This window comes from Rhipicephalus microplus, chromosome 5, assembly GCF_043290135.1.
Source record: "Rhipicephalus microplus isolate Deutch F79 chromosome 5, USDA_Rmic, whole genome shotgun sequence".
Classification (NCBI taxonomy): domain Eukaryota; kingdom Metazoa; phylum Arthropoda; class Arachnida; order Ixodida; family Ixodidae; genus Rhipicephalus; species Rhipicephalus microplus.
Window position 1 is genome coordinate 70,157,389 of NC_134704.1, and position 72,089 is coordinate 70,229,477.

A 72,089-nucleotide genomic window follows, 5' to 3' on the forward strand; every position below is an offset into this window, starting at 1 on the left:
CTAGGTAATTTTGTAAGAAACTCTATGAGTACAGTAGATCCTTGGAGCCGTGGCACACACCCATGCCACAGAGTATCTAACAGGTCGAGAAGCTATAATGCCGCAAACGTGTTGTGACTACAGAGCCAGCTGACGCGTCTGGAGCCATGAGGAACTAGCTTTGGCAAGCGAAGCGTAGTCGAGGCTTTCATGATCGGGTTTGGCGTAAAACTGATCACGTGGCCTCGTATTGTGGTGAGAGTGAGCTTTGGTAGAAAGGGGAATGCTGCACCGTGCTGAGAGAGCCGAGGGCGGATGATTCGGAGGGGGGAATCTTCTAGAAATGCGCCCAAACGGGGGACGGCGAGGTGCAGTGCAGTGTATCATAACGTGTCAGTGTCAGTGTTCGGAAGCACCCGTATATGTTCGCCTGTGTAGGTGCACATGTTTCTGCCGCTCTCTATCTTTCTTTTTTTTTTTTTTGCTTTATTGGGTCTCATGTTCTTCAAAAGCTCAGCTATTCGCTCGAGGTCCATTTCATATAGTTTGTTAGAAATTCATTCATTCATTCATCAATATTTTATATATTTCAGTTATAGAGATTTTTTGCACACAGAGTGCGAAAAAGTCACATGTTTGTAGGTATTTGCCTCCGATATAAGAGGTCCTTGAAACTTTCTGCCACCAAACCACTTCCGGTGGTTCCAGGGATGCCCTTTCATTTAGCGAGTGACGTTGTCATATGATGGCATCACCTTGTTACGGTGTAGTTACGTAAAGGTAACGTCATAGCTTTCGGCTACCTGTGGCGCAATATGGCGACGTCATTACGTGACTTTTGCCTTGCTTTTTTTCACACCGACGTCGCCGACGTAAACAGCTAATTTTGATGTTTGAGCGGAATCTTAAGCTGTCGCCTAAATTACTTGCGACAGCGAATGAACAGCAAGCTCCGGTCGTTTGTCGAATCGTTTAATTTCGCAGAGAGAAGTTTTCATCACGGATTAGTCCACCGTTTACTTCTTCCGCCATCAAATCGCTAAGAGCGCAACGACCCTTCTTCGCAAAGCGAGGTATCTCGCCGGCTTGGCGCACGCGTAACATGCCCGGCCGGGCTCTTCACTTCGTACTTTGGTTGGCGTCTGGAACCTCAGACTTCACCCGTTTCTCGACCTTTGCCTTCAGGTCCCGCAGTCGGGTGAGCAGCGCTTCGTAATGAGAAATTTTACGAGGAAAGAAGTTCGGGTAGTTAATTTCCTTGCCTTTCACGCGGAGGTGACTCTGGATAGATTATTCGTAACCGTCGTAGTTTTCGAGGAACAGCTTCAACACCGTCCCCCGAAACGCCGTGGGGTACGAAGAACGGTCATCGAGGCAGCTTTCCACCGCACCGCACACCGCTACCCTGATAACTTCGTGGCGTACGTACACTTTGTAGTCGTCCGTGGCTTTGCGGCCCATTTCTTCGTCGAACACCTCGTAGTAATGCGGTTGGTCGTGGTAAGGGTCGTTGGTGAGCAGCGACTGGATGGAAAGGAGTAGGCTCCACAGTGACTGAGCTGGGCTCCACTGCGGTCCCGGGAATGTGCCAAGAATGCTGAGGGACACCACGCCGTACTCGTAGAAGTAACGGTGCAGCCTTGCCCGGCCGGCGTCCGTCGTCAGGAAACGAACCCTGGGCGGACTGATGGGATAATCGAGCGGGCACGTGATGTGGAAGAGCAGGAAACTTCCTTCGTAGGGCGTGCCCGAAGGTCCCACCACGAGGGCGAAGATACGCGTGATGTCGTTCTCCTCGGGTGCGACGTAGATTCCCGGCGGCGGGTCGCTCACGACGTGCGCGATATCCTTCTTGACCCTAAGGAGGAACGCCGGAGAGGCATCATCGTTGTGTTTGAGCGACATTGGAGAGCAGGGACCTTAATCCTTGCAGCGTGTTTCGGTGGACCCGCCTTCTTAACCCTTGATGCCAAATTCAGCCACTTGCTGATGCTGATGCTGATGACCTCGGATGGATGGCGCTCACCCACAGAGGGGGATAGGCCAAGAACCGGGCGGCAGGATACTTAAGTGAAACTAAAATGAAAAAAAGCCAATCTGAAAAAATTATTTTAGAGATAATACTGCCAATAAAGAAAAATGTTTGCTGAGCAAGCGGTCAAACCATCTCTTGTTCCTGACAGACATCGCTAGGAATTATAAACTAAAGATCTGAAAAGGTTAGGGTTCACTAGCACGACAGTCTTTTAGTTGCATTGATGTAATCAAACACAGTGGAGCATATATATCCTTGTGGCAGTAACCAAATGAAGTGCCGCCAAGTGATAAAAGTACTGGTAGATTTACTTGTATTCCTAGCTTTTGTAATGGGGCTACTAAAAATATTTTTCTCTGATAAGAGTAACAACGACAGAATAAAAAGGAATGTTCAATTGTTTCAATTTCGTTGCAAAAATGCACAGCGGTGACGCCTTGAGTCGTGCTTTGTTAAGGTAAAAATTTAGTTGTGGCACTGTACAGCGCAATCTGGTGTAAGTGACCTCTAACTGGCGAGATACACACCACTGTTTATTCCAGCAATACATTAAAAGCTCGAAATCTTTAAATTCATCCAAATTACCAATTCGAACGCCCCCTCGAGGCAGGCTCTTTTTTGTCTTCTATCGGTTGCATGTTAACGTGTCATGCAGAAGAAAAAAAATTTCACTGACGATAAATTTCTTCAAGGAACGATTAGGCCAAGCACCACAATTTTCTTAGTCATCTGCAATCTTTCAAATACATAAGCTCCATTACTTTAAAACAGCACCTTATATTATAAAACCACTCAATTCTTAAGCGATCCCCAACAGTGGGTACATGCGACACGGGCAATAGGTGAACAAGAATGAGATATCAGAAAAAGAGCCCACATTTTCGTGTGAGCTCTTTCTGCTTCAGTGAGAAGTCCATTTTGGAGTTGTCTATGTGATGCGTAATCTTGCAGTTGAGACGCAAAAAGTTTTATGCTTGCGGCCACCCCAGGAATACTGTCATGTCCGCCACGGTGGAGTTGCGGTTAGGAAGCTTGGCTGCTGGCCCGCAGGTCACGGTTTCGATCCCGGCTGCGGCAGTGCCATTCAGATGGAGTCGAAATGATAGAGGCACTTGTACTGTGTGACGTGACTAGTGTAACTGCACGTTAAAGAACACCAAGTGATTGAAATTTGCGGAGTCATCCACTGCGGCGTCTCTCATGTTCATATCGTGGTTTTAAGATGTCAAACCCTAAATAATAATAGGAATATTATCAGGCACACCAGCACGATGTTTTCATTCGTTGTGGACCGCCCAATTAAACGTAGTTCACCTGCCATCAAAACTCGTGCTTGGTAATTAATTCAATGTTCAAATATTCCTGGGTGGACAATTGTCCACTTGAAGTAACAGTGCCATGCGCGTTTCTTTCTGTGCGTATTTCCACGCGCGTTAATTATTTCACTTTTGCTGTACTCGGTTGACGCCTACAAAAAAATGTCAGAAACGCTCAGCGCAAAGCGCAATTTCAGTGTTCGAGATACTTCACAATTGTAGTATATAATTTCGTTGAGACGGCAAGCAAGATTCGAGCATTAGACTAATCCACAGTTGATGACATCCCGAGTTTTTGGCGACCTGTGACGTCTTGTATTCACAAATCGCGCATCCATTCTTTATAATAATAATAATAATAATAATAATAATAATAATAATAATAATAATAATAATAATAATAATAATAATAATAATAATAATAATAATAATAATAACAATAATACCTGGGGCTTAACGTCCCAGAACCATGATATTATTATGAGAGACACCGGAAATTTCGACCGCTCGGTTCCTTAACGTGAATCTAGGTTTCTTTAACGTGAGTGGATCATCGCGCAGCCTCGTATGCGTCACTAAGCAACATTTTCTGCCATTCGCGCTGACGTCAACGGACTCCTACGCGTTTCGTAAGGCATCGAAGACCTCGTCTTGGTGTCGCAAATCCACGAAAAGCCGGAGAAGAGGCTATACACCACTCTTGGTTATGTGCAGCTTCAGAAGCGGCCACGCCCAAGCATGTTGAGTAGAACTGCGCGAAGCGAGAATACACGCGCCGTCTCAGACGTGAGCGAACCAAGCGCGGCGTCGTTCGTGCCGTCGATGACAGCGGATCGCGGTCACGGAAACGACTGCCGCACGCTCGGGAGCGCTAATGAACACGTTGTCCGCGTTTTGAACGACACCTAGAGTGCTGCGGTGCACACGACTCCTCGCTGGCGTCCGGCAAAAACTCGCGCAATCCGTTTAATGAGGACAAGAATGCGCGACCGCTTCGTTACCTTCTCTGTATGAGTGATCGAAGCGCCATTGTTTCAGACCGGACGGCCCTCGGTCGGTTGTCATTATCAGTCGAATTCTTATTTGCATGGAATGGCTCTGGCGGTGATCCTGAGAGGATACAAAGTTAGACGACAAATTATTTGATAACAGGGTGGTGCAATTTCTTTAAAGGACCTCAAAACAACCTCCGAAAACAGGACGAACGAGCCGTTATAGGTGCCAAATTCAAAGCCAGAAGGTGCGCATTCACAGTGAAGCTTTTGCAAGTGTTTTGTTTTTTTACAAATATCTACAGGGTTCTCGTAATCGGAAGTAGTCGCGATGACTGAAAGGCCATTGAGCACCTTTAACAATTTCGTTTCTGTCGTCTTCGTTTATTCAGCAGAGTAAAACACTACTCCACTTATTTGCATCACATCCTTCCAGGTTGAGTGCTCCCATGGTCGTTGTTGAGGCGGAATGGAAGTGGAAGTCAAAAACGGCTTCAGTGTCACGAGATGCAAAATAACAAAATGTGTTCTATAGAATGCAATAGCTTCCACACACAGCACAGGCACCGATGCCCTCCTCTGCAGGTGAACTGCGGCTGAATGCCAGAACTTAGTACACAGGGCATTCTTGCAATAAGTACAGGCTGTCCGCGTTTTCAAAACAAAAGTCAAGAGAAAAAATTTAAGATGTAGCTGCGGCGTTACCAATAGAATTTATGTGGCCCATTAGAACCTCTCACGTCAGGCATATCGGTGGATGCAGGGTGAATAGAAAACGTTGATGGAACTAATTAGCTATTAACTTATGGAACCTCTGAAGGCTAAAACTCTGTATAAAATACAGCTGCTGTCAAGAAACGCTGTTAAAAAGAAAACAACCAAACATCAGAACCGGCTAACGAAAATCATTTATTTATTTATTTATTTATTTATTTATTTATTTATTTATTTATTTATTTATTTATTTATTTATTTATTTATTTATTTATTTATTTATTTATTCATCTATTCATTTACAAGTACCTTACAGGCTCCTCCGGGAGCATTGAGTAAGGCGAGCATCACAAAAATAAATGGAAAAGAATGCGATATATGAGGCTGAAAAGTGCAACAGTAACGTACTTGTGAGACAGTGAAACAAATTGAATTTCATGGCAAAATAATACTAATAATGCTGCAATAGATAATGCTTCGTCGATAGTGGCGAAGAAACAAGCACTTAATAATAATAATAATATTAATAATAATAATGATAATAACCTTTATTCTGGCATGTTACGGTTACATGCCACCGAGTTCAGACAAAAGAAAACAGACGTAACTGTTTCCTGACTAGGCCTATATCCCGGCACATGAACAAAACAAAACAAAAACAAGGACAGCGGTGAAGTAAGCGAAAATATCCAGCGTAGAACAATTCAAAAAAATCACTGTAAAGCGTTCAAAATAAAAATCTAGATAGTGCAGACACTATATGTAACTATACACTTGAAACACAGTGGAGTACAATTAGAGAACAAAAGTAGACATTGGAAGTGGTAAAGTATGAATGCACGTACATAAACATCGAGAAAAGAAGCGCTTCATCCTGGATCAAAGAACAATCTTGCTTTCTTTTTGAAATATTATAGAGATCTGCTTATCTGTGATAACTCAACAACAGAAGGAAAACTGTTACATGTGTCTACTATTTGACAGTCAAGTGATTGCGTGATACCATAATCAAGTGATACCATAATTTGTCCAGATGTAATTGAAACAAGCGACGTCCTTCGCAAGTTATATTCGATGTCCCGTGTTGGATCCATATGGCTGAATAAAGTAAAATCTTGTTTATGTGGTTATACATAAAAACCATCAGTTTAAGTTTGTAGCATTCAGTGAAGCGTAATACATGAAAAACAGAAAATAAACTGCTAAGGCCATCTGGTCTTCTTGCTGATAGTTTCCACCCTTTCTGTCGCATTGCAATAATTTCTAAAATAAATGTTTGTTTCCTCAAGATGCGTTACAGTCTAATTTGAACGCACAACCACACGCATAACATACCTACTCCTTAACACGACACTAGTGTAACTTTGAGTAGCAGCTGCTTATTCCGCATTCCGCAGCAAGCGAATAAGAACCACGAATAATGTCGAGCTAAAGCTTCCAGAAAATAAAATGAGAAAAATGCCAATCGCAGTGGCACCTGTAACTGCTGTTTGGTGCGACGGTTTCGGTTTCACCCGTTACATTAGCCACATTTCATCCCGCCGCGACGATTACCAGTGATCGCCTTTCAGAAATGTCGTAGTGGCTATGGCCTATTCGCAGGAAGCATTTGAGTTCGCCCATTTGACTAGACCACTTATTTCCGCTGGTTACAAAGCTAAATGTGCTAATTACTAAAATTACTGTCGTAATAAATGTTTGCACGCATCTGAAGATGCCTTCTGCCACATCAAAAAAAAGAAAGCCGCAGGTAGCGCGCAGGTGCCCTTTTTTTATAAGTTTCCTATAATAGTAGACACACTTCTTAAAACACTGTGCACTTTACCACTACCGTAATGAAATAACAGAAAATTACAGACTCAGCCTGTACAGAGGCAATAAGGCAATCAAAGGGCCATGATTATCTCATTCAAAGGTGTGGCCTCGTGTCCTTTCTTCTCTCGTCTTTTAGCGTGGCTTTTCACTTATAACCATAAAAGAAACAGGCGAAATGGGTACCCTAAGCTAATTTTAACCACCTGTAGTTAATTTTAACCCCTGTGCAGTTAAAGGGAATAGAAAGACTGTTCATCGCTACTCACCGATCCTGGCTTTATTGGCCTTATTGGCTGGCCTTATTGCAACGCTAAGGAAATCACCTGCCCAGCGCCGACAACCAATCATTGCCGGTTTCTTTTCAATTATAAACCGACCAGCCAAAATGGCTACCGTAATCTAATTTTAACCATTCGCCTGTAGTTCCTCCTGCGCAGTTAATGGAAATGGAAAGACTGCTAGTCACTTCTTGCTAATCCTGGCTTTATCGGCTTTATTGACTGGCCTTATCGCAACGCGATTTAAGAAAGTCGCCCGCCCAAGCGCCGTCAACCAATCATTGCCGGTTTCTTTTCAATTATCTATCGTGACTTGTGCGCAACGCGGCACGGCTCGGTCTCTGGTGACCGTCCTAATAGTGCTTTACGAATATACATGTGTTGCACGCTGACATGTGCACCCCCCTCCTTTTCTACTCCATTGATTGATTTGTGGGGTTTAACGTCCCAAAACCACCATATGATTATGAGAGACGCCGTAGTGGAGGGCTCCGGAAATTTTGACCACCTGGGGTTCTTTAACGTGCACCCAAATCTGAGCACACGGGCCTACGACATTTCCGCCTCCATCGGAAATGGAGCCGCCGCAGCCGGGATTTGAACCCGCGACCTGCGGGTCAGCAGCCGAGTACCTTAGCCACTAGACCACCGCGGCGGGGCTTTTCTACTCCAAAACTCTAACGTGTCGGTTACTTTTGAACTTTACGCTCTTTTTACTTGTGACCCAACTCGCGACGCGAATGGCCACCAACGGAGCGGCGAAGGTAATGCACCGTAAGTATACTTGTGGCACCACGTTCCCGGCGCCTGTACAGATGGACCGATGATACAAGAGCCGCCAAGTTTCCTGGTTCACGTTCCTAAGAGCCCCCCAGAGGTCGCGGCCACTATGTGGGCATCGAGAGTTACGTGGAGGAAATAGATTGTGCGATGAAGACGTATCACCTGACACATAGGCGTCGTTATCGCGCACGCGCGATCGCAAGGAGGCTGTCGACGAATACAAGGGGCGACCACTCGCAGAGAATGCGTGGCGTAGCGAGTATACGCCAACCCGATGTGTCGTGCTACATGGAGCACATATGGGAATTCACTAGCTACGTCTGAGGTAACATAAATCGATGTGTATCCATGTGGTTGGGATACAGTCTTCAAAAAGGTACAGACAGTTTTCCGCGTGGTGGACAGTCTTGTCCCTTATAAGACGATGCAATGGCACGCCTCAGAGTGAATAGAGGGATACTAGTACGTGCAACGCTCCTTGACGTGATCAAAATCAGATCATTACTCTAGTTACTCCGTCTACTTCGTATACACAGCAAAGTAAGAACGATAGCTAATACAGCTGAATTCCTGGATTGATGAGAACATCGGCTGCAGAAATCTATACCCGCACTCAAACTCAGTTGCTAAGTCTTTCCCTGTGGGTTCGAGCGGTCACGCATGGGGGGGGGGGGGGGCAGAAAATTATTCAGTGGAAGCCATTACTCATTTCTAGTGAATTCGTGCCTTTTGTTTCAAACAACAAAGTGAAGTCCCGTAACTTGAAACCAGGTGACCAGCAAACAGAAAGCTGTCTATATAGCCTCTTTCTCACTGTGAAAGTCCTATCAGAGCCGCGAGGGCCATTCGACCAGAACAAAGGGAAGAAAGATGAGGTCTTCGGGACATTGCTCGACCTTTCTGTGACCATCTCTACTGTTCGATTTCAGAAGAATGAATTTTTGTATGGCTTGCCCTTCAACACGCTTTATGTAATTTTTACAACCCCATTCGAATAGCGCGTGCAAACACCTCACAAAAAAGCTTACCACTATCACGCCCTTTCCGGAAGCGTTTGCCGATTCCTTTCCGCACAAGTGTGGCGGTTAACGCCTCACGGAAGTGGCGTTCAAAGTTTAAAAAGATAGGGAAGAAAAACTGAAAAGAAGTGAAGACAGCGATTGAAGAGATCGAAATTCGAAGCCCACCCATTGTGCCTAACCGGGGGCATATGTTTATCCCGAAAATAAATAAAACAAAACGAGAGTAACGTAAATCTTCGAGCTGCTGCTGCGGTTGCCGAACGAAACAAACACAATGGACCTTGCAACTGCCCGCACCATTCAAGAGTAGCACAAAAGCGCGACTTCGGCATACTATCGGGGAGTCACTCCCTTAGCAGCCGCCACATGCATTGACCGCACGTGTATATAAACGTATCAACGATGCATTCCTCAAGGCGAGCTTTTGTTTTCGTCCAAGCTCCTGCATCTGCCCGCTCGCAGAACCGTCGAGGTGACGGCGCCGCGCAACGGGACACACCCACGGCTGATGCCAGAGGCCGCCGAAAGTGGAGCAGGCCCGCAGTTGATTGATCTCGGTCAATCACTTTCTCCACGTGTGTCTTGCGCCGTGCCTTCGGGGTTGTTTGTTGAGCTTTGCTTCTTTTGAGATATTTTTTTTTGTTTGTCCTGAAGACGTATAAGTGAGCCGCAGAAAGGTGGCTCGCCAGGAAACACATGCCCACACGTCGTTCCGTTCGTCTTGACGCGCAAATGTGGAGATATTGTGTCATTCCTAAAGATTGTACTTTGTTTACGTGCTTTGTTTAATGTATTGGTTTCTTTTTTATCGTGCTTTTGGGCTTTCTGTGCACACCTACCTCTCTTCATCAACATTACCATATCAAACTATCTGGCCTGGAAGTAACCCCTACTTATGCCGCAAGCAAGGTGCTCTACATAACTCAATAAAAGTAAGGCGCCGCCATGCTTACATCGCTACAATAAGACCACTTTTCGCATCGTGCAAATGTGTCTCTAAATACACCAATATAATCCAAATTCTTTCGAATAACGGTGACTTGGTTAGCCGGAATAGCACAGAAACAGGTTTGTCACGCTTTTTCCGTATTACTGGCATTGGGAGACAATCGTGGCAAATGCATTTGCTCTGCTCTTTTCTTGTGGGCGAAAAATTGGCTTCGACGTAGTTACCAGTATTGCAAGAAACAAAAGGAAGAAAGAAAGAAAGAAAGAAAGAGTGAGAGAGAGAGAGAAAGAAAGAAAGAAAGAAAGAAAGAAAGAAGGAAAAAAAAGAAAGAAAGAACAAATCACAGGGACATCCTTTTTTATGCCAAGCCTCGAAAAGGTGCTGTTGATTTTTTGGTTTTTCTTCTGTTTTTCGTTTACGTTTTATTCAAGTAAAAAAATTGGAGGACGCTTTAACATCGCCTTCAAGAACATAACGTGATTAGGTAATATTCAGACGATATTCGTATCACCTTCTCAATCGATAACCTGATTCCACTTTGCGGTGGACTCCTACACATGGTTGTAACCAGGGGGGGGGGGGTGCTCACAATTTTCTGCTGAAAATTTTTAACTTTTGTTCACTTGTTTATACAATTGAACCTCTCCTCCCCCCGTGAATGTTTCTGACTACTACCCTGGACACCTAAACCGAGCAAGCAAGGAAAGGCACATTTGTGCGCCTGTAAAGTGGCCCTTTCAAACTATCCTTTAACGCCAAGCAAGGAAGGCGCGTCTGTAAATTGGTCCTTTCAAGCTGTCGTTTAATGCCAAGCAAGGATAGGGACGTCTGTAAATTCGCCATTTAAAACTTTTCTGTAATGCCTACGGTCGTAAAAAAAGGCAGTGCTACTTACTAACTTTGAGGTATTAAATTGTTGTCACAACCCTCACTACCTAAGTAGTAACTGTCGGTAGTAGACCACAGATATTTACTACGTCTGGTTGCTTCTAAGGTAGTAAACGTTTGTGGTCTACTATACCTTCAGTTACTACGTAGGTAGTGAATGTTGTGACAACAATTTATGACCTCAAAGTTCGTAAGTTGCACGGGTACATGCAGAACAACACTCGTCATTGATACTGTTATTTTGTTGATAACTATGATTATTCAGGCTTGCGTACTTTTGATTGGTGGGCCTTTAAACCAGCCACTTATTGCGCAGATCATGTGTTTTGACGCCTGGTATGATTTTGACACACAGTAGTGCACGTGTTAATGAGACTCCCCCTCTTACACAACATTCCTATAATGCTTCTTTTTTTTTTCCGTAGCTATTTCGAGCCCCTTCGTGGTTTTGCAGCCGAACAACTGCCGGCACTACAAAAGTCCTGTGTCAATGCAATGAAGCCATAGCGCCGGTAAGACCGAGACCACAGAGGGAGGACTAAACATGGGCATTCTTTCTGTGGTACCTGTCTTATCAGCGATAGCTTCTCGAAACATATCAAATCAACTAGCACAAAAGTCTTCTGTGTTCGATTTCCCCTTGAGCTGAATATCTCTGTATTTTTTTTTGTTTATCTCATCATATCTCGAATTTGCGCTCACGGGTAACGCAGATTTATGGCTCACAACCAACGACACCGACGCCGACACTGGTATTTCTGTGAAACGAGCCTTAACGTTGTCGCGGTAATAAACAGAGTGCAACGGTTTCAGCTGCATCCGACCGATTTTATCGCAGCTGTCCGAAATGAGCATTTACAATCGTTGTACTCGCCTCAAATCTTTCATCTCGATCATACGCATAATTTAAAGAAGGTGTCCTGTTCGTGAAGCGTACAGAGAATATGTAAGGGGCAGAATTAGCAAACAAACGAATCTCGATGAATGATATTATACAATATTCAACGGCTGATAATGTACGGGTAGTTCCTGTTCGCTTGTGGCCGAGAAAGCAGGCTAAATTTATGACGCAACAACGACTGAAATGCACTGGCTGTCTGCGGCTCAGGGAAGCGTTTTTTCGCGGAGCTTCGCCTGGACTTCTGTGGAGTACCTGTCTCACTCATCGATAGCCGACGTCGTAAAACGGGTGAGGCCGGGGCGAAATTCATTAGAAGAGGTCCGCGTTGAATGCTTGCTTATCTCTTTTCCACGCCCTCCTCGGCTGGACTTGTTTCGCAACAAGGAACAACACCGTGACACGCGCCCGACCTTAACTTGACGATGTAAACTTGCAGCAGAGTCGCCGTTAGGCGGACTTGAAAAGGCGCCAGAACTTAACACAGAAGTACACTCTTAGAAAAAAGGCAGTGCTACTTACTAACTTTGAGGTAGTAAATTGCTGTCACAACATTCGCTACCTAAATAGTAACTGCAGGTAGTAGATCACAGACATTTATACCTCCTCTTTCTTCTGATAGTAAGCGTCTGTGGTCTACTACCTTTAGTTACTACTTCAGTAGTGATTGTTGTGACAACAATTTACTACCTCAATGTTAGTAAGTAGCACTGCCTTTTTTTAAGAGTGTAGCCAAAGTGGTCTTGTCATACAATATTTTCGCCACGTTTGCAGCCATATATAGAGAACCAAAGTAGTATTACGAACAGTCGTATTATGAACAGTAGTATAGAACCACAGTAGTATGATGAACTATTCACGAATAATAAAATCGTTCTGATTGAGTAAAACCTGGACTTTGAAAGTAAAAGGAAAATAGCCATGACGCTGATGAAAAGTTTTGTCGGCAAACGAGTTGAAAAGTGTCCAATTTGTCGCAAAAATACCACCAACGGCAACCCTGACCTTGAGTGAAGCAGAGGGCGTCGAAAAAATCTGGAGTTCGCTCAGACTCAATGTTGAAATACATTTTGTCCTTGGGAATCACTCGGACTCAGACTCACCAAAATATTATTAACCCGGACTCACTCAGACTCAGACACCTGAGTCTGAGTAAGTCTGCTGTGTCGACTCATGAGTAAGCCTGCCAACCCTATATAGGCAGCGAAAAAAAAGTGAACGTACGTTCAGAGGTTCCAGCAATGAACGTCGCTTTGGAGCCGTTATACCAATGGCTCAGCGTGCTCCGGACGCTTAGGCTACGTTGCAACAATATTCCGGGGCAGAAATGTTAACCGAAAACAGACAGTTTCGGAAGAGCGTGCCCAGAAATTTTCGCATACAAGGGGAGCCCAAACTAGTTCTAACCAGAGTTTAAGAATATACCGACGCACTTCATGATGACGTGACCAAATGATTGTTGCTCACTATTGCATGAAGTAAGTTGCAGTATTTTTTGTATGCTCTTCCTAAGCGTTTATTTGTGGAAGTTTAATTACCTGGCTTCGAAAGCAATGAAGTTTGGCGGGACATCGTACAGTTAGAAATTAAATGATCGCTTTTCAAAACGACCGACACGGCAGTTTCTAACTTCATATCGATTAAGTGTTCATGGTTATCTGCTTCGTGCTTGATTGATTGATTGATTTGTGGGGTTTAACGTCCCGAAACCACCATATGATTATGAGAGACGCCGTAGTGGAGGGCTCCGGAAATTTCGACCACCTGGGGTTCTTTAACGTGCACCCAAATCTGAGCACACGGGCCTACAACATTTCCGCCTTCATTGGAAATGTATCTGCTTCGTGCAAATTCTCGCAAAATACTGTAAAAAAACAAACAAAACTGTCCCATTCCCGCTCTTGCGCTCGTGGCCCCGCCCTCTAGTGGCTAAAATACTCGGCTGCTGACCCGTAGGTCACGGGATCGAATTCCGGCTGCGGCGGCTGAATTTTCAATAGAGGCGAAAATGCTCTAGGCCCGTGTGCCCAGATTTGGGTGCACGTCAAAGAGCCCCAGGGGGTGAGAATTTCTGGAGCCCTCCACTACGGCGTCTCTCATATAATCACATGGTGGTTTTGGGACGTTAAACCCCACATATCAATCAACTCTTGCGCTCGTGATTGTAGTGCCGACTGCAAGCGAAGAGTTCTGCGGCTTTCATACACAAGACAGCGACGATGACGAATATGTTGCTTCCGGCAGCAGAAGCGATAACCGTTGCGTCCGCTTATCGTTGTCCTGAACCGCCGTGAAAGAAGCATATTTTTTGTATGTAGACGAGAACACGCCTGTCTAGCACCCAGGCACCTTCGGCGGTATACCCTCGCTCCCAGAGACACCATAATTTGTTTGAAACTGCCAAGGCGCACCTCGCTAGCATGGAATGCAGTGGCTCTGGGAGTTTCAAATGCGATAAAGCACCTGTTCACGCTGCGCCTGCTCATAAAATGTCTTCTGGGTACCACTGCGCTGTCATCTGATGCGACAACAACCAGCGCAACAGGAACAGGTTGCTGAGCACTGCCTGTGAAGTTGACAATGCATCGCGGAAACTGCACCGCTGCGGTGTCGTGCGGTTGGACAGATTTCCGTCCACAACAAAAAACGCCGAGCTCCGCCGCCTTAGAATATAATCGCAATCAGCAGGGAAAACTACGAGCCCAGTGAAGTGTACAAGTAAGTATACTTATTGCGTTTATTCAAGCACGAATCCAGCTGTTTCACTTTACAACAGTGATTTGCGAGCAGCATGCCTGTAGTATGCGGCACAAAACTATTACCGTATACTCTTTCGTAGGCCGCATGTCAATAATAGGATACACGAATTACGACTCACGCGTGGATGCACGCACCGCGCATGTTTAGTACAACTGCAACGGCCTATAGAACTGCGACATGCCTTAACTGTCACTAGGCGAATCTACATGTGCTTTTGGTCGGCGTCAACGTAGCATTTTGAAATCTTCTTCTGGCTGGCACTTTTGCACCGCGCGTGTGTTACGAGTGCCCGGCAGGGCTGGCAATTGATAAACATGTGGTGCATCAACGTAAGTTGGAGCCAGATTCTAGCGCTACGTTGACGCCGGCTTACAGCGCAAGTTCTGCCTTGTCACAGCCAAGGCACGCCGTAGTTCGACTGATTCGAAAACAACGCTTTCCGCTGTTCGCATTTCTGTCAATCGCAGTAGTACGTACCTGATGAAGCTGCTTTCGTAGTCCGCAATGCACGTGCTGCAGACATTTCGGACTGTCGAGGAAGGTTTCCTCGACGTTTCACATGAAATCAGCATAAAATTACAGCACAGGAACAGCGCGAAGCATGCATGCTTACAGCCGGACTCGAGTTGTGAAGTTTCGCGTTTGATTTGCAGAACGTCTGCTCGCCTGGCAGTCATTTTAGCTTACCTACCGGGCAAGCGCTGTATGTGTTATGCCCAAATAAAGCTTCTTTATTCAAGTAGTAAAACCACACGCAAATGAAGTTATACCCGTTAAGTAATAGCTAAAAAAAAATTATTTTTCGCATTGCACGAAAATTTCAACGTTTGACCAGCAAATCTGCTGTAGAAGCTATTTAACTAAACTTCTATGTTCAAACAATAAGGATTGGGTAGATCACATTCGACAAGCATTCTCAAATCATGAATGGCACACTACCACCATGGAACCCTCAAGAGAAAGGTTCTTAACTGCTGCATCTTGCCGGTACTCACCTACGGAGCTGAAATCCGGAGGCTTACAGAGATGCTTCAGCTTAAATTGAGGACGGCGCAGCAAGCGATTGAAAGGAAAATCATAGGTGTAACCTTAAGAAAGAGGAAGAGAGCAGAATGGATCCGGGAACAGACCGGTGTTTAGGATATTGTAGTTGAAATCAAGAAGAAGAAATGGACATGGGCCAGGCACGTAGAGGATAGGCATCATAACCGCTGGTCGTAAAGGGCAACTGACTGGATTGCCAGAGAAGTCAAACGCTCGAGAGGGAGACAAAGTTAGGTGGGCCGATGAGATTAAAAGTTCGCGGGTGTGACGTGGCAGCCGAAGGCGCAAGACCAGGTTAATTGGCGGATCATGGGAGAGGCCCTTGCCCTGCATGCGGTGGGCGTAGCCCGGCATCTGCTGCTGCTGCTGACGTTTCATGGAAAAAGAATGACTTTTTCCATGACTTATTTACAAAATACTTCGGCATGGGTTTAAACTCAGGCTATAGTTAGCACGCACACTGTCTAAATTAAAAAAAAAAACTCTGAAGGTTCGTTGTGAATTAGGCCAAGACGACCGGAAGATGAAATCCACCTTCTTTTGCTTCTCCGTATAGGTGTACTGATACTGCCGTGCCACCTTCTGAAAGCTTTCTGCACCGAACAGGATTTCGCATTGCCTTAAGGATCGGGGGCACCTCACCAGGCTTCATAAAGTAGTAGCTCCGTGATCAGCCCAGCTGTGACCGATGTACGATGTGACGACACATTACGCGAAGTGACGTCACGAGATGTCATTAATCGTCTCTAATTTCGACTATCTTTGATGGCATGGTAACGTCAAATGGTGACGTCACCACGGCACGAAAATTTTTTCGCATCCATCGTTCCGGACTTCATTGTACGAGGACGGACGATTTTCGCGTTTGGTGGCGCATCTAATGCCCGGACACCTTCGGTTGTCGTCAGGGTGCACTTTTCGTACGCTAACCATCGTTCGAACTAGAATAACAGAAAGCCGAGCTAAAGTTGGCATGTATTGATGTTTAAAAAGACTTGACGTGCAAATGCGGACACAACAGAGAAGTCAAGACATCACAAATGCATGCATTGGATTGACTTGTTTCTTGTGCCCGCGTTAGTATACACTAAGTCCTTTAGCTTGAGTCGTGTGGACCCTGCAACGGTTTTATTTTATCCACCAACCTATTAGCCCGCTAGTTTCACCCAGTAGCATAGCCAGATATTTCTATTTACGTGGGGAGGAGGGGGTGTAAATTCCCGTGTTGGTGAATGGGTGTCTCAATTTCATTCAAATGAATTACAATTAGCCGCACTTCCATTCCGTTCAATTCCTCGGAATTCAAAAAAACTTAGTCCGTTTCCACTCCAGGAATAGCCGGGTAGTTCAATTCCATTGCTGTTATATCTCAGTGTGGGAAAGGCATCTTGGTAGTTTTATCGATGTTAAGAATGAACACTCCATAAAGCTTATGTCATCAGGTGCATCAAGAACAGCGAAAGTAAGCAAAACACCTTATCAAGGTCGAGGGGGTGTAGATCGGTGACATATCACAGGCAGCACGTATCTCATCCATATATCATGTCCATTAATTCACATAGGCGCAATTCTCCAGCCACTGATAGTATTTGCATGTTCAACATGTTTGAAGAAACGGCGATGTATTAATACTGTTTAAGATTAAATGCGGTAATGGATGCTGAAATGGCAACATGTGTTTTTATGTTGATTAAGGAATGATCAGGCAGACTAAGCAGTTTTGAAACGCGTCTGAAGGGTCCGTGAGTATGGAGAAAACAAAGATTTGGTTAATGGGGAACAAAAGCACCCATATCTGCTGAGGGAGAACAAATCATAAAACGTAAGGGGGTATGTCGATGCCATAGTTCCGCACGACTAATAGCAACAGCGTGGAACCACATTTACGCAAAGAATACGGACAATTTTCGGAGCACAATTCATGCGGCACAATCTATATAAAGAAAGAATTGTAGTAGGCGCACTGCTTATAAATGTAGCATTCTTGTTAATCACTCTAACCTTCTTTAAGTGACACTAAAGAGAGAAACATTTTTTTTTGCGTATTAGTAACGTACATTTTCACAATCTTAAAAGCACCACTCTTACCACGGCACGACGTTTGGCAAGCGACAAAACAGGCGAAAAGAAAATATGAGAGGATACGCCACCTTGAGGTACCCGCACAAGACACCGTGACGTCATGAATTTTGTACGAGTCAACTAGGTGAAGTTTTACATAGCTTCTAATGGATAGAAATGAAATACCTCGGTATCTGTGTGCACTATGGACATAGAATACGATGTTTCGAAAAATGCCATCGAGTCTTGCAATGCCCCCAAAGTACGAGAAATACATTTTAAAACTTTGACGTCACGCGCAGATTTTTTAGCACGAAATTTGCAAATGAAACTTCAGCCTTAATTTTCTCTGCTAATAATAAAAATATGATTGTGAAACATATCGCATTAGCATTCACAGAGTGCACTTTGTCACTCTGAACATCAAGTCATTGTTTCTTTTTAGGCTTTGATTGAGAATGCTGCTTTAAGTTAAATTTGAGACTCGGACTCGGTGGCGTAGCTAGGGGGTGGATCAAAGGGCCCGTGACTCCCCCCCCCCCCTTTTCCCGGAATTTATTGGTGAAGCGTACCGAGCACCAAATGCACTGAATGCGCATGTGGTGGAGAGCATTTGGTGCCCTGACTTCAAGTCAAGGAGATGTCCCTTTAATAACTTTTTTTCTAACTCTGACTACTAATGCTTGAAGTTTGAAAATAGGCATGTAAATGAAAGCGCGCTATATTTTCGGGAAAATGCGCACTTTCATTCCCATTACATTCCGTGCTAAAATTCGCCTCATTCCATTACCACTCCATTCTTCCAAGCGTTGTCCCCATTCCGGGGTCACTAAAATGTGGAATAGTTCGCAATTCCGGAGGGGCAACTCCGCAACACTTCATTCATACTTCATGTATGCTCGTGCATGCGCTTGTACGCGCACGTAAACTGAGAAATTTCGGGAAGGAGTTTGAACTTTCCCAAACACATTCACTGTCTATGGCCACGCCACTACTTTGGTGATGATGTGTCCAATTCGAGCACTCTGCGTAAAGCGAGTTACACGTGGATTTGCGCAGACAGCAGCGCATCGCCACGCCGACTTTGGCACTGCGTCGTATTACGGCGTCACTCGTGCGACCGAAGTTTCAGAATTTTCACGTAAGAAGAGAACGTGAGTGCTCACGTTTGTGGCGGCACCTGGCCATCAAACAAAACACTAGATGTGGCCTCTATGACCGGCGACGCAGTCGATTGATAAGTGGAGTTTAACGTCCCAAAACCACTATATGATTATGAGAGACGCCGTAGTGGAGGGCTCCGGAAATTTAGACCACCTGGGGTTCTTTAACGTGCACCCAAATCTGAGCACAAGGGCCTACAACATTTCCGCCTCCATCGGAAATGCAGCCGCCGCAGCCGGGGACCGGCGACGCAGTCGCAGACGGACACGGAAAGCGGAGCTCCGTTGCGACCGCACGGAGAGGCTAATGCCCGTATTGACAAACGCTCCTCGAGTCGAAATTCGACCTGGAAGAATGCTCGAAACTTCTCACGTTGCAGGAATAGCTACGTGAGATAGTCCTCAAGGATCCCTCGAGGTCTAGTTTCGAGCCGAGGAGCGTTTGTCAATACGGGCCTAAAAGAGAGAGAGAAATAAAGAAAGCGCGACATTGAAGTATAGTGTGACCAATAGCCACGCTGATACATTATGTGTCGCTTAATTAAAGGCGCGAACCATTTATGGCCGTTGTAGCTCAGCCTTTGCCTACACAAATTACTGCACCAGACACGTAGATAATAATAATAATAATAATAATAATAATAATAATAATAATAATAATAATAATAATAATAATAATAATAATAATAATAATAATAATAATAATAATAATAATAATAATAATAATAATAATAATAATAATAATAATAATAAAATAATAATAATAATAATAATAATCGCCACTGTGAAAGCGGACATGTACAATAGAAAATTAAGAATACAGCCCGACAGCACATGTACTACAAATGTAGACACACTTCACCGCTTGACAGATTATCTATAGCCGACGCCCTGTTCGCCGATATCATTAGACCACGTGCATTGCCTGCTGTACTTTGGGTTGTCGTTTCTCGCCACAAGTACGGTCAAGTAACTTGGTAATAATAGCATATTCCCTTTCGGTATGCACAGCTCTTACAGCTTCAAATAACTCACGAGCTTTGAAGACGTCACGATCGATATTTCCGCCTCAGCTGAAGCACACGAGACTATTGCGAATTACAAATCCCCCTGAGTTAAAATTAAAACGAAATAGCCGATTCCTTAGCGGCCACTATAAGTGCTTCCAGTAGCAGAATATTTAACAGCAACCAGATAAGGGAAACTAGCCATTCGCATAGATGAGGTGAAATCTATAACAACGTGGACGGAATATCAGTACGTAAAAATTCTCACTGAACTTTCAGTGTAGACAATATCGACAATAAACATATTGCCTTTCAGTTAATTCTGAGAACAAATAAACAAAAACACTCTAGAGTTATTTTTGTCGTGTCGCAGATATTGGCTTACCAGAGAAAGACTTCTCCTTACTCCGCTTTCAAAGAAAAGCTTGAACGTGACGGTACAAATTACCCATGAGCTACGGTGCCTCAGTTTTGGGATATCACCGCAGAGATATGCATTTGATGCCGTGAGTAATGTTATTCAAGCCACTAAATTTGCACAGTTTGAATGTGGGCTCTTGCAAATACGCATTGAATAATTTATTTAAAAATGCGTTGAAATGTAAGAAGTCTACTCTAAATTGTTCTGATCACCTTATTACGGCAATATGGACTATACTATAGTGCAATCACACAGTAATAGCTGCACTTACTTAATTACGTACTGTTTATTTATTTATTTCGTTTTTATTCTTCGACAGTGTTCAAGTTATCTTCTATATTTTTTACTACGAATTCTTGGCCAACACCCCAGAGAAGGCATGCGCGAGAACGTAGAAAGAAAAAAAAATAAACAAAACAAAACCAGGGTACTTCATTGCCACACATGCCCCATGCTTTCTACTTTAGGTCACTGTCCCGTTACACGTGCAACGGCTGTCATGTGCACACTGGAATGACTGCAGGCTATCCATGATATTGTAGAACCTTTCGATGTGACTGCGCGCACAACGCGAACGTTTGAGTTGGTTCTGGAACTACGGTTAACGCTATGGATAACGGAGCCGCTACGGATAACACTGCAATCTTCGATGGCATCATGTACTACAAATGTCGACGCTGTCTGAGTTGACGTTTCCAGGCCACAAGTACGGTCAAATAACGAGTTTCATCTCGGGCACGCCTATTTTAGTCACTGTAATCACAACGGGACAATATTTTGTAAAGCTATACTAGAAGTTGCCCGCTGCACGCCAGAGCGCGTCCCGCAAAACTCATTAAAATTATTTTTTTCAATCAACGTTGGAGCGGCCCGCAGTGCCGTCCTACCTAAACGGTGGAACTTCTCCAAATTTCTAAATGAAGTTCTTTGTACCGTATCAGCCACTCAGCTCTTGGCCAATCCCCCACAGTGGGTGTAAGCCACGGTTTAAGGTAAACAAGCTCTCGGTCTCGCGCTCTCGTGCAAGCAGCAGCAGAAGAAGATTTCTGCAAGCGCGGCCAGGCGACACGCTAAGTCACGTCTCTGTACTAGGCACTCATATACATTAGGCACTCTGTACTAGGCACTCTTAACCACTGAACCAAGTTAGAGGTGTGCATTTGACGACGCTGCAGAAGGAGCACGATGCGTTCGACAGACAAAGCCGGAAGCGTAAAGACGGGTTCAGTAGCAGGCCTATCGGCGCCCGGGAAGTCCATCGCCCAAGAGGAGATACGCAAGACCCGAAAGCCCTCGCAACAGATCAACACAAGGCGCGACTCGGTCCCCAGGGTGAGCTAAACCATATGAGCACTGAATTTAGGTGAATTTTGTGAGGCAGCCTTGGAAAAAAGAAAATAGCGCCAAGAAATATAGCGACACGAAAGAACGCAGTCGCTTTAAAGTTGGCCGAGTGCAGGCCGATCTTTCGCTCGGGTCTGTTTAATCACCTAACTAATATCATGTAACTCATCCTATCCTAACTACTTGTCACGTGACATGTTCCCGTCAGAACAACGTAACGCGACACTAGTGTGGGAAAGCTGACCGAAACGGGAGAATAAGCAAGACTATATAGTCGTTCTTAATACTACTGTAGCAAAAATTTGGCCTTTCCCGCGAAAGCTAGTCATCAAGCAAGAACTTGAAAAAAAAAAAAAGCTGCGTCGAATACTGTTCGGCCTTGCGCTATTAGTTCGAGCTCATTTTTTTTTCTAATTCGTTCGTTTGCGTTACGCTCAAAAAAGGAAACGTTTTAGTAAAGTTTGCAAAGCATAAATGATATCACCACGACAAGTACATGAAATTGCTTCACCTGGTGCAGGTAATGGAGAAATCCGTCAAGCCCTTCCGCGATAGGAGGCTTTCCGTACATCCAACGAAGCGAGCATCCTTGTATGAAGCCGAAAGTGCCAGACCTGCGATAAAAGTCGTGAGTGTTCCACGCATGAATTTTCTGGCAGCTTCCTGCTTTTTTTTTTACTTTGGAGAGGACGCTTTCAGGTACCACGATGGAGTTTACCTGAAGATTTCACCGTAGTGTCTTGCAAGCGATGAAGAAAAATGGCAAAAGAGTCGCGTAAGCAGAAAAGATGAACAGCGTGCTGTAACCTGTAAGCCCTCGATTTATCTGAGCACAGCCAAAGCAGAAAAATATCGGCTCTGCTTGCTTACGCTGCGTTTTGAGTAGACTTGTAAATATTGGCGCGGCACATCAAAACACGTGTGCATCCTGCATGCCGCAAAGATTATTTATCCGCGGGCGTTTCAGTATCAGAAAATTGAGAACTTACCCCCGTATTCTAGAACGTCTCTTCACTTCAGTCTACGTTAAATGGGTCATGGCCTGAATTGCTTTTAACTAAATGCATTCAATATAATGCTGAAATGGCAATTCGAGCATTAGTTTGCGCGAAGCTGTCTTGATACATTGAATACCAAAATTATAAGTACCGCAAAAAGCACCGAATTGCGGTGAGCTCTGTATTCTGCTCACTATAAAAAGGTACAGTAGTACTACAGTTACTATTACGAAATGTGCCCCGCCGCACTGGTCTAGTATCTAAGATACTCAGCTGCTGACCCGCAGGTCGCGGGATCGAATCGCGGCTGCGGCGGCGGCTGCATTTCTGTTCTGTTTTAACGGTTTTGCTGTGGAGAGGTTGAGGTGCCTATTGCCTCGGCTACTCCATATCACAAAGTTCTGCAGCGAAAAATAAAATAATAATACAGAACGGTACCCAAAAATTTCTGATGGAGGTGGAAATGTTGTAGGCGCGTGTGCTCAGATTTGGGTGCACGGTAAAGAACCCCAGGTGGTCGAAATTTCCGGAGCCCTCCACTACAGCATCTCTCATAATCATATAGGGGTTTTGGGACGTTAAACCCCACATATCACTGTTACGAAATGCAATGAATTAGTGCTGCCTGCTACACTCTGCGCATGTGTGTAAACTAAAGGTAGCTGGAACTATTATGTACGTAGCTACGTTCTTTCAAGGATACAACGTTCAATGCTATAGCAGCAAACAAGGGCAAACTTGTGGCGCCCGTTCAGGTGAAACCGCTAGCTTCGGACATATTAAGCTGTCTGCCTGCACTGTTGAACCGATTCATTCGCCACTATAGTCCTCGCATCGCTTTATATTTCTGCAATGATCATTTTGCCAAGTATCTTTTGGAGAGCGTATAGCTCTGTTCTTGAGATACGCTCTTGTTCAGCGGTTCAGAAGGCTTGACGGGACAGTCTGTCCTTGTTTGCTGTGACCCACGGGTGGCGCACCAGGCCCGTGCCCCACATTCCGAAATTGTTTTTTAACATGGAATACAGAGCGAAAAAAGGGCCATTTCAAGAGGTGCGCGTCCTGCAATCAAAATGCCCGCCTCCCCCCCGCCCCTCCTTTAAAAACATTTCTGGCTACGCGCCTGCTGCAACTACGATGAGATTGCGCCACCACCATTACGTAGTTTTTGGTTCATTCACTTGCTGGAAGAGGTGTGCGCAGAGTTAGCCGAGATGTGTGATGTTTTCTGCGGCACAAAAAAAGTGAAACTTTACTTGTCCGTTCTTATTGTTTCTACGTCTAGATGGCGAAAGTTGCCCGTTGGCGCAACCATGTAACTTCCTTTCGCTCTGCCAAGCTACAGTGTTTCGTAAACAGTGTAACCTATCTTAAAACACCAGCGGTGAGACGCAGATCTTTTCTTCTATGCTAAAGCATTGCCTCCTAGAAAAAATACTTTGTTATGAGGCACTAGGTAAAGCTATCTTATATATGCGCTCCTGCCCGAATCGCCGTGACTATCATGCGAGTGCTGTGGGATCTATCTCGTTGGCAGAATTCTATTCGATCGATTCGAAGCACTGTTCGGTGATTTTCCGGGCTTTCTGTGCTTGTTGCCCCCACTTCAGAGCTTGCTTTCTTGAAGCGTAGATTACACCGTGAAGTACGACTCATTGGGCCGCTTCCGCTTTCTCTTTTCTTTACATATTGTAGGGTGGCGTGAGTGGTTCGACTAGGATCGATCCTGAAGGAGCGTGTTACGACCGGCCCTGGAGAGCCAAGCAGGGAGAGTTTGGGGGAGAACCGGTTCTTGACCTGACGGTGTCGTCCACCCCCACCTCCCCATTCGGGTTCCTCCTCGCCGGGAGAGCTACGGGGTCTGCTGTGCGTTCGTGACCATATTTGGTAACATTTTGGGGCGCCGGGACCATATATGGACCTCGTGTTGGGTTTTGCCACTCCTTGTGTTGTGAGAGGTGTTTTCCCCTCCCTCGTGGCCGAGGTGCCGGCGACACCGTATTGGCTGACGATGCGGACAAGGCGCCCAGTGTCAACAACGTGGTGCTATAAAATGCCGAAGACGTTTTGTATCACACGCACTCTTCTCTCTTTGGGTCAGTTGACCACTTCTCCACATGTAAATAAATCTCTGTTGTTCGTTCGGGCGCTTCTTTCTCGCTGAATTGTTGGACGATGGATCCTGCGACGGGGCCAGCTACCGAAAACGAGACCGGCAGGACCCGGAGTCACAACAACTGGATGGCAGCGGCGGGATGCCGATAACCCCGAAAGCGACCACTGGACGGAGTGAGCCCGAAGTTCAACAACGGGACGACAGGAGAAGGAGGACACGAGCTCATCGACTTCCAGAGGGAATCGAACGGCACTTCTGAGAGGCACGACGCCGGAGACATGACTGCGAACTGGGTGAGTGCCGGCTTTCTCTGTTAAATTTTACCAGGCATTTACTCTATGTGTTAAGTAAAAGCTGGTAGAGAGGGGCTGTCTTGGTCATTGGGTTAACAGGTAACTTGCGTCAGGCAGAAATTGTGTGATAGCTTGGTTAAGCTCTTTCTGTCAGTGGCGTCAAGGTTAACAGTGACAGGGCAGGATTACGTGTAAGAGCTTTTGAAGCTTTATTTGTAGACTAAGTTAACGGAAAACTTGAGGCAAGGCAGGTATCTAGAGCTGTCGTTGCCGTCAAGGTTAATTAGTTGCAGGACAGGAATCTTTGTGGAACAGAGACAGCGGTACTGGAGGCAGCCATGAATCTGAAATCCCTGCGAAAGTCCATGTTGTTGCTTCTTGCAAGGGAGTTGAATCTGGAGGTGTCGGACTCTCAAAGAAAGCCAGAGCTGATAGAGGCGATTCTCGCATTGGGGGCGGAGGATGACGAGCTGTCAGAATGTGTCGAGGAGATTCAGGAGAGGCAAGCGGCAGAGGCCGAAAGAAAGGCGGCCGCGGCCGAGGCCGAAAGGAAAGCGGCAGAAGCCGAGGCAGATAACATGCGAAAGCACGAGCTTGAAATGAAGCGCCTCGAGCTAGAGATTAGCCATAACAGTAGAACAGGAGGCAGCGAGGCATCCGGTACCGCAGAGCGGATCAGGTTCAAAATGACGGACCTAATGAGATCGTACAAGCTAGGGGAGGACATTGGGCTGTTTCTCGTCAACTTTGAGAGAACTTGTGAAAGGCAAGGTTTCAGCCAGGATACGTGGCCTCAACGCTTGTTGTCCCTACTTCCGGGGGAGGCCTCAGAAGTAATCGCGCGCCTCACGAAAGAGGAGGCTGACGAGTACAGTGAGGTAAAGTCGAGCCTTCTCAAGAAATACAGGTTGTCAGCGGAAGGTTTCAGACAAAAATTTCGCAACGCCGTAAAAGAGAGCAATGATTCATACCCGGAGTTTGCTTACAAGTTAATGGCCAACATGGGGGAGTGGCTGAAAGAGGCAAAGGCGTATGGGAATCATGACAAGGTGCTCGAGTGTATCGGTCTGGAACAATTCTATCAAAGGTTACCAGAAAAGGTGAGGTTCTGGGTTCAGGATAGACCAGACGTGAACACCGTAACAAAAGCCGCAGAGCTCGCTGAAGAATTCGTTACGCGCCGCGCCCTCGGGGCAAACAGCGAGCCAAAAAGGGAAAAATTCCTACGGCCGAATAAGGCGCCGTTTAGAAAACAACCGACAAGTCTCGCACAAAAGGGTAAGGAAAACAATTCATCTAACCATGGGGCGTCGGCAGAGGCAAGCAAAAGGAAATTTGAGGCGAGAAAACCGGCTGCTTGTTTCAATTGCCACGAAACAGGGCACTTCGCGAAAGACTGCCCGAAAGAAAAGGTGGCCTTTTTATCTATAAATGAAGCCGACGAGAACATGAAGTTGTTAGAGCCCTATATGTACGACCTTACCGTGAACGGCAAGCAGTGTCGGGTTCTTAGAGACTCCGCAGCCACTATGGACGTAGTTCATCCGTCTTTTGTTCAGTCCGGACACAATTCAGGAGACTGTGCCTGGATTAGACAAGCCGTAGAAGCAAACAGTCAGTGCCTTCCCGTAGCTAAAGTTGTCCTTAAAGGCGCATTTGCAACATTGGAAACAGAAGCCGCGGTATCGCCATATCTACCCCCTCCGTATCCTTACTTATTTTCAAATAAGTCAGATCAAATGCTGAAGGAGAAAGGTCTAACGTTGGGAGAAGGCATAGTGCAGGCACTGACTAGATCAAAGGCACGTGCGCTGGCTGCGAGAGCAACATTCACTGAGGCAAACAAGCCTCAAATCGACAACGGGCCTGGTTGCGAGTTGGACACCACGGAAACAAATCGACTTGTGCGAGAACAGGCTGCAGAAGCCGTAGTCGCGGAGGCAACCATTCCTAAAGGCGACGTTGAACCTCCTCCCGAATTGGAAGGGGTCAATTACGCCTCGTTGACCGAGCAAATAGAGAATGCCATTGCTCCCAAGCCGATTCCTGGTAGTACAGAGGATAGCACAGAGGGTGACACATTCCAGGTACTAGGAACTACAAAAGAGTTGTGTGTCATGCCAACTTCGGATAATTTCAGTCGGCTGCTGCAGGTGAGCCCCGCTTCATTAATAACCGAACAAAAGGGTGACCCAACGCTTAAGCAATTCCAGGACAGTTCGAAAGAGGGAATCGCCAAACGAAATGTGAGATTCCAAGAGAGGAGCGGCATACTCTATCGAAAATATCTAGATAGGCGAGGAGTAGAGTTTGACCAGGTAGTCGTACCTCAGGCGTATCGTCAGGATTTGCTTAGTTTGGTGCATGGAGAATCATGGTCAGGCCACTTAGGCGTAAAGCAGACGAAAAATCGTCTTTTACAGGAATACTACTGGCCTGGATGCTTTAAAGATGTAGAGAGGTTTGTAAAATCTTGCGATGTGTGTCAGCGAGTGGGTAAGCCGGGAGATAAGGCGAAATTTCCAATGAAGCTGGTACCCGTAATCACTGAGCCCTTTCGTCGGTTGGTAATTGACACAGTAGGTCCTTTGCCCAAGACAACTTCAGGCTACCGTCACATCCTGACCTTAATCTGCCCCGCTACTAAATTTCCAGAGGCGGTCCCGCTAAAAGAGCTAAGTTCCGTGGAAGTAGTGAACGCACTTCTGTCCGTGTTTGCCCGGGTAGGCTTTCCTGCCGAGATACAATCAGACCAGGGCACCATTTTCACGAGTGCTTTAACGACAACCTTTCTAGAGCGGTGTGGCGTGAAATTATTGCATAGTTCCGTCTACCATCCGCAGTCGAACTCGATAGAAAAGCTTCACTCCGTGATGAAGCGAGTGTTAAGAGCCGACCTGTGCTTAGTTCACCGGACTACTCGAGGCCTTTCATAGTCCAATGCGACGCTAGTGATAGAGGCATGGGGGCAGTTCTTAGTCAAAGGGATGAGGGGGATCAAGAGCATCCCGTCCTCTATGTTAGCCGGAAACTCACCCTTCGCGAGCAGGTTTACAGCGCTAGCGAAAAGGAATGTGCGTGCTTGGTTTGGGCAGTACAGAAACTGGCTTGTTATATTGCCGGAAGCAAGTTCATTGTGGAAGTGGACCACTGTCCTCTCACCTGGCTACAGACCATGTCCTCTAAGAACGGCCGCCTGCTGCGTTGGAGCCTCGTTTTGCAACAATATACGTTTGAAATACGCTACAAAAAGGGTGTACTCCATGGCAACGCTGATGGCTTAAGTCGATGCCCCTGACGCGAGAGGATGTCTCGAGAACTCTGGCATTTTTTTTTCCTGACCTAAACAAGAGCTAGTGATTGTTTTTTTTTACTCTTTTAGGTGTACTTGTTTGAAAACGTTGAAGACACGGCTATCCAGGGTTTCGGGTTCGGTGTGCTTCCAGTGTTGTTGTTTTGTGTCACCTTAAAGTGTGAGTAACATTTTGAATAAATTGTGTATTTCCTTTAATATCAGTTAAAGGGGAAAATTGCCTGGTGGAGTTTGGCGGAATTGTCCGGCGCTCACCGGCTGAGTAGTTGTGTTTTCCTGTGCGTATGTGACGTCTGTTGAGCCCTCAATGAAGCAGGTGTTGCCCTCTACTTCATCAAAGACGGTCGTCACCAAACCGACTGCCGGCGCTGATCTCTCCGGACAGTGGCTGCAAACCTCAGCCCATCGAGATCTTCACCCCCCCGCGCGAGAGACTGTTACGACAGGCCCTGGAGAGCCAAGCAGGGAGAGTTTGGGGGAGAACCGGTTCTTGACCTGACGGTGTCGTCCACCCCCACCTCCCCATTCGGGTTCCTCCTCGCCGGGAGAGCTACGGGGTCTGCTGTGCGTTCGTGACCATATTTGGTAACATTTTGGGGCGCCGGGACCATATATGGACCTCGTGTTGGGTTGTGCCACTCCTTGTGTTGTGAGAGGTGTTTTCCCCTCCCTCGTGGCCGAGGTGCCGGCGACACCGTATTGGCTGACGATGCGGACAAGGCGCCCAGTGTCAACAACGTGGCGCTATAAAATGCCGAAGACGTTTTGTATCACACGCACTCTTCTCTCTTTGGGTCAGTTGACCACTTCGCCACATGTAAATAAATCTCTGTTGTTCGTTCGGGCGCTTCTTTCTCGCTGAATTGTTGGACGATGGATCCTGCGACGGGGCCAGCTACCGAAAACGAGACCGTCAGGACCCGGAGTCACAACAAGCGCCAGTCCAGCAGGTGCAGCAGCATAACGAAACGCGGCTGTGGGTCGCAGTGGGTGTGTTCATGGCCGTGGCAATGACGTGCATCGCCGTGTACTTGGTGATTCTCAGGAAGCCACGGATACAGCTGGAAAAGTGCCGGTCAACGCCCTGCCTCGAACACGCCAAGAGACTGCTCGCTTCGCTGAACAGCAGCGTGAATCCCTGCAACGACTTCTACGCATTCACCTGTGGTCGTTGGCAAAGCAACTCTACCGAGAAGTCGGTCCAAGACGTCATGAACAAAAAGGCGATGCAAGAGGAGATTCAAGAGGTGAGCACTGACCTTTGGCAGCAAGGGAGGGCTAGCCGTCTCTACCACGACTGTCTGAGTCCAGAGCCAAGCCACATTGAAACCGACTTGGTCGCGCTCAAAGACACCATGAAGGATTTGCTCCTCACCTGGCCAATGGAAGATCCTCAACCCAAGGACGCACATCCTTTGGGCGTGATGGTTGAAATGGCCTTAAAATGGGACATTAACTTCGTATTCGGGCTGGAAGCTTCCCGCACTAAATCCATCGGGAAGATCTTGGTGATCCGGAGAGCATATAGTAGAGCCGCGTGGGTAGATCGCTTCGAAGAGTCCACGAATCCAGAGGATTACGAACGTATAGTCAGTGCACACTTGTCATACGTTGGCGCTAACCTAACGAATGTGAATGGTACGCTCCTGCAGGAGCTTGAATACTCGGTTATGGCGGCTAAATTTCGCAAAACTCGGAGTGCGCAAAAGTGGTTCATACTGGCCAAGATAAGTGACGAGACGCCATCGTTCGACTCCGCCAGTTGGCTGCAACATCTCCGGCGTCACCCTGAAGACTCTGGTTCGAAGTGGTCATCCCATGACATGGTGCAACTCGAAGACGCCAACATACTGGCCGACGTGGAGGGGCTGTTCAAGAAGCACACTCACGTAGAACTTCTGATTGGCATTGCGTGGATGTTCTTGCAGTCCCACTTGTGGGCTGTCGTTGGCAAACCGGAACTGATGTTTCGCGATAACGTGGAGGACAAGAAAAAACACGCTTGCCTCGAGTACGTCGACTCGCGCTTTGGTCTTCTCTCATCTGTAAGTCATTTACTCAAGCTGTACCCGACGAACGAAGCTCGTCGTGAAGTACTGGACTTTTTGCTCAGTCTCAAGAGCGAGTTCGAGATTCTGATCAAAAACAGCTCGTGGATAGACGGGCAAAGTAAGCATACAGCCGGACAGAAGATAGCCGCAATGATGCTGACTATATTACCAGCCGAGCAATTTTTCGCTGCTCCGCAGCGTGCTGTTCTGTACGAACGATTCCCTTCCATGAACAGTTCGGGGTTTTTCGAGGGCTGGCTGCAGGCATCCGTGACTTACCAAAAGCTTCACGGTGACGAGCGCTACTGAGATGTGTACAAAAAGAGGCGCACTTTACTGTACGAGCCTTATTCGTACTCCTACTTGGAGAATTATGTCAGCGCTGCCACGGTTTCGCTCGAACCTCCAATGTTCTACGAAAGAGCGCCCCTCATGATTAATTACGGCGGTGCGGGAGTACAGGTTGCCCGGCAGATCGCGAAAAGCTTCGACCCGCGTGGCGTTAACGTGGACGACCACGGCGAGACCATCTCCTGGTGGGGAAAGCAGCAATCGGGCGAATACAGCAGCCGTGTCCTCTGCCGCTTGGGTGAAGGAGCGCCCGCGTCGATGGGTGTGTTACCCACGATACCCGCAATAGAGGCAGCTTTCTTCGCTTACCGGGCCGTTCTGCACAAATTGCAGGCCCGCCTTGGGTTTATTGTGGACCTCAGAATTCCGGGCCTAGAAAAGTACAACGATGACCAGGTGTTCTTTATGACTTACTGCTATACGCTGTGCTCCAAGAAGGGTGTCAAGAGGGCAGAACTCGAGCGCAATGTGCCGCTCAGGCACTCTCACGCGTTCACTAGCGCCTTCCGTTGCCCCGGAGGATCCCCAATGAGCGCCGAGGAAAAGTGCACGTTCTTTACTTGACTGTCTTTGACGCTCGCCTTCGTCTTTTGACCTCTGACTAATGGTTTGCATATGAAGGATGCTTGATTGCTGTTGTCGAAGGGCAAAAGACATTCGCTCTCAGTCATATTCACATCTCTTTATACTAAGATTTTTTTTGTTCAATACGTTTCTGAACACCTGGTATTCGGTGTTAATATTGATTATTGAACGTCTACATTAATTCACGCGTCTAATATTCCTTTGAGTTGCTGAGCAGTGAAGCTATTGCATGTTGTTTTATGTTATATCACCATTTATTCAAAAAAGTGCGGCTGCCTTCGAGAAATGCTTTCTTTAAACTCAGTTGAATTTTCTTGCTTCTTTGGCACTTGCGGCGCAGTTGGTTATAGTCTACGTAGTGAGGTCTTTTGACATAAAGTTCCAAAATCAATTGGCGGGTAGTGAGCGGTAAGAAATTTAGCAGTTTGAGTGACAATCAAATTCAGGGCTTATGTGTAGCAAGCAGGTGTTCTACCGCAGTTACGCCGGTGCTTGAAAATGTTAAAGAAACTGTACGAATGCAGCTCATAAGTGCGAGGAGATCTAACGCATGCAATATGCGGGGCAGCTAGACGCGCATACAACTCAAACAGCCGCCAAGTTATTAGTTGTGCAACTAACGGTTGTGCAAGACCCACGAGGTACAAATTGCGTAAGCAGCATCAATAAAGCAACACGGCACTGTGCAAGTGTGCAACAGTGGCGAACAAACTCAAAGGAGGGTAAAATACAGAGCGCTCCTCTATACGCGTCTTTCATAATCATTTTGGGACGTAAAACCACAGATATTACTATTATATTCCCCAGTGTTTTTGGCTCATCTCCGGCGCCACTCTGCCCCGCCGTGGTGGACTAGTGGCTAAGGTACTCGGCTGCTTACCCCCAGGTCACGGGATCAAATCCCGGCTGCGGTGGCTGCGTTTCCGATGGAGGCGGAAATGTTGTAGGCCCATGTTCTCAGATTTGGGCCCACGTTAAAGAACCCCAGGTGGTCGAAATTTCTGGAGCCCTCCACTACGGCGTCTCTCATAATCATATGGTGGTTTTGGGACGTTAAACTCCACATATCAATCAAATCAATCAATCCGGCGTCACTCCAAAGATTCTGGTTCTAAGTGGTCATCCCATGACATGGTGCAACTCGAAGACGCCGATGTACTGGCCGACGTGGAATGGCTGTTCACAGCGTGGTAGGCAACCGCGCCCTCTGTGTCTCCAAAGCCCAGTGCGACAGCGAAAGCGCGTGTTCGCGTTGGGAGGGTTAAGTTGAGCACACAATGTGTTCCGTGGTATCGTCAGCCCTACTACACGCACGACTTACCAGGCTGACTTCACTGTCGTTGGTTCTTTTACGTCGTAAACAGTGCAATCGCAATGTCGACACAGTGCTACGTTTGCCCCGGCAATTCGTCTGGGCAGACACCATTGTGCGTAAGCCGGTCTACTAGGGTCGCTTTCAACCCCATCGGCGCCCAGCCTGCTAGACGCTGTCCGGTAGATGTTCCAGGAAGCAGTCGGGTCTCAATGGACGCTTCACGAGGCAAGCCTTTTGTTGAACGGGCTCGAACAGCGGTGGAACGGCGCCACTGTGGCTGGTCTCAATAAGTCAACCTGTTGACTCGGCTTTTGTCATCTACTCGAGGCCATCTCAACCCACCGACAGCCCGGGAGCATGGGAACGCGTCGAAGAAGCCGTTCACCGGGATCGAGCGTTTGGACTGCCTGAAGCTCAAAGCAGCAGAAGATGAGAGCCGGGATTTGATCCCGCGACGTGCGGGTAAGCAGCCGAGTACCTTAGCCACTAGGCCACCGCGGCGGGGCTATGCAGCGAAAATTAATGACGAACAGCACACTATATATATATATATATATATATATATATATATATATATATATATATATATATATATATATATATATATATATATATATATATATATATGGGACGACAAGAAAAAAAAAAACTGCTGCAGCGCTTTAGGCTGCTTGTTTTTCCCCGTCCCTGTTTCTGTCGCGCTAAATATTCGTTTAATATGGAAGCACCACCACCTCGCCCAGTTGAGCCTTCTGATGTTCCATAATGTTGTGAAAGTGGCTTTATAAATGAATAAAACACAACACAATGCTACACAAGTCACGACAGAAAGTGACCACACAAGGGGAAACTGATGCGGCAGCAACGCAAATTCATATACGGCATAAGTGCACTTCAGGTCCCGTCAAAAAAAAAAAATCTGCGCTGGTTTTCACATTAGCTGATTCTAGGCACTTTACTGGCGCGGTCTCAGGTCAAATATTTTGTTCAAACAGCAGTTAATGGAAGCTGCATACCAAAAAAAAAAAAGGGCAACTAAGCTTAGTATGACCCACAACAAATAACAGAGTATCAAGCCATTCTTAAGGCTGTTTTCTAATGACAGATGTGATAATGCACTGTCATTTGTTTACAAACGGCCATCAATTATAACTGCACGCACAAAATGAAGAACCTTTTGTTGAAGCAGGCCCCGCTGCAGTGGTCTTGTTGCTGAGGTACTCAGCTGCTGACCCGCAGGTTGCGAAATCGAATCACGGCAAATAACAATTGCTCTCATTTTCCAGCTTTAAATAAAAAGCTTTTGAATGATTCCACTGATAAATTAACAGCAATGCACCTTTAAATATTATTTTATGTATGTCATGAATTCTCCTCATGCCGCAGAAGTGAGGGCCTTGCAATGAAAAAACGTTATTCAGTGCTACGCATCATAACACTTGCCACGTCTCGAGTGCATACACACCAAATAAACAAAATATTATAAACAAAATATTGAAGAGATAATTTGCGTAAGCCAACCGAGAAAGAACGAAAAAGTGAGCGCTGTAGACAGTTTGCAATAGTCTGCAAGGCGGCTTTCCTGTAAGGCTTGTTTTCCAACCCAAGACTCGTTCACAGACTGCTTTTCTCGCTCATTGTGCTTTAACCTCTCTGAATTACAGTGAAGGCAAGTGAACACAACAAAATGTCAAAAAGGGGAAAAGCAAAAACACAATGAGCGAGAAAAGCAGTCTGTGAACGAGAGTTTTTGGTTGGAAAACAAGCCTTACAGGAAAGCCGACTTGCAGAGTATTGCAAACTGTCCGTTGGTTCTAGCACGGAATGCATTACACAAAATAGCGCTGAATTTTTCATGCTCAAGAGACGTTCCCTGTTAGTACTTGACAGCCGACATTAAAGGTGGCGCGCATTTCGTGACCTGCTTGTTTGAAGTTTTTTCGGTATGCATGACTCGAATCCATGAAATCGGGAAGTAAAGGGTTAGAGAGCCCATTACTCTATTCAGGTAGTCGAAATTTCGGGAGCCCTGCACTACGGCGTCTTTCAAATCCCACATATAAATCAAATCAATCAATGTAGAAGCGGCATTGTGCTTTATTTGTTAGCGACAGGCCGACATGGTAAGCAAGCAAGCGTTTGCTCTCACGCAAACTCACACACGAGCTATGACTGGTGGCTGTTCTCTGCTGTGACCCGCATAAGAACAAGACGACCTGAAATGGAGCGATTCAGTCTGTATACCAACGTTCTGTCTGGCTTCAATTCGCATCGGCACATCCTTCTTCATAGTTTCGCGTTCGACCAAGATTCAGCCACAGCGAGCAAGGAAATGTCATATTTTACGTTTTGATTACAGGACAACTAAAATGTTCCAGCTCTAATGACAAAAACTGAGGCGCAATTAATTTGCCTGATCATGAGAATACGTACCTTACTTGAACGTACGACCAGTACGTCGTTCCCAGGTGCAACGAAAAGGACGCCAGCAGACTCGGCCATCGTTGCAACGAACTGTAGTGGAGAACACGCAGTAAAGCTTGTTTCACGAAACACTCATGGAATATATGAGGAAAACTGTATGAGCACGCACACGTGTACTTGATGCCGGTGCCGGATAAGAGCCGCAGTAATCCGTACATAAAAGCTGGAAACGCTACACAAAACGTCAAACGATGAACTCTGGCCTGCCGATCGAGCTACAGCGGACAGTTGAGGAGGAAGGACAAGTTGCAACATGAACACTACATACCGCCGGCAGAATTTGATGCTTACTGACATTGGCACCAATAAGAGCCTGCGTTTTGCTCCTGGTGTCGGTCAAAGTTTCCCGAGCGTGCTGCTGGAAGCATCGTTATCATATGAGCGTTTTTGCTTGAACAGAATATGCTTACCGAACTGTTGATTATCGAGCAACAAGTGTGTCTTCGTCCCACAACATATATTTATCGTCATCGAGCTCGCCGGCACTTCCTTTTTCAAAACTCGGCGCCGGCCACTTTTTTATCAGAAACGATATGTTACGCTGATAACGCAAGTGTCCTTCATACGTGACCTGAAAGTTCCGGGTGCGTATGGCTATAATGCGAGGAAAGGAATGCAAGTTAGTTGACGATTATTGTTTTGGGACGGTACCCTTTTTTTACTCGCTCATTTCTTAGAGTGTTATTTATGTGCACAGGTGCGCACGCGTTGCAGAGTGAAACCAGTTGTTGCGGGGTTTGTTAGCTGCGTCATTTGTTAGTAGAACTAACGGTCACCGCTCTTTCGACATGACGATTTGGCATTTCGGAACGCTCCTCGACAAAGCGTCCCAGTAATAATTAAAGTAGTCGTTGTGCAATTGAGTTGAGTTGAATGAACTTTATTTGTACAACGGTTGTTACTGTGCCCGAGGTTATGAACTTTCTTGGCAGAAAAAAGCCTAGTAATTAAAATATCTTTAAAAACTGTAGACAAGCACATCTGAGGCACAAGTTTTAGATGTTGAAAATGACTATTTTAGGTCTTCTCGTAGACAAAAACCTTTATAGCTGTCAGTAGGCATTTCGAGATGTCTTCTTAATCTTTTGTGTTTCGTGAGCTGGTCTTACTACAGTGTTTTACCATATGCTCTCACCTCAAACAACAGTATACACACTTCCAAGTTCACTGTCGCACAGCGGGACTGGAGCGATTCATTCCTTTGTGCTATCTGTACAAGAGTAGAGTCGACTTGATCACTTGCGCCTGCCTCTGCCACGTTTTGTCTCTCACCGCCTCTTTGATGCTGGCAAATTTCCGTTGTGCAGTCTCGTTTGTTTTCGCCGAGGCGATATACACTCGTCGAACCCACTGTCGTGACGTGCGCATGCATTACGCCATATGGTAATCAAATACTCGTTGGTCGAGCCCACTTCTCGCAAGCCATAAACAGCAGCGGCACGTGGAACGTCAGTTTGCAGGTGGGTGGTGGTAGTGGTTAGAAGATGAGAAAAGGCACCTAATTTCTGCAACCCGGTCGGGAGCACGGCACAGGTACCGGGGGCGTAGGCAGAATTTTTTTTCTGGAGGAAGGGGGAGGAGAAAATGACAGTTTATTTATTTATTTATTTATTTATTTATTTTTGCTTTTCGGGTGCAATGGTTGGGACCGTGATCGGTGCCAACTAAAGACGAGGCTGCTTGCAGGTTTATGAAGAACACTTCATGACAGACATGGATAAATGAACACACACACAGAAAACAAACAAAGAAAACAGCAAAAGCAGAGAGCTAACGACAAAAGTTTCTAAGGAGCGAATCGACCTTGCGACAGTCCATCTCGGAGGATGAAGGCTCGCCCTTCGGGCACATGGACACGCTGGACGATGGGATGGCTTCAGAAAGTTCGGCAAAGCCTTGTACGAGGTGCCGAAGAGCATTTTGCTGCAGGGAAGCGTCGGAGGACGTCAGCGGCCACGTGCAGCCCGTGGCACCAACTCATTGATCGCGTCCCAGAGCGCCGACACTTGGGCCCTGTCCCCCGCCTGCACCCGAACGCCCAGCTCTCTCTCTCTCTCTCTCTCTTTTCTTTAATGCGAAGAATTTCTTAGCGAACTTCGGCGAGTGTGAGCGTATGTATATATCTAACTAGACGCCTACGACTTTTAGCTCTCCTGACCATTTCGACAATGGTATCGATACGAAACTGGGTATGGCATAACATGACTGTATGAAGAACATATTTGGCTAGTCATAACATGAAAATCCTGACATGTATGTCATGAATGTCATGATTTACGTTTCATGGGCCTGCGGTTCTTGCGGTGGTTTCGTTCACATGGCATGTTGCAAAACTGGTATAGACACATGATTCAATGGCGAACACAAGCGTCAGACCCTAACATGAAAATCATGACATGCGTGTCATGTAACTACATGACTACATGCCACGCTCATGATGCGCTCGCGGCCGTTTCGCTAGCGTCACATATAACAAATTTGGTATTACAGTACGTGAATGGATGACGACGGTATGTTACTGGTGCAAACATGATAATCATGAGATGCGTGTCATGTAACAACATGACTACATGCCATGCTCATGATGCGCTCGCGGCCATTTAGCTGGCTTCACTTATACCAAATTTATTGTTACGGGACGTGAATGGATGACGAAGGTATTATACTGGTGCAAATATAATAAACATGAGACGTGTGTCATGTAACATCACTACATGATACACTCATATGCGCTGGTGGCCGTTTCGCTAGCTTCACATGTACGAAACTTGGTATTATGCGACGCGAACGGACGACATAGGTAAATGATACATCCAAACATGATAATCACGACATGCGTGTCATGTAACAACATGACTACTTGCCACACTGATGATGCGCTCGCGGCCGTTTCACTAACTTCACATATGCCAAATTCGGTAACACGTGACACCAATCGATGACGAAGGTAATGTGACTGGTTCAAACATGATAATCATGAGATGAGTGTCGTGTGAGAACATGACTACATACCACAGTCAAGGCGCCAATACATTTCGACGTGACGCAGTACGCGTGCTCGCCGGCGTTCATTCCGTCGTGTCACGCCGGCGTCGCCACGCCAGGCGCCGATCCTGCCATATATTTAGAGTGTCCCGATGCTCGCTCCTCCGCTCAGAGTGAAGACATCTGCATCGTCGGCTACAGCGACCGCCATTATCGCTCCCACTGTATACACCAGAACACAGCGAGCTCAGTGCTTGCTGCCGTATTGAAAAGCGCGTGGCGCCGTCTGTTGCAAACGCGGTGAAGCAGTACTCTCAACTGCCAGGCGAGCAGATGCTCTGCAAATCAAACGCGAAACTTCACAACTCGAGTCCGGCTGTAAGCATGTTGCACGCTGTTCCTGTGCTGGAAGTTTATCCTGATTTCGTGTGAAACGTCAAGGAGACCTACCTCAACAGTCCGGAATGTCTGTAGAACGTGCATTGCAGCTTAAAAGTGTGGCAGCTTGGGCTAGTTGGCGATAGTTATAGGTATAGCGATAGTTATAGCGCGAGAACAAAACGACGACACAGAGACGAGAAGGACACGAGCGCTTGCAGACTACGGAAACAGCTTTATCAGGTACGTAATATTGCGATTGAAAGAAATTCGAACAGCGGAAAGCGTTGCTTTCGACTCAGTCGAACTGCAGCGTGCCTTGGCTGTGACAAGGCAAAATTTGTGCTGTAAGCCGGCGTCAACGTAGCGCTAGTATCTGGTTCCAACTTACGCTCATGCAGCGTATGTTTATCAATTGCGCTGCCCGGCCGGGCACTCGTAACACACGCGCGGTGCAAAAGTGCCAGCCAGAAGAAGATTTCAAAATGCTACGTTGACGCCGACCGAAAGCACATGTAGATTCGCCTAGTGACAGTTAAGGAATGTCACAGTCCGACTGAGCCGAAAGTAATGCTTTCCGCGCCGTTCACGCATCGCGATAATATACGCCGTGTTACGGTTGTACTAAACATGCGCGGTGCGTGTATTCACGCGTGAGTCGTAATTTGTATATCCTATTATTGACATGCGGCCTGCGAAAAAGTACGGCAATAGTTTTGTGCCGCATATATACTACCGGAATACTGCACGCAAATCGCTGCTGTAAAATGGAACAGCTGGAATCGCGCTTGAATTAGCGCAATAAGTATACTTACTTGTACACTTCACTGGGCTCGTAGCTTTCCCTGCTGATTGCGATTATATTCTAAAGCGGCGAAGCTCGGCGTTTTCCGTTGTGGACGGAAATCTGTGCAACCACAAAACACCGCACCGGGGCGGTTCCCGCGATGCACTGTCAACTTCACAGGCAGTGCTCAGCAATCTGTTCCTGTTGCGCTGGTTGTTGTCGCATCAGATGACAGCGCAGTGGTACCCAGATGACATTTTATAAGCAGGCGCAGCGTGAACAGGCGCTTTATCGCATTTTGAACTCCCAGAGCCACTGCATTCCATGCTAGCGAGGTGCGCCTTTGCAGTTTCAAACAAATTATGTTGTCTCTGGGAGCGAGGTTATATCGCCGAAGGCGCCTGGGTGCGAGATAGGCGTGCTCTCGTCTATATACAAAAAATATGCTTCTTTCACAGCGGTTCAAGACAACGATAAGCGGACGCAACGGTTATCGCTTCTGCTGCCGCGAGCAACATGTTCGTCGTCGTCGCTGTCTTGTGTATGAAAGCCGTAGAGCTCTTCGCTTGCAGTCGGCATTACAATCACGAGCGCAAGAGTTGATTTATATGTGGGGTTTAACGTCCCAAAACCACCATATGATTATGAGAGACGCCGTAGTGGAGGGCTCCGGAAATTTCGACCACCCGGGGTTCTTTAACGTGCACCCAAATCTGAACACACGGGCCTAGAACATAACCGCCTCCATCGGAAATGCAGCCGCCACAGCCGAGATTCGATACTGCGACCTGCGGGTCAGCAGCCGAGTATCTTAGCCACTAGACCACCAAGGCGGGGCTACAAGCGCAAGGGCGGGAATGTGACATTTTTGTTCTTTTTTACAGTATTTCGCTACAATTTGTAGGAAGCAGATAACCATGAATACTTAATCGATATGAAGTTAGAAACTGCCTTGTCGGTCGTTTTGAAAAGCGATCATTTAATTTCTAACTGTACAATGTCCCGCCAAACTTCGTTGCATTCAAAGCCAGGTAATTAAACTTCCCCAAATAAACGCTTAGGAGGAGCATACAAAAATATTGTGACTTACTTCATGCAATAGTGAGCAACAATCATTTGGTCACGTCATCATGAAGTGCGTCGGTATATTCTTAAGCTCTGGTTAGACCTAGCTTGGGCCCCTTTTATGCCAAAATTATTGGGTACACTCTTCCGAAGCTGTTTGTTATGGGTTTACATTTCTTCCCCGGAACATCGTTGTAACGTAGCCTAAGCATCCGGAGCACGCTGATCCATTAGTATAACGGCTCCAAAACGACGTTTATTGCTGGAACCTCTGAACGTACGTTCACTTTCATTTCACTGCCTATATAGGGTTGGCAGGCTTACTCATGAGTCGACACAGCAGACTTACTCAGACTCAGATAGAGCAGTCGGTCTGAGTCTGAGCGAGTCCGGGTTAATAATATTTTGGTGAGTCTGAGTCCAAGTGAGTGCAAAGGGCGAAATGTATTTCAACAGTGAGTCTCAGCAAACTCCAGATTTTTTTGTCGCCCTATGCTTCACTCAAGGTCAGAGTTGCCGTTGGTGGCTACTTTGCGACAAATTAGACACTTTTCAATTCGTTTTCCGATGAAACTATCCCACTAATGACATGGCTATTGTTCTTTTACATTTCGAAGTCCAGGTTTTACTTAATCAAAATGGTTTTATTTATTCATCAATAGTAAATACTCTTCATATTACTTCCATGGTTCTATATATATGGCTGCAAATTTGGCGATAATATTGTATGGCACGACCACTTTGGCTACTTATGTCCTAAGTTCTGGCGCCTTTTCAAGTCCGCCTTACGGCAACTCTGCTTCAGATTTACATCGTTGAGTTAAGGTCGGGCGCGTGTCACGGTGTTGTTCCTTATTGCGAAACAAGTGCAGCCGAGGAGGGCGTGGAAAAAAGATAAGCAAGCATTCCACGCGGACCTCTTCTAATAGGTTTCGCACCGGCTTCGCCCGTTTTACGACGTCGGCTATCGATGAGTGAGACAGGTACGCCGCAAAAGCCCGGGCGAAGCTCCGTGAAAAAACGGTTCCCCAAGCCGCAGACAGCCAGTGCATTTCAGTCGTTGTTGCGTAATAATATAGCCTGCTTTCTCGGCCACAAGCGAACAGGAACTGCCCGTACCTTATCAGCCGTTGAATATTGTATAATCTCATTCATCGGGATTCGTTGGTTGGCTAATTCTGCCCCTTACACATTTTCAATACGCTTCATGAACGGGACGCCTTCTTTAAATTATGCGTATACGATCGAGATGCAGGATTTGAGGCGAGTACAACCATTGCAAATGGTCGTTTCGGACAGCCACGATGAAATCGGTAGGAGGCAGCTAAAGCGTTTGCACTCTCTTTATTAACACAACAAGGTTAAAGCTCGTTTCATAGAAATACCGGCGTCGGCGTCGTTGGTTGTGAGCCATAAATCTGCGTTACCCGTGAGCGCAAATTCGAGATAAGATGAGATAAATAAAAAAAATAAAGATATTCGGCTCAAGGGAAAATCGAACACAGAAGACTTTTGTGCTAGTTGATTTGATATGTTTCAAGAAGCTATTGCTGATAAGACAGGGACCACAGAAAGAATGCGCATGTTTAGTCCTCCTTCTGTGGTCTTGGTCTTACCAGCGCTATGGCTTCATTGCATTGACACAGGACTTTTGTACACACTAAACAAAAATGACCTGAAATAACCTCAAAAACTGGGTAAACCATTTGTCCTCTAGCGCACTACCTTTCCTGGTTTTTTTTTACCACCTCCTATTGAGGTAAAAATTTACTCTCGTGCTAACTGAGTTTTTGAACGTAGGGAGAGTAGTAAATATTTACCCCAGTAAGGTTTTCAGCGAGTATAGAGAGAGTAAATTTTTACTACCTTCACAAGGTTTTTGAGGTGATTACTGGGAGTTATTTCTGGTGGTAAAAAAATAAAAATTGACGGGTGCATTCGGCCAGAAACGACAAATTCATTGAATAGCAGAACTGATTGAATTTATTGAACGGCAGAATTGGTGACACATAGATTCACATACAGACAAACACGCACACACAACAAATGCAGAATAATACACCACTAGAACAGACTGCACGCGTTGCTCAACTACACTTCGACAATCCGGTGTATATATAGGCACGACATTTTGACCGGCCAAGTAGTACCGGTAGGAGAGCTCTTTTTTTCCATCGATTAACAACAACGCTTGAAGGTGCAAGCGTAAGTTTCAGGTGGGCTGCAGGGTACTAAATGTCACACCGACCTTTTATTATAAATCTACACGATCTCACCTTTTTGATTATCCAATAATTTCTTGGCACACCGAGCTCTTTGCCCCACGCGTGTTAGCACTGCTGATGCACAAGTCCATAAAATATACCTAATTACGCACAAACCATGGTAGCTCAATGATTTTAATTGAGCGACGGTGCACAAACACAGTAGCAGCACGTATTCATCACAACGGGCGTAGAGGAGCGGTGCACGCCTGCACACAAGCTTCTTACCGACGGCGTTCTAGGCCTTTTCGAGGAGCACGGCTATCCGATGAAACACAGATGGCAATCACAGAACACATATCCTGTGCGAATTTCGTCGTCATTTCAGACACAAATGAACGCGTGACCGCTATCTTGCGGAGACGGGGCGGTGTATGCATACTTCCAACGAAAGACCACCATCCGGGCAAGTCCGGGTTTTCTTCGTGCTCACCGGCCGCCGCTTGTTGGTTTCGTCTGCCTCTTATCCGCTTCGTGCTACATGTTTGAGAACAGTTGGTGCATGAGGTGGGCAATTCGGGCAGCACTTTACTCGTGCAGACATCGCCTACTGTGGAACAAAATATATGCGATGCTTCTTTCACCTGCCCCGGCGACACACTCCCACTGGTCACTGGTGGCCGCGGCTCGGTGCCGACGACAGAGTGAAGCATTTTGCTTATTGCTTCTCCAGCAGGCAAGCACGGACGACGACACCAGATTGATTTTGTTACCACTGGCAGATCTGGAGATATCCGCGAATTGGAGATATCCGCCACGTGCAGGTTCGGAGGCGCTCGAAAGAGCACGGTCGCTCGATGATGTAGGAAACACGTGAGATCCATCAGCCCAACCAGACACACAGATACCGAGCTTCTTGCACTGTCTGTCTCCAAAGCCACCACCGAGCAAAAGCAACAATTTGCGAAAATATGCAGGACAACTTTCCACAGCAGGTTTTCTTTCTTTTTTTTCTCTTTTGAGAGCCCCCCCCCCCCCTCCGTCTTTTTCTTTTTTTCTTTCAAAGAATGCTGTTCTCACTTGTTGTGCTTATGCTGCCCCCAGTTCCAGTAAAAGTGCGCTGACTCGAAGTCAGTCCAGAGGCACGGCGATGCAAAAAAAAACAAACAAAAAAAAAACATCTGTGGGCTTCGCGTACCTTCAGTATTCACTGAGAGCGTCACAAGGGGGGGTATGGAGCAAAAGCCGCCGAAGCAGCTGCACCTTGCAGTCACGTGGTAATAAACTCTGAAACGCAGGTTAAAAATCACGTGATAGAAAACTCCCTAAGTGGTAAAACTAGATTTTGACATCCTTTCACTACTTGCCTGAGAGGTGGTGGTAAAACTATGTCATGTACCATCTTTTACTCCTACGCGAGGTAGTAATTTTAAACGCAAAGGAGTTTTCAGAGGTCATGAGCCGGAAAAACCCCAAACTCGGATAGTTTTTGCTTACAGTGTAGGGCCGGCAGTTGTTCGGTTGCAGAGCCACGGAGAGGCTCGAAATAGCTTCGACAAAAAAAAAAAAGAAACATTATAGGAATGTTTTGTAAGAAGGGGAGTCTTATTAACACGTGCACTACTGTGTGGCAAACGCAGAGAATCATACCAGGCGTCAAAACACGTGATCTGTGCATTAAGTGGCTGGTTTAAAGGCCCACCAATCAAAAGTACGCAAGCCTAAATAATCATAGTTATCAACAAAACAACAGCATCAATGACGAGTGTTGTTCCTCATGTACGCGTGCAGCTTACGAACTTTGAGGTAGTAAATTGTTGTCACAACATTCACTACCTACGTAGTAACTGATGGTATAGTAGACCACAGACATTTACTACCTCAGAAGCAACCAGACGTAGTAAATATCTGTGGTCTACTACCTGCAGTTATTACTCAGGTAGTGAGGGTTGTGACAATAATTTAATATCTCAAAGTTAGTAAGTAGCACTGGCTTTTTTTACGACTGTAGGCATTACAGGAAAGTTTGAAATGGCGAATTTACAGACGTCCCTGTCCTTGCTTGGCATTAAAGGACAGTTTGAAAGGACGAATATACAGACGCCCCTTTCTTGCTTGGCGTTAAAGGATAGTTTGAAAGGGCCAATTTACAGGCGCACAAATGTGCCTTTCCTTGCTTGCTCGGTTTAGGTGTCCAGGGGAGTAGTCAGAAACTTTCTCGGAGGAAGGAGAGGTTCGATTGTATATACAAGTGATCAAAAGTTCAAAATTTTCACCCCCCCCCCCCCCCCTGGCTACAATCATGTATAGGTGTCCACCGCAAAGTGGAATCAGGTTAGCGATTGAGAAGGGGACACGAGTATTGCCGAATGTCACCTAATCGCGTTCTGTTCTTGAAGGCGACGTTAAAGCGTCCTCCAATTATTTTACATCAATAAAACCTAAAAGAAAAACAGAAGAAAAACAAAAAAGCTACAGCACCTTTTCGAGGCTTGACATGAAAAAGAATGTCCCTGTGATTTGTTGTTTCTTTCTTTCTCTCTTTCTTTTTTCTTTCTTTCTTTCTTTCTTTCTTTCTTTCTTTCTTTCTTTCTTTCTTTCTTTTTTTCTTTCTTTCTTGCAATACTGGTAATTACGTCGCAGCCAATTCTTTGCCCACATGAAAAGAGCAGAGTAAATGCATTTGCCACAATTGTCTCCTAATTCCAGTAATGCCGAAAAAGTGTGGCAAACCTGTTTTTTCGCTATTCCTTTCAGCCCAGTCACCGTTATTCGAAGAATTTGGAGATTATATTGGTGTATTTAGGGACACAGTTAAACGATGCGACAAGTGGTCTTATTGTAACGATGTTAGCATGGCGGCACCCAACTTTTATTGAGTTATATAGGGCACCCTGCTTGAGGCATAAATAGGGGTTATTTCCGGGCCAGCTAGTTTGATATGTTAATGTCGATGAAGAGAGATAGGTGCGCACAGAAAGCACAAAAGTACGATAAAAAAGAAACCAATATCTGAAACGAAGCACGTAAACAATGTACAATCTTTAGGAATGACACAATATTTCCACATTTGCGCGTCGTGCACGACGAATGGAACGACGTGCGGGCATGCGTTTCCTGGCGAGCCACCTTTCGGCGGCTCGCTTATACATCTTCAGTACCAACAAAAAAAAATATCTCAAAAGAAGCAAAGCTCAACAAACAGCCCCGAAGGCATGGCGCAAGATATACGTGGAGAAAGTGATTGACCGAGATCAATCAACTGCGGGCTTGCTCCACATTCGGCGGCCTCTGGCATCAGCCGTGGGTGTGTCCCGTTGTGGGGCGCCATCACCTCGACGGTTCTGCGAGCGGCCAGATGCAGGAGCTTGGACGAAAACAAAAGCTCGCCTTGAGGAATGCATCGTTGATACGTTTATATACACGTGCGGTCAATGAATGTGGCGGCCGCTAAGGGTGTGACTCCCCGATAGTATGCCCAAGTCGCGCTTTTGTTTAACTCTTGAATGGTGCGGGCAGTTGCAAGGTCCATTGTATCTTTTTCCGTTCGGCAACCGCAGCAGCAGCTCGAAGATTTACGTTACTCTCGTTTTTTTTTATTTATTTTCAGGATAAATATATGCCCCCGGTTTGGCACAATGGGTGGGCTTCGAGTTTTGATGTCTTCAATCGCTGTCTTTCTTTCTTTTTAGTTTTTCTTTCTTATCTTTTTAAACCTTGGACGCCACTTCCGTGAGGCGTTAACCGCCGCACTTGTGCGGCAAGGAATCGGCAAGCGTTTCCGGAAAAGGCGTGATATTGGTAAGCTTTTTTGTGAGGTGTTTGCACGCGCTATGCGAATGGGGTTGTAAGAATTACATAAAGCGTGTTGAAGGGCAAGCCATGCAAAAATTCATTCATGTGAAAGCGAACAGCTGGTATAGTCGGTCACAGAAAGGTGGAGCAATGTCCCGAAGACCTCATCTTTCTTCCCTTTGTTCTGGTCGAATGGTCTTCGCGGCTCTAATAGGACTTTCACAGTGAGAAAGAGGCTATATAGGCAGTGTTTGCTGGTCACTTGGTTTCAAGTTACCGGACTCCACTTTGTTGTTTGAAACAAAAGACACGAATTCACTAGAAATCAGTAATGGCTTCCACTAAATATTTTCCTGCCCCCCACCCCCACACGCGTAACCGCATGAACCCGTAGAGAAAGATCGGCACTTAACAACTGTGTGCGAGCGTGGGTAGATTTCTGCAGCCGATGTTCTCATCAATCCAGAAATTCAGCTGTATTATCTATCATTCTTACTTTGCTATGTAGGAAGTAGATGGAGTAACTAGAGTAATCATCTGCTTTCGATCACGTCAAGGAGCGTGGCACGTACTCTATGAATCCCTCTATTCACCCTGAGGCGTGCCACTGCAGCGTTATATAAGGGACAAGACTGTCCACCACGCGGAAAACTGTCTGTACCTTTTTGAAGACTGTATCCCAACCACATGGATACGCAGCGATTTATGTTACCTAAGAGGTAGCTAGTAGATTCCCATATGCGCTCCATGTAGCACGACACATCGGGTTGGCGTATAGTCGCTACGCCACGCATTCTGTGCGAGTGGTCGCCCCTTGCATTCGTCGACAGCCTCCTTGCAATCGCGTGTGCGCGATAACGACGCCTAAGTGTCAGGGGATACGTCTTCATCGCACACTCTACTTCCTCCACGTAACTCTCGATGCCCACATAGTTGCCGTGACCTCTGGGGGGCTCTTAGGAACGTGAACCAGGAAACTTGGCGGCTCGTGTATTATCAGTCCATCTGTACAGGCGCCGTAAACGTGGTGCCACAAGTATACTTTCGGTGCATTACCTTCGCCGCGTCGTTGGCGGCCATTCGCGTCTCGAGTTGGGCCAAAAAGAACAAGAGAGTGAAGTTCAAAAGTAACCAACACGTTAGAGTTTTGGTGTAGAAACGGGGGGGGGGGGGGGTGCACGTGTCAGCGTGCAGCACTTGTATATTCGTAAAGTACTATAAGGACGGTCGCCAGAGACCGAGCCATGCCGCGGTGCGCACAAGCCACGATAGATAATTCAAAAGAAACCGGCAATGATTGGTTGTCGGTGCTTGGGCGGGTGATTTAGCCTAGGGTGAGATAGCCTAGCTTAGTGATTCATTTTCTTTTTTTCGTGTATTACGCTTCACTGAATGCTATAAACTTAAACGGATGGTTTTTATTTATAACCACATAAAACAAGATTTTGCTTCATTCAGCAATATGTATCTAACTAGGGAAATCGAATATAACTTGCGAAGGACGTCGCTTGTTTCAACTAGAACTAGGAAAAATTATGATACGCAATCACTTGACCGTCAGATAGTAGACACATGCAACAGTTTTCCTTCCGTTGATGAGTTATCACAGATAAGCAGATCTGTATAATGTTTTAAAAAGAAAGTAAGACTGCTCTTTGATCCAGGATGAAGCGCTTCTTTTCTCGGTGTTTATGTACATGCATTTGTATTTTACCACTTCCAATGTCTACTTTTGTTCTCTAATTGTACTCCACTGCGTTTCAAGGGTACAGTTACATATATTGTCTGCCCTTTAGAGATTTTGATTTTGAATTCTTTACAGTGATGTTTTTTAATTGTGCTGCACTAGATGTTTTCGCTTAGCTCACCGCTGTCCTTGTTCTTATTTTGTTTTGTTCACGTGCTGGAATGTAGACGTAGTCAGGAAACGGTATTGTCTGTTTCCTTTTGCCTGATCTCGGTATGGCATGTAACCGTAACAAGCCAAAATAAAGTTTATTATTATTATTATTATTATTATTATTATTATTATTATTATTATTATTATTATTATTATTATTATTATTATTATTATTATTATTATTATTATTGCTTGTTTCTTCGCCACTATCGACAAAACCTTTTTAACTAGCAGCATATATGATTTGTGTTAGCTGGTTCTGATGTTTGTTTTCTTTTTGACGGCGTTTCTCGACAGCAGCTGTACTTTATACAGAGTTTTAACCTTCCGAGGATGCATAATTTATTAGCTAATTACTTCCATCAACGTTTTCTATTCACCCTGCGTCTTTCGATATGCCTTATGTAACAGGTTCTAATGGACCGTATAAATTCTATCGGGAATCCACACCGCAGCTACATCCTAATTTTTTTGTCTTGACTTTTATTTTCAAAACATGGACAACCTGTACTTAGTGCATGAGTGCCCCGTGTACTAAGTTTTGGCATTCAGTTGTATTTACCTGCAGAGGAAGGCATCGGCGTATGTGCTGTGTGTTGAAGCTATTGCATTCTATAGAACACATTTTGTTATTTTGCATCTCGAGACACTGAAGCTGTTTGTAACTTCTACTTCCGTTCCGCCTCAACAACGACCATGGAAGCACTCAACCTGGAAAGATGTGACGCAATAGAGCGGAGTGGTGTTTTACTCTGCTGAATAAACGAAGACGACAGAAAAAAAAATTGTTAAAGGGGCTCAATGGCCTTTCAGTCACCGCGACTACTTCCGATAACAAAAACCCTAGATATATTTGTGAAAAATTACAAAACATTTGCAAAAGCTTGAAATGCGCCACTTGCCCCGCCGCGGTGGTCCAGTGGCTAAGGTACTCGGCTGCTGACCCGCAGGTCGCGGGTTCGATTCCCGGCTGCGGCGGCTGCATTTCCGATGGAGGCGAAAATGTTGTAGGCCCGTGTGCTCAGATTTGGGCGCACGTTAAAGAACCCCAGGTGGTCGAAATTTCCGGAGCCCTACACTATGGCGTCTCTCATAATCATATGGTGGTTTTGGGACGGTAAACCCCACAAATCAATCAATCAATGAAATGCGCAACTTTTGGCTTTGAATTCGGCACCTATAACGGCTCGTTCGTCCTGTCTTCGGAGGTTGTTTAGAAGCCTTTTAAAGAAACTACACAGTCCTGTAAGCTTCAGAGACCGTATCAAATAGTTTGTCGTCGAACTTTGTATCCTCTCAGGATCACCGCCAGAGCGATTCCCTGCAAATAAGAATTTGACTGAATATGACAACCTACCGAGGGCCGTCCGGTCTGAAACAATGGCGCTTCGATCAGTCATACAGAGCACGTAACGAAGCCGTCGCGCATTCTTGTCCTCATTAAACGGATTGCGTGAGTTTTTGCCGGACGCCAGCGAGGAGTCGTGTGCGCGACAGCACTCTAGGTGTCGTTCAAAACGCGGACAACGTGTTCATTAGCGCTCCCAAGCGTGCGGCAGTCCTTTCCGTGACCGCGATCCACTGTCATCGACGGCACGAACGACGCCGCTTGGTTTGCTCACGTCTGCGACGGCGCGTGCTTTCTCGCTTCGTGCAGTTCTACTCAACATGCTTGGGCGTGGCAGCTTCTGAAGCTGCGCATAACCAAGAGTGGTGTGGCTTATTCTCCGGCTTTTCGTGGATTTGCGATACTAAGACGAGGTCTTCGATGCCTTACGAAACGCGCACGAGTCCGCTGACGTCAGCACGAATGGCAGAAAATGTTGCATAGTGACGCATACGAGGCTGCGCGATGATCCAATCACGTTAAAGAAACCTAGCTTCCCGTTAAGGAACCGAAGGGTCGAAATTGCCGGTGTCTCTCACAATAATATCGTGGTTCTGGGACGTTAAGCCCCATATAATAATAATAATATTATTATTATTATTATTATTATTATTATTATTATTATTATTATTATTATTATTATTATTATTATTATTATTATTATTATTATTATTATTATTATTATTATTATTATTATTATTATTATTATTAAAGAATGGATGCGCGATTTGTGAATACGAGACGTCAAGACGTCACAGATCGCCAAAAACTCGGGACGTCATCAACTGTGGATTAGTGCTCGAATCTTGCACGCCGTCTCAACGAAATTATACACTTACAATTGTGAAGTTTCTCGAACACTGAAAGTGCCCTTTGCGCTGAGCATTTCTGACATTTTTTGTAGGCGTGAACCAAGTACAGCAAAAGTGATATAATTAACGCGCGTGGGAATACGCACAGAAAGAAACGTGCATGGCGCTGTAACTTTATGTGAACCATTGTCCACCCAGGAATATTTGAACTTTGAATTAATTACCAAGCACGAGTTTTGATGGCAGATGAACTACGTTTAATTGGGCGGTCCTCAACAAATGAAAACATCGTGCTGGTGTGCCTGACAATATTCCCAATAATATTTGGGGTTTGACATCTCAAAACCACGATATGAACATGAGAGACGCAGCCGTGGATGACTCCAAAAATTTCAATTACTTGGTGTTCTTTAACGGGCAGTTATACTAGTCACATCACACATTACAAGTGCCTCTATCATTTTGACTCCATCTAAATGGCACCGCTGCAGCCGGGATCGAACCCGTGACCTGCGGGTCAGCAGCCAAGCTTCTTAACCGCAACTCCACCATGGCGGACATGACAGTATTCCTGGAAGGGCGCAAGCATAAAACTTCTTATGTCTCAACTGCAAGATTACGCATCACATAGACAACTCCAAAATGGACTTCTCACTGAAGCAGAAAGAGCTCACACAAAAATGTGAATTCTTTTTCTGATATCTCGTTCTTGTTCACCTATTGCCCGTGTCGCATGTACCACTGGTTGGATCGGTTAAGAATTGAGTGGTTTTAGAATATAAGGTGCAGTTTTAAAGTAATAGAGTTTATATATTGGAAAGATTGCAGATGACCTAGAAAATTGTGTTGCTTGGCCTAATCATTCCTTGAAGAAATTTATCGTCAGTGAAATTTTTTTCTTCTGCATGACACGTTAACATGCAACCGATAGAAGAGAAAAAAAGAGCGTGCCTCGAAGGGGCGTTTGAATAGGTAATTTGGATAAATTTAAAGATTTCGAGCATTTAAGGTAGTGCTGGAATAAACAGTGGTATGTATCTCGACAGTTAGAGGTCACTTACACCAGATTGCGCTGTACAGTTCCACAACTAAATTATTACCTTAACAAAGCACGACTCAAGGTGTCACCGCTGTGCATTTTTTGCAATGAAATTGAAACAATTGAACATTTCTTTTTATTCTGTCGTCGTTACCCTTATCAGAGAAAAAACATTTTTAGTAGCCCCATTAAAAAAGCTAGGAATAAAAGTAAATGTACCAGTACTTTTATCACTTGGCGGCACTTCATTTGGTTACTGCCACAGGGATATATGCTCCGCTGTGTTTGATTACATCAATGCAACAAAAAGATTGTCGTGCTAGTGAACCCTAACCTTTTCAGATCTTTGGTTTATAATTCGTAGCGATATCTGTCAGGAACAAGAGATGGTTTGACCGCTTGCTCAGCAAACACTTTTTCTTTATTGGCAGTATCATCTTTAAACTAATTTTTTCAGATTGGCTTTAATTTATTTTAGTTTTACTTAAGTATCCTGCCGCCCAGTTCTTGGCTCATCCCCTTCTGTGGGTGAGCGCCATCCATCCGAGGTCATCAGCATCAGCATCAGCAAGCGGCTGAATTCGGCATGAAGGGTTAAGAAGGCGGGTCCACCGAGACACACTGCAAGGATTAAGGTCCCCACTCTCCAATGTCGCTCTAACACAACGATGATGCCTCTTCGGCGCTCCTCCTCCGAGTCAAGAAGGACATCGCGCACCTCGTGAGCGACCCGCCACCGGGAATCTACGTCGCACCCGAGGAGAACGACATCACGCGGATCTTCGCCCTCGTGGTGGGACCTTCGGGCACGCCCTACGAAGGTACTTTCCTGCTCTTCCACATCTCGTGCCCGCTCGATTACCCCATCAATCCGCCCAAGGTTCGTTTCCTGACGACGGACGCCGGCCGGGCAAGGCTGCACCCTTACTTCTACGAGTACGGCGTGGTGTCCCTCAGCATTCTTGGCACATTCCCGGGGCCACAGTGGAGCCCAGCTCAGTCGTTGTGGAGCCTACTCCTTTCCATCCAGTCGCTGCTCACCAACGACCCTTACCACGACCAACCGCATTACTACGAGGTGTTCGACCAAGAAACAGACCGGAAAGCCGCGGACAACTACAAAGTGTACGTACGCCATGAAGTTATCAGAGTAGCGGTGTGCGGTGCGGTGGAAAGCTGCCTCGACGACCGTTCTTCGTACCCCATGGCGTTTCGGGGGACGGTGCTGAAGCTGTTCCTCGAGAACTACGACGGTTACGAAGAATCTATCCAGAGTCACCTTCGCGTGAAAGGCAAGGAAATTAACCACCCGAACTTCTTTCCTCGTGAAATTTCTCATTACGAAGCACTGCTTACCCGACTGCAGCACCTGAAGGCGAGGGTTGAGAAACGGGTGAAATCTGAGGTTCCAGTCGCCAACCAAAGTGCGAAGTGAAGAGCCAGGCCGGGCACGTTATGCACGCGACAAGCAGGCAAGATACTTCGCACCGCGAAGAAGGATCGTTGCGATCTTAGCGATTTGATGGCGGAAGAAGTAAATGGTGGACTCATCCGTGATGAAAACTTCTCTCTGCGAAATTAAACGATTCGACAAACGACCGGAGCTTGCTGTTCATTCGCTCTCGCAAGTAATTTACGCGACAGCTTGAGATGCCGCTCAAACGTCAAAATTAGCTGTTTACGTCGGCGACGTCGGTGTGAAAGAAGCAAGGCAAAAATCACGTAATGACGTCACCATATCGCGCCACAGGTAGCCAAAAGCTATGACGTTACCTTTACGTAACTACGCCGTAACAAGGTGATGCCATCATATGACAACGTCACTCGCTAAATGAAAGGTCATCCCTGGAACCACTGGAAGTGGCTTTGCGGCAGAAATTTTCAAGGACCTCTTATATCGAAGGCAAATAGCTACAAACATGTGACATTTTCACACTCTGTGTGCGAAAAATCTCTATAACTGAAATATGAAAATATTAATGAATGAATGAATGAATGAATGAATGAATTTCAAACAGACTATATGAAATGGGTTTCGAGCGAGTAGCTGAGCTTTTGAAGAACACAAGACCCAATAAAGCAAAAAAAAAGATAAGAAAGCAGCAGAAACATGTGCACATACACAGGTGAACATATACGGGTACTTCCGAACACTGACACTGGCACGTACGTTATGTTACACTGCACTGCACCTCGCCGTCCCCCATTTGGGCGCATTTCTCGAAGATTCACCCCTCCGCATCATCCGCCCTCGGCTCTCTCAGCACGGTGCAGCATTCCCCTTTCTACCAAAGCTCACTCTCGCCACAATACGAGGCCACGTGATCAGTTTTACGCCAACCCCGGTCGTGAAAGCCTCAACTACGCTTCGCTTGCCAAAGCTGGTTCCTCATGGCTCCAGACGCGCCAGCTGGCTCTGTAGTCACAACGCCTTTGCGGCATTATAGCTTCTTGACCTGTTAGATACTCCGTGGCATGGGCTCCAAGAATATACTCTACTCATAGAGTTTTTCACAAAATTACCTAGAGGAAAATCTGGCACTGGTGAACTGCTAGATGTAAGGGAATGCCGGGATATGTGAGCTTCGAACCTGACTCGGATTCGTATACCTCGAAGACCCGTCTGGATTCAGGTTAAAATGGTTCATTTCTTACTAAAATAGCACGTGATGAGCTATTTATCTTTTGTCATCGCACAGAAACGTGTTTTATTTAACACTGGAACCGTCTGCGTCTATGTACAATTTTACGAAGCGTAAGAAGTAACCAACGGCTGCTAAGCTTGGCAGGCAGATAGAGCGAGCGTGCCTTCTGCCACTTTATATATATATGTCGTTTGTTTCTTCTTTTCGGCGTTTGGCTATGCCGTCAAGGTGAGTGGACTTTTATTTTAGAATATAATACGTATGGGTGAGATCTGCTTGTAAACGTTTTGTTTAAGAGAAGCTTTATTTACGCAGCCGTATTGACTTTTGAACTGAAGCCTCGCTCAACACCAGCCTCGCAGACACATATGCCGTCATTCCATAGACGGCATATGTCTATGGAATGACGGCTATGGAGTGACGGCAATGGAATGATAAGAAATTCGCATAGACGGTGAAGCCGCATTTCCCTTTAGGTATTTTTGTGTGAACTTTCTGGCTCTACTGAACCGTAGACAAGATCAAGAGTTTATTGCATGCGCTTCCAAGCTCCAAGCCTTTTAGTGACACAAACCTCCAAGCCTTTTAGTACGACAAACTTTTGTTCGTGGTTTCATTGTCTACATGTTTGCCTCATTAACATTTTTATTGTAACTAATGTTGCATGTGTCATTCAGTAGCAAGAATTGAAATAAAGTGTCTTTTAACCTTGTGAATAAAAAAGAAGAAGAAAGCGGCGTTGGTGTGACTCGAACTTAAGTCGCATGACAACCCGCGCACCTCACAAACTACGCGCTCACTTCTTCTTTGCGCCATTTACGAGGCTGAAAAAAATGTGTTTAAAAAGTGTCTATGGGACTCTCATCTCGTATTTGCGAAAGCGTGAAACCAATAGGATAAAAAAACAAAACCAAAAAAAAACAGTATAAGATCACTTAGTGGTCCTGTGTGCCCCGGTTAACCCCTATTTACACAGGGCTGTTCTAGTGATATCGTGTCTATATTAATTATGTGAAGAAACAGAAGCTATTGAACACTATTCATTACCCCCCACGCCCCCAAGAAAACACGTTTCATTGTTGTACTGTTTTTGTTATATATGCTTAACAAAACTTGAAACATTGAACTCGCTTTCATCGCTTCGGTTACGAAATATTGCCAAAGAGGTGTCTTTTATGTGGTTTGTTTCAAAAGCGAAGCTGTGCAGCAAATCGTTCCTGTAAAGCGAACCAATAACTGTCATCACCATAAGCGGGTATGTGCCACAAAATTACGCCCGCCCTTTTATTGTTTGGAGCCAGTCAGTTCGGTGCAGGCCACAGTGCTATTCTGTCTGCGCTGCATAAACTCATTCAGGCAACCGGAAAGATATCTATAGTTGTACCGCCAGATGAATCCAATTCTGTCTCCTTCTTTTTTTTTGCTATTAAAAATATTCTGGTTTGTTGAATCGTTTTGCCCTTTCCACTTTCTTTTTTTTAAGGAAGTTATTATTCATCTTGTTCTTATCCGACTTCTTTCATTTAACAAGCATTGTATAAAGCTTTACGTTATAAGGTACAGTGTGGCCAATCCGCCTTGTGGGTATGAGCCAAGATCTTCTAGGCGATAAAACAAAACAAAAAAAAACAATTGGGCATGTCCCTCACACTAACCACTGGTCCACCAAAAATGAAGAAGGCAGCAGTTATCCCAACAAATGGCCGTGAAGCTACGGCGATGAGCCAAAGACCCCGAGTATGTACAACAATCGAATGGCAACAGGGAACGGGAAAAGCAACAGCGCCTAAAAGAAGACCCCGAAGCGATCATAAGGCCTGCACCAACGGTGACGCGCCCTTCCATCCTTGACGGATGTGGACGCTTGTTCCGAGGCGAGGTTCTGTTCTGTAATTAAAAGAAATATTGCCGCGCCTGCGACTGTCTGCGTTTTATCGAACCTCTTTGCCGGGTGGCACCAACGAGGAAACAATCAGGTATCACTTATACATAAAGCTTAGCGACGACTTAGAAGAAAAGTATAGAAATAACTTGCATCACTATATCTAAGACCTAGAAGTATCCTAGAAACAATCAGATTAGCCTTCAGAATCGTCGAGGTTTCCTGTTTCGAGCCTTTTGTTGTTTAGTGCAAGCTTGACCTCTTTTTTTTTCAATCTAACGTACAGGATTTGAATATCTACATTTACAAGTATTCGTAAAGTTATAAAAAGAAATGTGTCAAGCTTTGGCATTTCTCTTCAATATACTTCCGGTCCCATTGACACCGTTTTCTGATCTTCTTAACAATCGCACAATAATTGCAGTATTCCTTTTGGATACATAGTATTTCATTTTTTAAAATTTGTATTTTTTTTATTAATTCTACAAAGCGTTATCTGAATCTTCAGAGGACTGTTTCTTGGCCAATCTTCCAGAGCGAGTATATGTGCAATATTGGCGGAACAACACTACGGGAAATAAGATTGTCCACTGTCTGCACGAGCCATCTTTTGGAATCATCCCATTAATCATCATAAGTCATGTTGAACTTTTTGTTGAGCTGACTATATGTTTGGCGAAAAGAGTAAGACGCAAACGAGATGAACACGTAGGTTCTCGTCCGTGTCACCTTTTGTGTTCGTCTTCTTTACGCTCTATTCTTTCCGTAACTAATCACAATTAATGGGAGAACTAGAGCCTGAGACGTTAACGTCCAATTCAAGAATGAGAGTCGTGCCGTACGTACTAAAGTCTTCAAGTAATCCACAGAAGGCGTTCATCTCTTCACCTATGAGCACACAGCAACCTATTTTCAGACGGCCCCCTTTTCTTTTATCCACACCGCGCTCCAAGTGTACTCAGCGGGCTATTTAACCTTGATCAGTCACGCAGTCACACAGAATTAATGCGCGTGTACAAACTTACGCTTAGCTTGGACAATGGTACGTGCAACCAGCGCTGGAACGCAATATCTCGTTGTTTTTTTTTAAATAGCAGAGCCATTTACGGGACTACCCTGTGATCGTCCCATGCATCACGTTGGTGTCACACAAGTCTCTCGTCTCTGATTCGACACGCGCAGGTCAATCAGTCTGCACGTTAGAAACAAAAGCGTTTGCTTGCTTGCCCGCGAATGCCAGTACCACCAAAAATGGTGTTTCAGACACACTAACTGAGGACCTAGGGTGCATGCAGTGTGCGCCTGAGTTTGCCCCGCCGCAACATTTACTTCTTTAAGCACCACCGCTCCACTAATGCACCGTAACTTTGCACTCATGTTTCAATAATTGGTGTTTCAAATAGGCAACTTTGCCGTAGAGATGCACTTTTGTGTGTCTGGTTTCTGATAATAAACTTGACTGCCTTCGCAAATTTCGTCGTGGAATCTGGCACCGCTGCAAAGCTAAATAATGCCTCAGGCAGTAACGACAAACTCTAAATGATTTATATGTATGGTTTAAAGTCCCCAAACCACATTTGATTATGAGAGACGCCGTAGTGGAGGGCTCCAGAAATTTCGACTACCTGGCATTCCTTAACGTGCACCCAAATCTGAACACATGAGCCAACAGCACTTTCGCCTCCATCGAAAATTCAGCCGCCGCCGCCGGCATTCAATCCCACGACCTGCGACCAACCTTAAAGGCGCCCTGAGCATGGTCAAAAAACGCCGCCAATCAGGTAGTCGAGGCTCGCGAGAACACGTGAGCCAAATAATGTAGTTCAGCATGCGACCAGGAATTGACAATCAATTCTCCAAGTCAGCTGAAAATTGCTTTCTCTTCTCTCGCCAAGTAACGCTACAAGCTGAAAAATTGGTCGTCGCGAACTTCGAATCAGCCATTGGTTGATTTGAGCATGGTGGGCTCGGTCGTTACTGGGGCCGCTGCGGGAGGGCGCAACTTGTCGACGCGCGCGCACGATCGGACTGAAAGGTTGCGTATTTGAAGAAGAAAAAAAGAGAGAAAAAGTGATCAAGGTCACGAGGCGCGCGTGATGCATTTTCTTCTCCCGTGCCGTCTCTTCCTGCTCAGCATCCAGTGCTTTTGTCGGGACGAGAGGAGGGAGAATGCAATTGCAGCATGCGACAAATATTTCAAAGCTTTGTAGCTCTGCTCGTACAAGACGAATACTGAAAATTTCGCGGCTGTGAATCCGTGAGGCTATGGGGTCTTTTAGAGAATCCATTTCATGGCTATAGTTGAAAAAGTGTTGCCGGGTCGCTTTAACTCATATTAGGTATAGTATGGACGAGTGGCGAGTAATAAAATTTACCCTATTATGTGGCACATTGCCTTTGAATAATAAAGGTGACGTCGCCGGTAAAGTGGGGCAAAACAAGGTTTAATTACTCAGACAGATAAACAACACGTCCGCGCAAGGCAAACGTTCGTTTCGGCACACCATGCGCAAGCTCTCCTTTCGCGACCAAACTTCGTTGTCTTGTTTCTTCAAATACACGTTCAAGAAGAAATTCAACACCTGTTAACGATGAACCATGACGACGCCATTGCATGCCGACCAGCTGAGACCATGACAGCGGCATGACACACCGACAGGCAGACATCTTATGTTGTTTCTTCCCAAAACGTTAATTTGTCTGCCAGAGCCAGTGAAGCAACAGCAAAACAACAGCGTCGGGAGTTGCACGCACGGCACCCCGAGCAGCAGCAGTCACAATAGAGTACAAAGTAGACCATATAACTGATTAACCGCAATACTAATCAAACAGTCATAAGAAACGAACAGAAAAGATCATGAAGGAGCAGACTGCGGCATCAATCATTACGACATCGCTGTTTTGGGGCGTAAAACTCTAATTTTTAATACATTTAAAATTCATTTTTGGGGCCGAAGCTTCTTATAGCGGCACCCGTTCATCCCTCGTAGCCGTTGTAGTGTGTAACAAGTATAACATTTTGACCTTCAAGGTGGTGCCAGTGAGAGATTACTTCTGTGCGTTGTTGAACAATGAAATACAGTGCTCAATGTACATGCCAATGGCTGCTAAGGGGGAATGAGAGACATGAGCATTCGCCTTTTAGTTAACGCGCACGCTGCGATCCCCATTAGCAGCCATTGGCATGTGCATTGAGCACTATCTGACAAGAAAGGGTTGCTACGTTATACTCGCTGGGTGTAACCTCCTCAGTTTTAGAAAGGTTTAGCGAGCGTTGAGCCGCAGTGCCATGAATACAATGAACTAGTATATACCATGAACTCGAGGTGGTTAAAGGTGGGAAGTAGACCCGAAGCGCAAGCCGTAAGAAAGTGTGCGTGTGCCACCTCTCGTTTAGTCCTTGGAATGTCCGCTGGATGGCGGTGCATCTATATGAGGAATATATGATGAAAAGATGCGAGGTGGTGGTACTTGGAGTGTTGAATTGATGGACGAACGGACACACAGACAGATGCATGGATGGACGCATGAACGGACGCAGGGGCGGATACTTGGACGAACGCAGGGACGGACGCACGAACAGACGCACGCACGGACGGGAGGAAGGACGCATGGACGGTCACACAGACGGACGCATGGATGGACGGAAGCAAGAACGAATGGACGGACGAATGCTTCGCCCCCTCTCCATCATTCACTGCGTAGATATGCTGCCATTTTTTTTATTTTGATATCACATTGCTCTCTACAAAAATTAAAATAATGTAGACTGTTGTCTTCTTGATTCCAATTTCTGTCTATCTGCGTGTCGACAAGCTTTTACATCACCGTCTAGAGCGAAGCATTAATTTCCAAATGCACTGAACTAAATTGCTGTGTTTTCAAAATTTCGGCTAGTGATCTTTTCCTTTACAGCCGTCCTTGAGTGTTATGTCGAAGGACCTCGTATTAACCTTTTATTTTTCTCGCCCAGCTCTTCTTTGCATACAAGAGGTGCACCTTGACAACTTAAATAGGGAAAGTGTCAGTGTATGGTTTCTCGCTTTGTCTTTCCGCCACCCTCACAACTTTGAGTATACTCGCGCTCAATCTCAGAGCCTCTGAGTTGCCCGTTATCGCGGGTGTCTTCTTTTCTTTCTTACGAAGGAGAGTTGTGGCGGGTCTGTGCTTTACAAACCAAGTTCCGCGTTCGTGTCTCTCTGGCTACGTATCAAACTCACTTGCTTAGCGACTTCGGTTATAGCTAAAAAGTGTTTATGTGGCTTGCTGGTATCCAAATTACAGATAAACAGTGGGACTTGACCTTGGCTCGCTTAGTCTGAGCTCCACGTAGACTAAAGAAATAAATAAAAAACACGTCTCTAAAATGCCTACTGGCTCTGTGAAAATGAAACCTCATCGACAGCTTATAAACGGGAGAATTACAGGCCTAATGAGGTCAACACTGTTGAAAGATAAGCGCAACGTCGAAGGTGATTACCTTTCTATCTATTTTTGTGGCCTGATTATGGTATGCAGCGGCGGAAGCTGCGTCGTTTGACCGAGACGGGCGAAACGCCAGAATTGAATGACAGCGTGCAGAACTTGAACTTTGCGACAACGCGCATAGTGTACTCTAAATGCTCAGTCGCTGACGGCGGTTTCGTTCTCACGAGTGTTTAATTTAGTGACGTGAAAGCGACCGCCGAGAACTGACCGCACTCGTATCTGATCAGCACCCATTAAGTTTGGCCTCATAATGTTTCTGCAGTTCGGGCGATTTCTTTGTCATTATCTCTGCCTCCAGGCGTCAAAAAAGTTTTCCGTAGCCTTGCTGCCGATACGATGAATGTTATTAATTATACGCTCATGGGTGCTGGCTCTGCGTCATATGAGGTGATCAGTACGGAGGACGCGAATGTCACGACAGAGCCCGACTCCATTAGTCCCTTTTCCCTTATCGTAACAGCTGGAAGATAAAGCTAAAGCAACGAGGAATATGGGAAGGGGTATGTGCACATGGTTTGTACAATTTACCTCGAACAACAATTATGAGTGGTATTTTTATTTTTTTTTGATCGAGGTCATTAAATTTTACTTTTATCCGTTCGTTTGCTTAAGTTTTCGCTCAATTAACTGGCGCACGTATTGAAGACACGACGATAAACATGTCAGATTAGTGGAAGACTATGGCATCTAGATGTCAGAGTTTAAGTCATCACGATTGCTGCGGCATGGAGGAGGAGGTAGGAGAAAAGTCAGAAATATGAAAGGGCGATGAAAGCACCGATAAAGTAATCCCGCACCCCAGAGGAGGCGAATAGTTTTTTTTATTATCGTAATTGTAATACCCAGGATATTGTTAGACAATTGTGTATCCGCCGTTTAGTATGGTGAAGGCTGTAATGTAGCAAAGCGATGCACTAGGTACTCCGAGAAATCGACCCTCGCAGAAAATTCAGTGATGCAGCCAGTAAAACGCGAGACACATAAGCTGTATGGACCTTTTTTTACGGAGAAGAGGGTTTCCTCCTTTCTAGGCTGTTGCACTAAAGTACGAAAGCCAACGTCACAGCCTCGGCAGTGCATTTTTTGGGAGGTCACATGCGCTAACAACAGCCCAGAGAGGACTATGGCGGCGCCCAGAACGCCTTGAGTAAAAAGCATAGAGTTTCCTAAAATTAACTAGAGGGGACTCTGTCGCTGCGATCGTTCAGCGACCATGTGGATGATGGGTAGTACACACATTTGCCTAGTCTTCGTAATTGCGGGCGGCGAATCGTACTTGCGGCTTTGTTTATTGCCGTGTTTCGGTTTTGTGCTGAAAGAAAGATTCAACCCTTTTGAACTTCGTGACCCGATTTGGAAAGGTAAGTCTAAAAAGAATAAGGTGGTGAAGCGCAACCGCTGAACATTTGCTGATTTTTGTTTCGTGAGAAAACAAACACACACGGAGCCAAAAGCAGGCTAGAAGTACGAAGATTAGACAAATGTGTGTACAACCCATCAATTCCATGCTCGCTGAAGCGCCGTGCGTTGCAGCTCTCATAGACACTAGCGCCAGAGTTGTCCCTAGTGTATACATTAGGAAACTTTATGGTGAACAAACGCAGTTCGAGTACCAATGGCGTGTGCAGCTTTCTATTTGAAACCCGTCACTCCGATTCCTCTGAATGTTACTGTAATAATGATAGTGTGTGGAAAGCCGCGTTCGTCCTGAGATGCCAAAGTACATGTCCAATTAAATCGAGAACATTAGCATTCGTTGCAAAATACGTAAAGTACTTCTTTGGCCAACTTGTTAAGCATGGCGTTTGGTAAGTATTTGCGGTTCCATTTTGAGAGTTCTTACTAATCTAACAAGGCTTTTAGACTGACTGCATTTAGTTGACTGCGTGGAAGTGAAATTATTCGTTAGAATGTAAATAAGTATAAAATAAAGGAAAGCGCTGGCGAAATTTATATGAAGTTGGCCCATGATGTATTAGCGGCATGCTTAACACGAATAGGCGATAACAAGTTACCTGTACACTACTCAAAACTGCGGAGAATGACCTGCCTTAAAACGCTTCTACGTGTAATTAATAAGCAAAAATCGCATGAAGGCTCTTCATCCTTTCAGATAAGGGCGGTCGCTTCAAACGCCTTCCGGCAAATGACAGCTCGCCACTTCATGCTCTGTCGTGCCCCTTTGTGTTTTCCGCCAACCACAATTCTCCATTTCAGTCAATAGCGTATTTGTATGCCCACAGCTGACCTGCAGCTCTTATGAAATCAGAATGCTCGAGCTGCACATGGCGGTGAGTATTCGACGTTGAGAAGACACGAACGCTTTGTTGGCCGGCGCTGAAGAAGAGTAGGCGGAAGTGAAGATTGTTGGTCTTCTGGTCCTATTCGTCTTATTTCCGTGAGTCCATACGAGTGTTTGTACAGGAGCAACACGAAGAACAAGTCGTGGAGCTTTCGGCGGAGTGCGGTGAAAGAAAAACCGCCTCACGCGGTGCGCTTAGAAGATCTACCGCTCTCAGCCTGCGTGCGAGTGCCTCTGCGATTACTTTCATTTAGGTTTTCATTTCACAAACACACACACATACATACACACACAAACGGAAGTGAGGGCGGCGTGCTTTGTACTTTCCAAAAGAAGAACATCATCCAACAACTAAACACTAAAGCAATACAAAAAAGTTGCGGCATCTTTTCGTGCTTCCTTCGCAGATTCGCCTGTTCTCTGATTGGTCCGTCCCTGAAGCAAACGCCAACCTTCCTTATTGAATGGTCGCCATGCAAAAGCGGGAACCACGGCGGGGACATTCTTTTACGGCCAGTGCGCGGTTCTTTCCCAACTGGGGCGATCAAATCTTGCGTCACACCATGACCGCCCCGCTGAGAAGGCAGTCCTCCAGCGTGCGCATCAAGGTACGCGGGAGTGCGATTGAGAAGAGGTCTCGTGTGTGGAGTGTGGTGTACGTGTGGTATGATCACCCCGAGAGAACTTGGGTAGAATATAGAAACCAAGCCGGAACGAACTCAATTCGTGAGCAGCACAGCACGCCATCTCACCGGCTCTCAACGCTGTCTCTGCTTCTTGACGGAGCTTGACGGAGAGAAAACATAGAGTCGCCATTCTCTCCTTATCTATCCTGCGCACGTGCATGCATGTGTCTGTGTGTGTGTGTGGGGGGGGGGGGTGCGTGCGTGTCAGGAAACTCGATGACATAGCATTCCTTGGCCCGTTCCCTATACGTTACGTATAGGGTACTTAAATAATGATCCCAAAGGCAGCATGGTGTACTGAAAAGGTTTTCACTGTCACGTGACTTCGACTACCGTATTTATTTTTATATTACAAGCGCTTGTGGCCAGTGAATAATAATAACTAGTGCTTTCTAAAATATGGCTGAGGCAAGCTAGAGTCAGCTAATCTTTACTATAGTAAATCTCACGTTGGTTAAGTATGCACAAGAGCTCGCCGATGGTAATTTGCTCTATTGCAGCCTGAACCACTTCTTCATTCTATCTCGTTCCAGGGGCCGAGTCGTTTTTTCAGTGACCTACGAGTGTCTGGTTTACGATGACGTTAAGGTGAACGTAGTGTAACAATCGTGACGAGCGTATTCCGATGAAGTTATGACGCGTTGTCACTGAACGCTTGAAAGTGGTCGAGTGGCTGAAACTCGGACGATCAAGATGTGATACTGAGAAAACATGAACGCACGTGTGGAAAGAAAAAAAAAAGCCCTTTATACGCGCACATGAAGACAGCGCACTAATTCATTCTTCTAGGGTGTCGAGCCTGCGAGCTTGTTTTATGCAAAACAAAGTTAGGCGTTATCTTCCTCCCTCTGTGCGCCTCACTTCCTACATTTTTATTTAAAGCCCAAGCTAGCTGGGAAAGCGGATCGCATTCCCATTAATATCCTGTTCGCGACGGTTGTTAACGCAGCGTGATACGAAACCGGAGGAACGACTTTCAGCGCTGTGGGGTGCTTGGTTTGGAAACATTGCGTTTCCGGACGTCAACCCTTGCTTTGAGTTGCTTTTATAATCCCGTTAGGTCAGTGCTTGTAGATTGTGCTAAAGTAGTGGATGAACAGCGCGTTAGCTAAACGCCTGTGAATCTCTCAGTATTCGCATTCGCGTGAACGCAGCTGCGTTCGCATACTCAACGCAGCAGTGCCTCAAGTGAGGTGCGAGGGGGTCACACGTGGCTTTCTATGGGTGTGACAGACATGCCTTGACTGTTCATTACTAGTAACCAGTACCGCCTCCGCTATTTAGCAGTTGGAAAAGCATGGTATGAGCTTTGATTGTTTGTTTACGAAGGACCACTCATATGTCGATGCTTATTTCGATAACAGATGAAGCGCGTAATTTCTGAGCGAACTGAAGTAGCTGTAGCTAAATAAAAAAACCGGCGCGTGGTGAAAAGCAGCACGCAGGAAGCGCAGAAACAACGTCGTTTTGAGAGCTGACGCGTGTTAATTCTCGCTGCCGACGTTAGACGACGCATGACGGCATTATGAGTTTCAATTTGAAAGCTGCTTCACTGGCCTAACGTCGCGGAAACAGGTTAAAAAGTTTCAACGATTCTTTTTGAGCGAGTTGATTCATTGTTTATAGAGCGACGGACTAACAGTGCGAAAACACTCCCACGAAAAAGAAAAGAAAATGTACGGACATACGGGTTCTGACTTTCAACTGATTTTTAATGGCACACTGACATTGTTATTCCCTTGCTTAGTTAGAAAGTGCATAAGGCCCGTAGCAAGGAAGTGGTGTGTGTTCCTAGAGAACCAGCCCCACCTACCCTCAAATTATGGAAGGAAGAAGCAGCTCTAAAGATAATAAATAAAAAAATCAGTGTTGCTTAAGGCCTCCAACAATATCCCGCCCTCCCTCCTCCCCCCCTCCAAAAAAAGTTTCTGGCTCGGGTCTTCAAGCAAAACTGTTATAGAGCTAAGTCACGCAGTCAAGAAGCAGTATATGGTACGAGCACTATGCACTATTTAAACTATCTTCGCGTCGTTAAGTCATGAAAGCTGCTTCATTTTTTTTTTCTCAATGTGCCATGTAGTGATTTCCGAACATGGCCGCCGTGACAATGGACGCACAATCAAATCAGAGGTGATGGAAGTAATAAGTCACAGTTTCCCCTCTAGGGCGCAGAAATGAATGCGATAGAACCAAATTATATTAATATACGAAATGGAGGCTGACAGCTAACTCTTTCGTATCCGATCTCACGTTAAGCTACAAATCACTGGTGTAAGAGAATACAGCCACTCCAAAGAGGGATGCTCTTTCCGCAGAGTCTCTTCGCGCAGAGAGTGCAGCACGCAGAAAGAGCATACAATCTACCCGCTGGTGGCATCCGAGATAGTGCGTGCGTCGGCGATCGCGACCGCACCTTTGGTACCGAAGTTGAGAGTTGCTGCACGAGCGAAGTCCTCAACCTCCATCGCTCCTCACGTATTTTCACGCTTGCTAAAGACTGACGGGGCGTTTCCTCTCTGCTTCGACGACAGGCTTCTCGAGAGGGGTGGTGCTACCTCGCATTGGTCCCTCGAGCGACCGAGATGGTCCAGCCCGTTTAATCTGAGCTTCAGCTACGTTCGTTGCCCCCACTCGTGCGCTTTTACCCGTGGTATTTATAACATACGATACGCGGAGGATATTGTCAGTTTGGACTTTATACGGTTCACGACGGCGACAGCAACGGCTCCGGCGACGTCAGCGACCCGTCGAGTGTGTCCATATAATCACTGTCGCAATAAATGCAAAAATAAAAGGGCAACCATAATCCTTCGCTTACCATAATCCACCAGCGGGTAAGAGTGCCTGCCTATAGGCATTCGTGTGCACTGGTATCATACTTTTTCCGTTTGTGTTTTGCGCGCTACCAAAGTGGATTTCGGAGGCCGCGGAGAAAGAAGCGCATGGTTGGGATCTGCTCCACGAGATGTCACAACGATTCCAGCTGCTTGAACAAAAACCCGTGAGCTCTTTCAATGAACTCATTCAGTTATTTTCATCAATAATATAGTGCTTAATTGCGCCTCTCTTAACTAACCTCATGAACAGATACCATTGATATCCAACATATATCTCGAGCCAGAATGATTGATTTCGTGCCAATTTTATTTTTTGGGAGACTTTTTCGGAATATCCGGAAAACCACGAGTGCCCGACCGATAGTGGTTGAAGGAGAAGCGAGAGTGCTCGTCGGTGCTGGCGTCCCTAATAAAAGCCCGAGAAGGTGCTCCCTCTCCGTAGTAAGTGACTCCGGACTGTAGTTTGCGTTTGGTCTCGCTGCATTTGCCCGTACAAATAACAGGTGCTCGTAAATACACCGAGAGGAACGAGTCATCGTGGAACGGGAAACGCGTCTTTTCAAAGAACAGACACAACTCTGCATCTTTTGACAACTACCCTGCATACATGCTAGAACTGCGATCGTGTTTCTGGCACATATAGTGCACGCTCGTTCGGTTACCCATTACAGGTCTCGAAAACTAGTCGCGTTGAGGACGCGCCTGCCGCACAAAACGTTGCTTGTAGACTGTAAAAACAAAACGAAAAACGTATAGATGCTTCTGATGCACGTTTCTGGGTCGACAAATAGGCACGATGCATGAATCCTTCTCTTTGTCGAGAAGTCGTGCTTTCTTTTCTCGAAAGCCCCCCCCCCCCCCCCTTCGTGGTACCCACAGCCCCGAACTCCACGAGGATGACGATAACCTTTAGACATGAAAGCCACTAGCTCCGGATGGCATAGAAAAGGAAGCCAGCAAGGTATTGCATCCGCAAATCTGACAATTGTTTATTGTTGTTTTCATGTGGCCTACTTATTTATCTTTGCTATTGGTAAATTACTTGCACCAGAGTCAGATCAGCCGTACGTTTTTTTATTGATGCGTGGGTGTAGAAACGGACAAATATTTCTTATGCCCGAACAGATTTGCGGACGAATTATATCTGATACAGCTGAAGCCATACGGGAAAAAAGAAAAGGAAAATCAGTGTTGGCTTTGTTCTCCATACTTGGATGTGTTCTTCGGTAATTAGAAGGTTATCTGGAGCTTACTATGCTGTATTGCTATTCTTCCGCTTGCAAGCCTGTATATAAGCTAGATAGATAGATAGATAGATAGATAGATAGATAGATAGATAGATAGATAGATAGATAGATAGATAGATAGATAGATAGATAGATAGATAGATAGATAGATAGATAAATAGATAGATAGATAGATAGATAGATAGATAGATAGATAGATAGATAGATAGATAGATAGATAGATAGATAGATAGATAGATAGATAGATAGATAGATAGATAGATATATAGATAGATAGATAGATAGATAGATAGATTAATAGATAGATAGATAGATAGATAGATAGATAGATAGATAGATAGATAGATAGATAGATAGATAGATAGATAGATAGATAGATAGATAGATAGATAAAAGTGCCATCGTTTTACAAAAATCTACAGCTCGCGTGGTGGAGTCATATTGCCTTTTCACACGCATTCTGATGGCAGCGAGAATGGCAAAATGAAAAACCCTCACGTACGATGCCACCACACTGAAACGCTCGACGAAGCAACGAATTATGGTGCAAGGCGACGTTCCCTTTCGCGCAGTTGTATTACGCAGTGTAAACTAGAGGACGGATGGATGCAATGGTGCTTGAATGTTTTGTAATGGCGCATTCCTGGAGGAAGTTTGTTTGCGCAGGTACCGTCGAGGCTGTTCGCGTGTGTTCGAAACCAAAGGCACCAGGAAGAGCGCTGAAACGCGGTGCGAGAGGGCACGGTAATGTTGAACCAACGAGGCCTTTGCTGTCGACGTAGACGATGGCTCGTTGACGACGCCAGAGGAGGCACCGAGGGACAGTGTTTGCGGTGTTTGTGAGGGTATGTATGTTGATACATCGCAAAGGACATTTTCTTCGTGCCATTTGTCACTTACAGAAAAAAAAAACAGAACATTACATCACCCATCACTGGCTTAAGTCAAGTGAGGAAGAGGGAGTCAGGGGATACTGAGCACTTTACGTTCCAGCAGCAGGGATACCTCTTCCAGTGTCCTCTTCGACGTTTGTGTTTGAAACGACGTGTTTGATCTAACTTAAAGTTATCTATAGCATATTCAATTTTATTAACGCATGTTTGTCTTGTCTGTACCATTGTTCTATACAACTAATCATTGGGACTCACTATGGTGGTCTAGTATAAGGAACTCGGCTGCAGAGAATCAGGCTGTGTGTTCTAATACGAGTTGCGGCGGCCGCGTATTCGATATAGTGGCAAAAATGTTTGAGGCCCGTGTACCTAAATTTAGGTACACGGCCCTCAATCCCGCGTGCCTAAATAAATTTTGACCACGCCAAGTGGTCAAAATTTCTCGAACTTTCCACTACGGCGTCTCATCATTGTGTGGTTTTGGGACTGTAGGGTCCAACAATTGTTACTATAACTAGTGTGAGACTATTGAAGTGTGGAACTATTGAAGGCGCTGCTGTCATTCGACCGGTTACCGAGAAGGCTCAACAGCGCAAGCCGGGAATCGACGCTCACTTGTTTGTTTATTTCAAGACAAGAGTTAACTCTTCTTGTATAAATATATGCTGATGAAGGCCAGACTCTAAGCCGAAACGTCGCAATAAAGCACGTTGTGACTGCTCACGGAGGATATATATATATATATATATCCTCCTGGCTTCCGGGTTGGATTTTGGTCCACGGAATTGCCTGAAACTTTCACAACTTGGTGTGTATATGACGAAGATAAAAAGTGAAGCTTATTATTTCCGTGATGCCTGTGCTTTTGGTATGGCGTGATGTCCAACTAATTGGACGCTGAAACTTAATTAAAGCGTTATGTAGTGGGCCTGAAGCAACACAAAGCAAGGCTACTGAAGAAAAGTGTGACAAATTCCGGAATAACTGCAAGTTGTTATTCAAAATTTAACAAATAATAAAAAACCAACAGAAAAGTGGACCTTAACTTTCGCCGTTTAACTTCTAGAAGATTGCCCTGTTGAACGCCACCATGTTTTCTTCTTTGTTTCGCGATCTCCTGGCGCAATTTCGACAAAACTTCATGGAGGGCGCCAGTAGATGTCCAAAATATTGGACAAGTGGTTTTTGAGGAAGAAAACATGCTGAGATCTTTGTAGTGATGGGGTATTTCATGTCCAATATTTTGGACAAATCCCCATAGCTGGAACTCAGGAGGATATATATATATATATATATATATATATATATATATATATATATATATATATATATATATATATATATATATATATATATATATAGTCAGTAATGCCAAGGAATATATAGGGGAAGTTATTAGACCCAATTGTAATGTAAATGTGAAGAAAAAAAAGTGGGCGAAAAGATAACTTGCCGTAAGCAGGAACCGAACCTGCGACCTTTGAATAACACGTTCGATGCTCTACCACTGAGCTACCACGGCGGCTACCCCCCCCCCCCCCGGCACTTTATTAGGTTTATATGTGAGTTTTAAACGTGAATTTTGAACGTAGGTGTGACGACACTCCCACGGTAATATATATATATATATATATATATATATATATATATATATATATATATATATATATATATATATATATATATATATATATATATATATATATATATATGTATATATATATATATATATATATATATATGCACTCTTGTGATTATTTTGTATTTCCACCATGGTAAATCACTAAGTACACATCACAGACAAATATGACAAGTGGTAACTTCAATACGAGCTTATAAAAAAAATATGGGTCACTCTACATACTGCCAACGCTGAAAATGCAAAAAAATGAGCTTGAGCTTCTTTTTATTGCGCATACCAATGGAACCGAGAAAATTGCAGATGATAAATCTTTAACTATATTATACTTTGTTTATTTATGTTTCAATTTTATTCTGCCTGTTCGTGCAAGAGAGATATTTCATGAGTTTCTATTTTTGTGTGTGTCATTTGTGGCCTGTCCTTCTTGACAAACTTACACAGTGCTACACGACGAAACGAGGAGAAATGACTTTATTTTGTCCAGTGGAACGTGACAGGGCCGCCCACCCGGCTCACTTCCATGTAGGGATGGGCAAGCCGAGCATGCCAGCCACCACGCGGGCCCGCTGGACAGCCGTGAGCTGATCAATGGGAGCACCACATGTGCTTGTTATTATATTTAGCACTTCATACTGTGTTTAGTTACCTTTCGGATCATTTGAAAGTGCCTCAATGTCTTTTACCGGCAACTTCCCTCACGAATGTTGGATTTAAAAGTAAATGTCATGGTCAATTTCATTTCTACATGGCGATGGTGGCCCGGAATCAGAGTGGGCACGATGAAAATTTCATAGCAATATGTTATTTTGTGAATATTACCATATTTATGTCTCCTGTGAATAAACAACTTGTAGCGAATACAAGTGTAGGGGTAAGTACATATCCATGCAAAAAAAAAGTTATTTTACACATCACTGAATTACGCTCCCACATGAGACAACAACAAAAAATTAGGTAAATCATAAACGTGTCACTCACGAAGCAGCTATGGCTTAGTTTATACTCGTTACTGATTAGGAGAGTACCTTCTATAGGTGGTACTCGATGACTATAGAAGAGTACTGGTAGTAGGTACTCGAAGCATCTCGTGCGCCCAGACCATTCATCGCTGGCATTAGCTTCGCGGCTGCCTTTTTTGGCTGCTTGCACGGCGTAGCTGGATTAGCCTTAGAGGGGAGGAAGGAGGGGTATCCAACCAGCAATAATTAAGGTCAATTTGAGTGTTTATATGTGTGCGTGTCTGTATATATACACATTCAAACTCTGAAAAAAATAGGTAGGAGGATTGAACCCCCCCCCCCTCTTCCTCTGGCTACGTTGAACGGCTTGCAGCAAACACCATAGAAAATTGCCAGACGCGGCTTAATTCAAGGCTCTGCCGAGCAGTAACAATGAGGCATGAAATGCGGTAAATGATTGAAGCTTTTTGTATCTAGCGGGAAAACGAAGATTAGCCCTCAATGCAGAACAGCACCGCGAGTGGCTGTACGGGTGGTCAACCTAACTGCAGTTCTGCGGAATACACACATAAGCGTACGAAATCAACCCACTGGTCCCGCAAAAATCGCGCTGCGAATCTTTAGGGAGTTTTAAAATAGCGCACCGCAAGCCCTTGCGGTGTGGTCGCTGCCACTGCGCGTGTGTCGTAACGCGAGTCGGTGTTCGTGTTCGCGGACCGCACGCAAAAAAAATTTGAAATTGCGTGCGGTAATGGCGGCCCGCATGTGGCCCGCAAGCGCTGCTTTCGAGGCTACGGTGTCGCTGCGATCGTGCGTTGCGGTTAGCAGCAGGGCAAACGCCATTCGAAAACTTATTTGGCGCCCGCTACGCCCGCAACGCCCGCAGCGCTTGCAAACGGTATTCTAAAACTCCCTTTTATCGCGTCACGCAACGTTAAGAAACGGTCGTATACTCGCACCGAAAACGCCCACATCTAGCGTGAAGAACATTTTTTTTTTTCTGAACGCCGCCTACGCACGCGCAAAGACAGTTAGTGCACGCAGAGTGGCACCGCACTCTGACCGCTTGAACTGGAAATGACAAGTGCGATGGGCATCGCTCAACCGGACTGCGCCGCACCGGAGCCTGTCAATCAAGCGAGCGGAAGTTGCGAGTGCTAATAGAGGGCGCTTGCGCACTC

General features: G+C 45.6%; 1 protein-coding gene, 1 long non-coding RNA gene, 1 other non-coding gene and 1 pseudogene across 3 annotated transcripts; 1 reads left to right on the top strand and 3 right to left on the bottom strand.

The window, feature by feature from the left end:
- Positions 1-1,269: 1,269 nt before the first annotated feature.
- LOC142817501 (ubiquitin-conjugating enzyme E2 Z pseudogene) lies at positions 1,270-1,884 on the bottom strand (annotated as a pseudogene).
- Positions 1,885-21,955: 20,071 nt separating this feature from the next.
- Positions 21,956-39,445, bottom strand: LOC142817289 (uncharacterized). Its single transcript, XR_012895150.1, has 3 exons — positions 39,154-39,445; positions 34,925-35,005; positions 21,956-22,083 (listed from the first exon to the last, which is right to left on the bottom strand). It is a non-coding gene; the product is annotated as an uncharacterized LOC142817289 (long non-coding RNA).
- A 6,587-nt stretch (positions 39,446-46,032) lies between these two features.
- On the top strand, positions 46,033-52,762 carry LOC142817502 (ubiquitin-conjugating enzyme E2 Z-like). Its single transcript, XM_075894517.1, has 2 exons — positions 46,033-46,036; positions 52,026-52,762. Exons 1-2 carry the CDS (start codon positions 46,033-46,035, stop codon positions 52,760-52,762), a joined length of 741 nt encoding a protein of 246 aa, XP_075750632.1.
- Positions 52,763-69,757: 16,995 nt separating this feature from the next.
- On the bottom strand, positions 69,758-69,829 carry TRNAT-UGU (transfer RNA threonine (anticodon UGU)). The gene has a single exon. It is a non-coding gene; the product is annotated as a tRNA-Thr (tRNA).
- Between the last annotated feature and the right edge of the window lie 2,260 nt (positions 69,830-72,089).